This window comes from Manihot esculenta, chromosome 10 (genome assembly GCF_001659605.2).
Source record: "Manihot esculenta cultivar AM560-2 chromosome 10, M.esculenta_v8, whole genome shotgun sequence".
Classification (NCBI taxonomy): domain Eukaryota; kingdom Viridiplantae; phylum Streptophyta; class Magnoliopsida; order Malpighiales; family Euphorbiaceae; genus Manihot; species Manihot esculenta.
Genome location: NC_035170.2, coordinates 23,881,232 through 23,953,320, shown reverse-complemented (window position 1 = coordinate 23,953,320; position 72,089 = coordinate 23,881,232). Strand labels below are relative to the sequence as shown.

Genomic DNA, 72,089 nt, shown 5'->3' with positions numbered 1-72,089 from the left:
CCGTTACTAAATCAGTAACGGATTGCTAATCGGTTACTATTGCATTAGCAACGAGGTTCATAGTAACGGATGTAAATCCGTTACTAATCCGTTACTAAACTGGTTAGTAACGGATTTTTCATTGATTAGTAACGGAAAAATCCGTTACTAATCCGGAAAAATCTTGTGATGCTTATTCATAAAAAAATAAATTGAGGAGATGCTGCTAAGACCAGAGTATGAACTTTGAGTTGGTTGGATGAATTTAGAATACAATCAGTAACATTGTAGGGTTTTTGGTTTTATTTTTTAAAATTAAAAATAGTATTTTGATTTTTATTATTTACTTTTTGTAAAAATAGTTTCTTTTAAAAAAATTTAAATAAGTTTATGAATTTTTATATAAAAATAAATGATAAAATATTGTTTTGAAACATAATATTTAACAATAAAATAAGGATACAAAAGAATTTATAAATAGTTTGCATATAAAATTAAATAATAAATTATTTTTTTAAAGTTAATAATATTATAATAAAAAATTAAAACTCATTAATCAGTATTTTAATTTTAAAAAATATATTAAAATTTTCTTGAAAAATTTAAAAAGTCTAATAGTTAATCCTTTTATTAATTTTAGTTATTATTTAACTCATATGATAAAACTCACTAATTAGTTCATTAATTTTAAAAAAATATATTAAAATATTTTTAATATTTTAAAAAATCTACTAATTAATTTCTACATCAATTTTAGTTATTAAGTATTGAAAAAAAATTTAAAATACCATCAATAAAAAAAGACTAATTTACAGATATTTTTATAAAATTGAAAGACCAACTAATAAATTTTCTCATACTATAAGGACTAAATAGTAAAATATTTAATGACTAATGAAATAATAAATTAATAAATTTTTTAATACCTTAGAAAATTTTTAATATATTTTTTAAAATTGAGAAATCAATTAATAAAATTTTTCAGGAATTAAATAGTAAATTTCTCTTGAAAAAAATTTAAAATACTTTTAATGCAAAAATATTAATTAGTAGATATTTTAATAAAATTAAAAATTTAATTAATAAAATTTTTCATACCATAGTAAAATATTTAATGATTAAATTAATTAAAGGACTAATTAATAATTTTTTAAAGACGTTTTAATGTATTTTTTAAAATAAAATCAATTAATGATTTTTTTTATATTATAGGAACTAAATAATAATTTTTTTTTATAATAGTAAAATAAAAATATATTTTATAAATATATATTTAAAAAAAGAAATAAATTTAATTGATGGAGATAAAATCTTAAATTTTTAATGATAATGTAATGAAAGTTGCCATGAAAAATAATAGTTTGATATAATTTGTAACAAGAAAATCAATATTGTAGTTTTTTAGTTTTTAATTTTTGGATTTTAAAAATGTTTTCTGCAGTAAAAAAAAAATACAATATAAAAAACCGAATAAGTTACATGTTTTTTTTTTTTAACTCATTCAAATTAAGAATTGTCCTCTTCTCTCTCTTTTTCTCCGGTTTATTCTAAGACACGTGTCTTACTTTTACTACATATAGTCAAAAGCTTTGCTTAGAATGTTTTTTTTTTTTTTTTACTTTTATTTTCTTTCTTTTTGTATGGCAAATCAAAGCTTAGGAAAAAAGATTTTTCTTCTGGATTGTTATTCTATTATTGTGGTTGGCGTGATCTTCTCTTGCATGTCTGAAATTTCTTTTTACGATGTTTGAATGATAATTGTCTAGCAAATTTATAAGTTTTGGATGTTCTAGTGATAGTTATTTATGGGATGCTCATGACGGTCTTTATTTTTATATTGCTCCGACCCTTATGAGTTTTGTCTTCTACCGGTATATGTTTGCTACTCTTTGGTTCTTGTTGTGTTCAGCCTTGCAAGTTTCGACTAAATCACTATTTCATGCGCGTATGATATATGGCTTTATTTTCTGAGTTCTAGTATATGACCCTTCTCTTTAGTTCCTAGAGATGTCTTTGAAACTTCAATCTTGTGATTTTATTATTTGTTTATTGTTGGATTCGAGTTACTCGGCTTCATTTCCTCAATATGCAACATTCCACAACAATACTCCTATTCCTCTTGCATAATGGTGTTGGAGTTCTTAGTAGATTTATGTTTGATGCGAATTTTTAAAGTTTAGAAAGTTAAAAAAACCTTTATTTGTATGTATTAAGTTTGGACATGTGGTTTTTGGTATTTTGGACCTTAGATTCTTTTTATAAGTATCTTTAGAGGGAGATCTTTACGGCCTATAAATTAATTTCTGTTTTATTTTTTTAATAAAACTTCTTACCATTTTTGTTAAAAAAAAAGTTACATGTTTTTTTATCAAATAAAAAACAAAAAAAATATAAAATAAACAACAAAATTAAATGCAACCTTAGTTTTCTATTAATTATTATAATAATATTGGTTTGGTATACTAGTTTAGTATGATGAAATAGTATACTTAAAATATTTTATAATTTTTTGTAAAAGTTGAAGGAATATAATAATTTTTTGTAAAAGATGATAGAATATATTGGTAGAAAGAAAGTGAAAGTTTCAAAAACACATGTCAAATATAAACTTTGAGTTAGTTGAATGAATTAGAATATGCTATTTTCTTTAGAATTTTCTCTTTATACATAAATACATACATACAAACAAGTGTAAAGCAATAAATCATCATTTGAGTTGGTTACTCACATAAAGCAAACAAAAATTTCATATAAAAAAATTTTAGATAAATCATTTAGGGTACTTAAAAAATTAGTCAAGTAAATATTTGATAAATCGAGATTTGGCAGGGATACCATATATTGATACCTTGACTGTAGTTTGATTTAATGAGCAAACCAATAAACTATAATCGGTCTGACGGAAGGAGAATATTTTTGAGATTTTATATGGGTCATTCATGGTTTTTTTTTTAAATTAAAATTGAAAATTGAGAGAGTAGAACTGAGATCTCTAATATTTATTCAAATGCACTTACCACCAGAGTAAATATGTGAATACAATTAAAGTAGTGATTATTGAATTTAAAATTTTATCTTTTATATTTTTTAAATTTTATTACAACCAACATATACTCTTATCAAAATTTTTTATTACTTATTAACAACTCATTTATTTATTTTATTTTTACTTTCAAATTTCTTTTCCTTTAATGTCTTCTTTTATTTCTCTCGATTTCTCAGTACTTTTAAATAAAATTGCTAACTTTCATGACCCTATTGAAAATCAAAATCTATAAATTATCTTTATATTATGTTTCAAACATTTCAATCCCCTCAATCAAATCTCTTTTTCGGTTATTAGCAATTAAATTCTATCGAGGATCAAAATCACCATTTTTCATTGAGATTTGACTTCTTATCTATTATATTGAAATTGAAATTCTCAAATTTATCATTGTTATTATAAAATTAAAAAAAAAATTTACTATTTAGTCTTTGAATATTAACATTATTAACAATTAATTTTTACATTTTTAAAAATTTATTAAAACGTTTTTATTAAATAGTCATTCTATCATCTTCTTTCGTTAAAAATAGATAAAATTAGATAAAAAATAAAAAAGAAAAATTTTAAAATAAAATCTCTTATTTAATTTTTAAATATTATTATTATTAACAAATCAATCTTATATTTTTAAAAATCTATTAAAATATTTTTATCTTTTCTCATATTTATTAAAATATTTTTATAATTTTTTTCTGTTAATAAAATAGATAAAAAAAATAACTGAAAAAAAGTAATTTAATTTTTTACTATATTTTTAATAATAAAAATAAATAAAAATATTATTTTATTAAAAAAATAAAAATATTATATTAAATTTTTAAAAATATAAATATTAATTTATTAATAATAATAATATTCAAAAATTAAATTATACATCCGACCGAAATAAAAAAAAAAATCCCTAATCATCCTAATCAAAGAAAAAAAAAATTATAATCAAAATCCCTAATTTTGCTTTCTGCCTATCTCACGATTTTCAGCTTGTGAGCCACTTGCAAACCACCTGAATAATTCGACCTCCATACGCAGACACCAGTGCCCTTCGTTGAATCCAGCAGCAAAGCTTCACTATAGAGCTCACTCGCGCAACACCCAGCTACACGCTTCCAACTCTCACAATAGATCGGACCCAGCTCCCTTGAGTCGCCGCAATACTTCCTCTCTACCTATCGCTTCGCGTTGGACTACCAGGGAGCAACCTTAGCGACGCCGTCGACCATTTCAAAGCTGCTGTGGAGCCAATCGATTTGTTTTCAGCCGCCAATGGTCTCATCGTTGTTTCGAGCTCCTGTGAGTTGCTCTCCCTCAGTTTTCGGTAGGTCTAGGTAAAATCCTCTCATAGATTTAATTAGTGTTGTGTAACAGATTTAATATCTGAACCTCATAATTTTCTCCTTTTATTTTATTTTCTTCTATCTTTTTTGTGTCCCTTGGATTTGAGAATGTTAAGCCTAACTCATGTAGTTGCCATTTATGTATTAATCTGGTGCATAAGGTTTTAGTATATGTGGATCCCACAATCACCTAAATCAGTAAATAAATTAATTTTATTGAATGAACTAAAATAAAATAAAATAAAATGAAAGGTTTTGAATATAAAAAAATAAATAAAATTAATTAAAAAATAATTTAAATTTAAAAGATTGAATGATGATGATTTAAAGGAATAATTTTAATGTAAGTTTTTTTGTGGAATATCGAAAACACTTCAGATATTCAATTTTTTCTTAATTTAAACTAGTTAACTAGCTCTGATTTTTAGACAATCGTTGGAGACGCTTCTAAAATTTAATGTAATTATTGCATTAAGAATTAAAAGTATCTGATTTTAACTAACAAACGCCAGACGCTTGATTCATTTAAGTTAGATTATATTATTTCTTAAAAAAGTCTTACACAACCTAATTCACTATTTATTTCAGTTTAATTAAACAATTACGGTTTTAACTAACATGAATAACAATCTACCATTCTATCAATTGAATAGTGGCATCTTAGTATAACAACTCACAAAATGATATTAAGCAATAAATATATAAATAATATAAATATCAAGAATAATTGAGAGAACCATAGAATTACATAAATTTCACAACCGATTGAACTGGAATTTTAATTATCATTTAACTGAAAAGAAAAAACTAAAAATAGGAGATAAAAGATAAGATGAGATATCAGATACATCAGAATGCCCCTTTTTATAATGTTAAAAATCCTAAATACAAGTAGCTAAAATTAAAAATCAAAATCAAGTATAGCTTGGCAGATTAGCGTTATCTGTTTGATTTCCAGATTTAAAAACGGAGCTCTGTTCGTCAAGTATGTTTATACCTATAACGTAGTAAACAACACAGTTTGTCTAAAAATTAGAGTTCAAATATGATTCTGTCTCTTATCCAAATATGATTCTGTCTCTTATCCTTTTATGAATTTGATTGTGGCCACCTTTGATATCAAAACGTGGATTTCAAATTAGATTTTTCTTTTATTATTTTCCAATCCTACCAAAATAATAAAATTTAAACGAATCAATTTGTTTTAAAAGAAATTAAACTCAATATCTAAATATTTTGTAATATTAAAGCTGCATAATTGTGCATATTATCAATTCCCCACACTTAGATCAGACTTGCAAGTATGTACTCATTAATAAGAAAAGACTCACAAAAGCTACCTATAATCAAGGGCTCACAAAGTTAACTTAACTTATTTCAAGTAAGCAGCATTTCACAATAAAATCTCATCAATGTATACAAATTATAAAAGAAATACCAGCATAAGCTTCAAAACTGAAATGTAGCAAACTCATTCTTAATATGTAACCATGCAGTTAAGTTCTATCAAATTCTTAAGTTAGTGCATAAAGAAATATATACCCAACCAAAAGTTTCTTAAAATTATAATTTTCACCAGGGAACTTAGGAATCCAATTTTTATTTATTTTATCATTTTATTTTTATTTTTATTTTTATGGTCTTAGTTTGAGATTTTTTCTGGGTATACTCTCGCAACACTGGTTTTCTCCATTCACAAGGGACATCTCTTGCTTGAGGGGAATGAGCCTGAACTATCCAAACCAACCGATAATGGTAAACCATATTATTAGTGGTATGTTTCGAATTATTGACAGCCTCTGCGGGGTATAATTCTCCCAATCATTAGCTTTTTCCATCCACAAGAGACATCTCTTAAGGGATCAAATACCGTATCATTTAAACCGGCCAATATTGGTAAACCACTAAAAAATAATAATAATATATATTTTTTTATTTTTATTTTTTAACTTAGTTCTGTGGAATATTATCAAGACTCACTGCGGTAGGTTAAAGTAGAGTTTCAGAATGCACTATTGGTCTTTTATCAAGCGATATCAATTCATTTAAACATAAGTTTGCATATTTCAACCCATAAAGAAAATGCTAGAATCTCTTAATGATCTGCATAAAAAGATAAGAGAATGTCATTTGTGCTAGTCACCTAAAATAATTTAATTTAACTCTGAAAGTCAAAAATTATTTTATTTTATTTTTTTATATTTATATATATATATATATATTTTATTTTAAAGAGGAGAAACAAATCAAACAAAATAAAAACAATTAATACTTAAAACAACATGTATATAGTCAAGACTCTCCCCCACACACACAAAAAAAAAGATATACATTCAGCCATTCCGCCACACTTGGGTCACAACAAAATAAATAAATAAGAAGAGAGTTTAGAATATGACCCAGAGGGATGTCATGACTCCTACTGCTACTGCCGGTATTGAGATCGGATTGTAGCCCGCATGTCGCTGATGTTATTCACTAAGCATGCTAGATGAATAGTAATACGCTCCAAGATATTTTCGAATCGACTCTCCATCTGATCAATTCTAGTGTTGAGGGCTTGAAAAGCTTGCTGGACATCAAATGAAGGATTAGCCATGGTAGAGGCAACAGGAGCTGTGCGTACAACACTTCCTTTTTTGAACACTCGGTCGAGTCGCGAGATGATGGGACTTGGAGGACAAATAGAAAATACAACACCATTTTTGCATGGTAGACCTATGTCATCGAGACTCATTAAATCTAAGGGTGCCATGTCATGAGCTTTATGCAAATTAATGTTTGTAAATCAATTAATCCTTCATGCAAAGCAATGTGGATGACTATGTGTCCTAGAATTAAAGGTCTGTGACGACTAACAACAGTGCGTATTTGTGAAGCAATAAAACAATCCAAATTGACTCTTATACCCTCAGTCATGCACCAGAGAAAAAATAATTCAGTCTTAGATAGAATTCCAAGGGAATCCTTTCTGCCTGAGAAAGAATATGCAAGCATACGATGTAAATAGACCAATGCAAGTGAATGTAAATATGAATCACTAGATTTGGCAGGATTAAAAGATTATGGTGGTTGGTGTGTGAGTTGCTCATGTTGTAACGACCCGAAAATCGGACCGCTATCGGCGCTAGGATCCGGGTCGACTTAAGGCCGCCGGGACCCGTAGCAAGCCAAACATATATCCTGGAAACCTGTTTAATCCCATACATGATCAAGAACATACATAAAAATTAAAACTTTTCTTTCATACACTCTATCATATGCCAAACTCAACCTGTGCATGCACTGAACATATACATAATCATATCCTGACCCCTCTGTGGGATCTCATCAATGCCCCCAATGGGTGGCATAACATGTGTTGAGTTGGCTAAACATAGTCATCAATAAAGCTCTAGGATCATGTAATAAAAAGGGATTACAACATCCATAGGGTCAAGCACAACTTCTAATCATCAATATCATTACATTACACATCTATACATCATTATACAGTTTGTCATGTCCACATTCTAACTATTACATACATATGACTTTACTCTTCTTGACTTCTCTGTCTAGCCCGTACTTGCAATCCTGGGGGATTAGGGAAAGGGGTGAGCTACAAGAGCCCAGTGAGCAGAATAGTAGAAAACAATAATTAAAATCTCATGCCATTATGTAATGCAACACATCACAACAAATCACATCTCGGATTGTATTGTCACCAATAGTCCTCTACATTCCAAAGTGCCGGGACGTAGAATGGGTACAACCGGTCTTTCTCTTAATCATCATATCATACATACCAATGTGCCAGGGACGTAGAATGGGTACAACCTGGACTTTCTCTTACTTAGTGCCAGGGACGTAGAATGGGTACAACCTGGACTTCCATACCATATCATGCCGTAACATCATCATACCATATGAGGACTAAAGGATCATTCAATGACCAATCCACATCAACATCATAAATGCAATGCAACATATTCGTGGATTCTAATGTAAACAATCTAATTCATCACATGGCATTCATGATGCATGAACTTGCTCAACTGTATAATTCATTTGCTTTAAAACATAAAGGTTTATTCTACTCACCTCTGGCCGAAGCTCTACTGACTCAGAAGCAGCTGAACTCACTGCTGGGGTCCTCGGTTCCTCGGGTCCGAACCTACACAGGTGGACTCAAATGAGGGACCAAACAACTATAACATAACTCTAAAAACATCCCCCAAAAACCCCCGAAAACACCTCAAACAATCATGCAAAAACATGCAAAGGAAGGCAAAACAGGGCAGGTTCGGCTGCACCTTCGGCGGCCGAAAGTCCCTCCAGAGCCGAAACCCAGGCAGGTTCGGCGGCACCTTCGGCGGCCGAAAGTCCCAGACAGAGACGAAAGTCTCTTTTCGGGGGCAACTTCGGCAGTCGAAAGGCCTGCCTCCCCAGCCATGTTCGGCGGCCGAAAGTTCCTTCGGCTGCCGAACCTGGTTTCTGCCAAAGGGCAGAAACTTGGCTCCTTTATGCACATTTGCCTCCCAAATCTTTCAACATGCATATAACTCATCCAAAACATGCAAAAATACATACATTGGCTCCTAGGGGCTTCAAACTAACTTAAACCCCAACTACAACACACAACAACAACTCAAATCCAACATACATGCTCAAAACACAACATTAACTCAAAAACCTAACTATGAGCTAAACATGCATTCTACCCCATAGATCTTGCATAAAACTTACTTTAAACATGAAATGAGCTTAAGATCGGCTCTTACCTCTTGAAGATCGAGAGAGAGACGTCCTAAACTCGAAGGTGGGAGATTTTGAGTTCTTGAACCTCAAAGCTCCAAAACTTGCTTTAAACTCGAAAATCTTCAAAACAAGATGAAAACTAGTGAAAAACTTGAAAGATTTGAAGGAAATAACTCAAGGATGGTGAGGAATGGCGGAAGGACTCACCTTGGCCGAAAATGGGGAAAAGCTCGCCCGTTTTCGGCTAAGGGACCCTTTTATAGTGGCTGGCCAGGCCACGTTCGGGGGCTGAAAGTGCCTCCGCATGCATGCCATGTTCGGCCGAACCTGAGGTTCGGTGGCCGAACCTGGACTTTCCTCACTTATGCCTTCGGGGGCCTAAAGCACTCCCGAAGTGCATGCATGTTCGGCAGCCGAACTTTGAGTTTCGGCGGTCGAACCTGAGTTTCCTCCAAGGGTGTTTTCATTCAAAAACTCATTTCCTCTTTACTTAAAATCATTAAAAACATTAAAACATTTCATGAAAACATGGTTTTACCCTTCTAGAGGTCTCCGACATCCGAAATTCCACCGGACGGTAGGAATTCCGATACCGGAGTCTAGCCGGGTATTACATTCTCCCCCCCTTAAGAACATTCGTCCCCGAATGTTCCTCAACTAGCACATAGCATGGCATACACATAACATACATACAAAACACATAGAACTCACCAAGAACTAACCTTAGAAAAGATAAGGGTATTGCTGGAGCTTGGACTCCCGTGTCTCCCAGGTGCACTCTTCCATATTGTGGTGGTTCCATAGGACTTTCACCATCGGGATTTTCTTGTTTCTTAGCTTTCTGATATGGGTGTCTATGATCCGCACTGGCTGCTCAACATAGGTGAGATCCTCTTGGACCTCCACATCAGGCTCACTAAGAACCTTGCTCGGATCCGACACAAACTTTCTTAACATGGAAACATGGAAAACCGGATGGATTCTTTCCATTGAAGCAGGTAAATCCAGCTTGTACGACACATTCCCAATCTTTTGCAAGACTTCAAAGGGTCTGATGTATCGTGGGGCTAGTTTACCTTTCTTCCCAAAACGAACCACTCCCTTCATTGGAGACACCTTGAGCAATACCAGATCCCCTTCCTGAAACTCTACCTGTCTTCTGCGGATGTCTGCATAACTCTTCTATCTGCTCGCAGCAGTCTTGATTCTCTCTCTGATTATGGGTACCACCCTGCTGGTAATCTCTACTAACTCAGGCCCTGCCAAGGCCTTCTCTCCAACTTCCTCCCAGCAAACAGGTGATTTGCACTTCCTTCCATATAAAGCTTCATATGGAGCCATCCCGATACTAGCATGATGGCTGTTATTGTAGGCAAACTCTACCAAAGGTAGATGCTGCCTCCAAGAACCGCCAAAGTCCAGCACACACATTCTAAGCATATCCTCGATAGTCTGGATGGTCCTTTCTGACTGTCCGTCAGTCTGGGGGTGGAAGGCAGTGCTGAAATCCAACCTAGTACCCATGGCATTCTGCAGACTCCGCCAAAACTTGGAGGTGAACTGGGGCCCTCTATCTGACACTATCGAAACAGGAACCCCATGCAGCCTGACAATCTCATCCACATATACCTGCGCCAACTTGTCCACAGAGTAGCCACTCCTGACAGGAATGAAGTGAGCAGATTTGGTGAGTCTGTCCACAATCACCCATATGGAGTCCACTCTGTTGGACGCTGCTGGTAACCCCACTACGAAGTCCATAGCTATATTCTCCCATTTCCACTCTGGAATAGGTAGTGGGTTAAGCATTCCAGCCGGCTTCTGATGTTCTAGCTTCACCCTCTGACACACTTCGCAGGCTGACACAAACTGTGCCACTTCTTTCTTCATCGCTGGCCACCAATAAACTTTCTTCAAATCTTGATACATCTTGGTGGCTCCGGGGTGAACGTTGTATCTTGCATTATGAGCCTCTCTCATAATGTCTCCTTTGAGCCCTTTGTCATCTGGTACACACAATCGACTCCCATAGCGGAGGATCCCCTTACTGTCAAATCTAAACTCACTGTCTTTGCCTGACTGAACAGTCCTGGCAATCTTCACTAACTCTGGGTCCTCATGCTGTTTCTGAGCCACTTGCTCCAGAAACACGGGTGTCACTCTCATCTGGGCCACTAAAGCACCTGTACCAGACAACTCCAACTGTAGACCTTCATCAATGAGCTTGTAAAACTCCTTCACCACTGGTCTCCTCTCTGCCGTGATGTGGGATAGACTGCCTAGTGACTTCCGGCTTGGGGCATCTGCCACGACATTCGCCTTACCCGGATGATACTGAATCTTACAATCATAGTCACTCAGCAGCTCTACCCATCTCCTCTGTCTCAAGTTCAAATCTCTTTGACTCAGGATGTACTGCAGGCTCTTATGATCTGTAAAGATCTCACATTTTACCCCATAGAGGTAGTGCCTCCACATCTTGAGTGCAAAGATTACTGCTGCCATCTCAAGGTCATGTGTGGGGTAATTCAACTCATGCTTCTTCAGTTGCCTAGAAGCATAAGCAATCACCCTCTCATTCTGCATCAGTACACAACCCAGTCCCACACGGGACGCATCACAAAAGACCGTAAAGTCCTCATCACTAGATGGCAGAGCTAAAACTGGTGCTGAAGTCAACCTCTTCTTAAGCTCTTCAAAACTCTCTTCGCACTGATCGGTCCACACAAACTTCTGATTCTTCCTGGTTAGTCTGGTCAGAGGAGCTGCAATCTTCGAGAAGTCCTGAACTGTAATACCCGGCAGATTCAGACATCGGAATTTCTACCGTCCGGTGGAATTCAAGGATGTCAGAGGTTTCTAGAAGGGTAAGAGAAAGGTTTTCTAACATATTTTCAAGTATTTTAAAGGTTTAGGGTAGAAAATGAGTTGAGTTTTGTGGAGAATTGGCCAAAGGAGTTTCTGTCATGTTCGGCCCCCGAAGGTTAAGTTCGGCCGCCGAAAGTGCCCAATGTTCGGCCCCCGAAGATTATGTTCGGCCCCCGAACGTTGCATGGTTTTGCATGCAGTTTCGGCAGCCGAAGCTGAGGTGGTCGGTTAGTTGTGCATGCTCCTCAGTCCGTGGTTTGGCCAGGTGTTCACCTCCAGATCATGACCAGAGGTGAGGCCACGTCTCCCTTGACTCATCTGCAAGCTTTTAAGCAGCTCATGCAGCGGGTTGCTCGTTTGCAAGAGGTTTTGAAGGTTTTGAGAGAAAGAGAGGTTTTGGTGGTTTGACGCTTGTGAAGGGGATTTGGTGAGTTCAAGTTGTTCCTCTTCTAGTTTCAGGAGGTAAGAGAGGTCTTGATACTTGTTTTAAGGTTTTAACAGCTTTTAAAGCGGTTACGGGTAGAGTTGTATGTTTCGGGTTTAGAGTTTCGTTTTGATGTGTTAATGGTGAAAGCATGATTATGTGTTGTGTTAGTTGTTTTGTTGGGGTTAATAGGTAGTTTGGGACCCCTTTGTGCATATACCAGAGTATATGTGAGTGAAGACGCTGAGTTATGCATGTTAGAGTGTGTTGGAGACGTTGTGCATGAGAGGAAGCAAGGTTCTGCCTTCTGGAGAACCCAGCTTCGGCCGCCGAAGTGAAGATTCGGCCGCCGAACCCCTTGTGGAGGTAGTTTCGGCTGCCTAAGGTTGCCTCCGAAAGAATGGACTTTCGGCTCTGTCATGCACATTCGGCCGCCGAAGGTGCCGCCGAACATGCATGAGTTTCGGCTCTGGAGAGGACATTCGGCCGCCGAACCTGCTGCCGAATGTGTTCTGTCCAGCCTTCGTTTGCATGAGTTATGTGATTATGTTCAGAGGTTTAGAGGGGATTATGGGGATTTGTTTAAGAGTTATTCAAAGTATGTGTGACACCTCATTCGAGTCCATTTGTGTAGGATTGGACCCGAGAGTTCGAGGAGGTCATCAGAGTTAGAGATATCAGAGTCAGTACAGTATCTGCCAGAAGAGCAGAGGTGAGTGGAACTAAACTGAATATGTTATTTTGAAAAATGACATGATTCTAGCATGATCCATGCATCATAAACTGCCATGTTATGTATTAGGTTGTATTGCATTAGAATTCACGAAGATGATGCATTGCATAAGATGGTGTTTATGTGGATGAATGTTGGATGATCCTTAGCCCTTGATAGAGCACAGAGTACAGATATAGAGTTATGGCATGAGGTAGCCATACCAGGTCGCCCCTGGATAGTCCAGGTCGCTCCTGGTACTATGAGATAGACAGTTTGACCTGACTCAGATAGAGAAGTCCAGGTGAGGCCTAATCGCCCCTGGCACAGTTGGCCTTGTGATAGAGCCAGGGAAGAGAAGTCCAGGTGAGGCCTAATCGCCCCTGGCAAGTTGGACATATTGTTATATGTATACACTGAAGGGCTATTGGTGACAAGTTCATCCTTTTGATGATATGTTGTGATGTGATGCATTTCATGAGAACATGTAATTAATGAACTGTTTTTGCCTGTTCCTTCTCACTGGGCTGTAGTAGCTCATCCCACTCCCTTAACCACAGTGTTGCAGGTTCTGAGATAGCTATGGGAAGTCAAAGTCAGCAAGAGTACAGAGAACAGTGATGCATGAATGTATGTTTGTAATAGCATAGTGGACATGATGTAATTAAAAGATTAGTTGTCATGTAATGTATCGATATGTACTATCAGTTACTGGATAGACTTGTGCTTTCTCTAGTGTCGTTGCCATAGTGTGATGTATGACTAATCCCTTTGTACATGCATCTTGTTTTACGTTTCTTGATGAGAAATGTGTGAGTTGGGCTTAACGTATGGCTTTGATGAGATACCAATGGGATGTGTTATAGATTAAAAGGGTTTCAATCCCTTGACCCACAGCAGATAGTAGTCCCTGGTATAGGCCCTGAGGGCCATTTCAGATTGACATATCTGAGTAGCAGCAGTTAAGCCTACAGAGTTTTACAGGATTGTCGAGTCAGTTTGTATCATGTATGGGATTATCAGGTACACAGAGAGTATAGTTGGCTGACTACGGGTCCCGGCGGCCTTAAGCCGATCTGGATCCTAGTGCCAGTGATGGTTCGGACCGTTACTAAGGGGTACCGGTTTCCGGGTCGTTACAGATTGGTATCAGAGCATAGGACCTCAAGAGTACGGTGTGTTGAGATATCCCACATCGGAAAGAGGTGTTGTCTTGTATAGGAAGGAAAGCACAATAGGTACAATCATGTCCACTAGGATAGGATGTGGAGTCCTGTCGTGCATGATAATGTGAAATGCCATGATGAGCTGCATGTGCATTATTGATATGTTTGATATGTGTTAAGGAGTCATGTGTTTTCACATGGATTATTTGATGATATGTTTGTGTGATGTTGTGCTTTTCAGCGGTAGGATGAGAGGAACTCGTCGATCTGCTAGATTGACAGGAGCTCCGTCGGAGGATGAGGACATGGATGCTCATCTCCCAGTTCTGCAAAAGGCAACATTAGATAGTTTTAGCAGAGAAGGTACATCAAGGGACCCTAGAAGGTCTAGTGATGAGAGTAGAAGGGGAGTTGTGCAGAGTGGTATGTCAGGGTTTAGGAGAGTCCTAGAGGAGGATGTGCAGAGCAGAGATGGTAGCTTTGGCAGGAGCAGGTTAGGAGGAGATATGGGTGAGTCTCAAGGAGGCACTCAGGCCTCGAGATTTGTTCCACCTCAGTATCCGCCCTACCAGTGGGGGGCAGAGTACCCGATGAGAGGTACATCAGAGTTTCCTAGTTATCACCCATATCCCACCTTTATGCCCTATCCTTCCTTTTACCCGCCAAATCCACCGTCATATCCACAGTATACTATGTGTCCACCCTTCTTTTGTTACCCAGGGTCAGTAAACCCTAACCTAGGGCATGTTGCATCTCCTCCACCACCAGGAGAACCAGTAGCCCCAAGTGTTCAACCACCTAAGCCTAGTGCACCTGGAGGAAGTGAGGGAAAGATGACAGATTATTTGCGGTTAGATGTTCCCAAGTTTGAGACTGGTGATGACCCTTTTGAGTATCTCAGAATGGTCAAGATGATAACTGATGAGTTGGGAGCCAGTGAGCGTAGAGCCATTCAGATGGCAGGGGTCACATTGAAATGTGAAAAGGCAAGGGAATGGTTCAACCAGTATGTGAACCCGAGGGTAGAAAGCTTATCCTGGGAGCAGTTTGCAACAGAGTTTGCCGAAGGGGCTTTTCCAGATAGCACAAGGAAGAGGTTCCATGATATAGGAGATATGGCACAGAAGAGAGAAGCTAGTGCCAAACTTGCAGGGACAAGTGATGTGAATCTCTCCCCTCTGCACGAGGCTGGTATAGCAAGGAAGAAGGGAGGTAGAGGCCTCAGACGATCAAAGAAGAACAAGTTCTGGAAGCAGATCAAGTCTGGTCTGGGAATAGGTGAGGGATCGAGCTCTGGTTTGAACAACTCCAAATGTCCGAGGTGCGGTAGGCCGCACAAGGGAGTCTGTTTAGTAGGGACAACAGCATGTTTCAGGTGCGGACAGGAGGGGCACATAGCACGTGAGTGTTCCACCGCGACTTTGATAACACAGTCCCAGCAGACAGCCTCAGACAGAGTGACTCAGCCAGGAGCTTTAGTCTTGGCGTTGGGCAGAGGCAGAGGGAGCGAGATCACTCCTTCTTCCATAGGTTCCCCAGGTGAAGGTCCGTCAGTACCAGCACGGATCTTCGCTTTGACGCAGCAGGAGGCTGACACATCGGACAGGGCGGTAACAGGTACTTTTCACTTCCATATGTTTTGATGTGTCTCCTCTTAGAGACTCTGATGCTTTGTTTTCCTTCGTGCTTGAGGGATTAGACTGTCCTCTTTAGGTCAATAGACCCAAGTGTGATCCATCAGCGGCAGAGGTAGTTTGCCAGTTGAGTTCAGTGCTAGTTCAGTGTTAGTTGTGAGTAGGTGCCTTCCAACTGACCTAGTGGTTCTAGAGTGATTGATTGACATCATTCTAGGGGTGGATGGGCTAGCTACTCATAGTCTTGCTTGAGATAGCAGAGACAGAGTCGTCAGGCTTAGAGATCAGGGTGGCTCACAAGTGGTATGTTGAGGGGACAGTGTAGAGATGCCTGAAATGTAATATCAGCCCTCTAAGGTCGTAAACTAGTTAAGAGAGGTTATCAGAGGTTTCGTGCTTCTGTCAGAGAGTATAGCAGTTCGTCAGATTAGGAGGGGAACCAGGTTGCGTGCCCGCAGCCATAGAAAAGTTTGAGATGTTGTTCCAAATAAGCCGTCAGGTTTACCACCTGCTAAGAGACTAGAATGGGATATAGGACTGATGTCTAAACCCAGAACCATTCTTCGTCTTCTCTGCAGGATGACACCAGTAGAGTGAGGGAGATAGAAAAAGCCAAACGAGTAAGTAACTAGAGTTAGTAAGCCTGGAAAACTGCTTGAGAGTGTTGCTATGAGATGCTCTGGCCTTGGATTTTATCCAGGTATAGGGAGAATGATCTCTCATCTCCGAGTGCAGCCCTCAAGGATAATCCATAAGTCAGAGAACAAAATAAGAAATAAGAGAGTAAGAACAGCATAACAGGAAGTGAAAGAGAGCAGATGAAGGAAAAGAGAAGAGTAAGGATGACATAGAAGAGAGCAGAAAAAGAACAGAATAGAATAAATGTAAAGTAAGAAAGGTTAGAAAGAGATTTCAGTTTAGTCTGGGATTAGATGGCGATTGAGCTCTAGTTCAGATAGTTCTGGATCCGTGAGGCGTGGAGTTTACACAAAAGTGGTCTGATGGTATGGGACTACGGCATGTATAGATGCGAGCAGAAAGGACTCATATTATGTGAGTGTCCTACTGCGGCCCTGATTGGCACAGTCCCAGCAGATGACTTCTAGTAGTGTCACTCAGCCTATAGCTCTAGCCATATTTCAGGACAGTGGGTGAGGCAGGAGAAGAGAGTTCTCCTTTTCTTTGGTCGGTTCCCGAGGGAAGATTCAGTAGCTTTAGCTTGGATCTTCATCCTGACTCAGTAGGCGGCTAACACATCGAACACGGTGACGTCAGATACGTTCACTTGAGGGTGTTCAGATGTGTAAGATATAGTGGACCCTGATGTTTCTTTCCCTGTGGAGTGACAGGAGTGAAAGCCATAGATAGAGGAGGGTTGATAACGTCTGGGTTTAGAGTGGTTTCTCTGGGTTAGTGAACCCGAGTGTGATCCATCTGAGGTAGAGTCAGTGAGTCAGTATAGATCAGAGGTTGTTGAGAGTAGTACATGCCTTTCAGCTGACCTTATGGTTCTAGGGATGACTGGTGATGTCAACCTAGGGCGGATGGGCTAGCTACTCGAGATACTACCGAAGTCTGCAAAGACAAGGTAGAAAAGTTCAGAGTTTAGAGGCTCGGATGGGTCAGAGTTAGTCCTTTGAGGGGACAGTATAGCATACCCAGAAGTTTGCTAGCAGCCCTACAGGCTCGTGAACGCTTTAGGAAAGGTAGTCAGGGGTTTTCTTGCTCTTGGGTGAGAACATAGGAGCCAGGTCAGGGAACCAGTCTCAGTACCCATAATCAGAAAGAGAGAAAGAGAGTTATATGTGTTATCCCAGATAAGCGAGCAGGATTACCAATAGAGTCTGGACGTTAAGTGAGGATGGAGACTAGACTCATCTTCACCTCTTCCTACGAAAAGTTGAAAAGGTTGTAAGAACGAGAAAAGCAGTTGCATAAGTGAGAAGATAGTAGAGCAGTGTGAACTTGGTAGCGAAGGATTCTATCCGACTTAGTACTACACACCCTGGAATGTACCAGTGTCGGTGTGAGAACGGAAGGAGGAAACCTAGAGACTTTGTCACAACTGTGAACAGTTGCACAAAGTCACTACCAAGGACGGATATTCCCACATAGGCGTACTGATCAGTGGAGACAACTAGTTGGAGCTGATTATCCTCCACGATAAAGCTAAGCGATGGGAACTAGATGGTAGCATTAGAGAGAGAGTGAAAGAAAAAAACCAGGATAGTACAGAAGAAGAAAGGCGGGCAAGGATCAGAGTGCGCAGCAAAAGCGTCGAATAGGTCAGAGAAACAGAGAAGCATGCCCATTATCTACTAAGCGGTGTAGATTTTACGAGAACACGGCATCGAGGCCAAGTTCTATCAGACGAGTTCGGTTTTGGGGCATGTCTGTTTGAATCTAAAATAAATCGACAGGTAAAGCTAGAGGCAAGGACAGAAGAGTATGAAGACAGCAAAGAAGAGTCAAAGAGAAAGAAACGTTAGCACTTAGTGTAAAGTGTGAACACAGATTAAGCAGTAAAGGGTCAACAGAGTTAGGAAGTATAGAGAACCCGAGATGTCTCTTTGCAGAGGAAGGTGTTAGGCTTTCCTTACTTTCGTTTTTACATGTGTGTTTATTGTGTGCACATTCGAGGACGAATGTTCTTAAAGGGGGGAAGAATGTAATACCCGGCAGATTCAGACATCGGAATTTCTACCGTCCGGTGGAATTCAAGGATGTCAGAGGTTTCTAGAAGGGTAAGAGAAAGGTTTTCTAAAATATTTTCAAGTATTTTAAAGGTTTAGGGTAGAAAACGAGTTGAGTTTTGTGGAGAATTGGCCAAAGGAGTTTCTGTCATGTTCGGCCCCCGAAGGTTAAGTTCGGCCGCCGAAAGTGACCAATGTTCGGCCCCCGAAGGTTATGTTCGGCCCCCGAACGTTGCATGGTTTTGCATGCAGTTTCGGCAGCCGAAGCTGAGGTGGTCGGTTAGTTGTGCATGCTCCTCAGTCCGTGGTTTGGCCAGGTGTTCACCTCCAGATCATGACCAGAGGTGAGGCCACGTCTCCCTTGACTCATCTGCAAGCTTTTAAGCAGCTCATGCAGCGGGTTGCTCGTTTGCAAGAGGTTTTGAAACGACCCGGAAACCGGTACCCCTTAGTAACGGTCCGAACCATCACTGGCACTAGGATCCAGATCGGCTTAAGGCCGCCGGGACCCGTAGTCAGCCAACTATACTCTCTGTGTACCTGATAATCCCATACATGATACAAACTGACTCGACAATCCTGTAAAACTCTGTAGGCTTAACTGCTGCTACTCAGATATGTCAATCTGAAATGGCCCTCAGGGCCTATACCAGGGACTACTATCTGCTGTGGGTCAAGGGATTGAAACCCTTTTAATCTATAACACATCCCATTGGTATCTCATCAAAGCCATACGTTAAGCCCAACTCACACATTTCTCATCAAGAAACGTAAAACAGGATGCATGTACAAAGGGATTAGTCATACATCACACTATGGCAACGACACTAGAGAAAGCACAAGTCTATCCAGTAACTGATAGTACATATCGATACATTACATGACAACTAATCTTTTAATTACATCATGTCCACTATGCTATTACAAACATACATTCATGCATCACTGTTCTCTGTACTCTTGCTGACTTTGACTTCCCATAGCTATCTCAGAACCTGCAAAACTGTGGTTAAGGGAGTGGGATGAGCTACTACAGCCCAGTGAGAAGGAACAGGCAAAAACAGTTCATTAATTACATGTTCTCATGAAATGCATCACATCACAACATATCATCAAAAGGATGAACTTGTCACCAATAGCCCTTCAGTGTATACATATAACAATATGTCCAACTTGCCAGGGGCGATTAGGCCTCACCTGGACTTCTCTTCCCTGGCTCTATCACAAGGCCAACTGTGCCAGGGGCGATTAGGCCTCACCTGGACTTCTCTATCTGAGTCAGGTCAAACTGTCTATCTCATAGTACCAGGAGCGACCTGGACTATCCAGGGGCGACCTGGTATGGCTACCTCATGCCATAACTCTATATCTGTACTCTGTGCTCTATCAAGGGCTAAGGATCATCCAACATTCATCCACATAAACACCATCTTATGCAATGCATCATCTTCGTGAATTCTAATGCAATACAACCTAATACATAACATGGCAGTTTATGATGCATGGATCATGCTAGAATCATGTCATTTTTCAAAATAACATATTCAGTTTAGTTCCACTCACCTCTGCTCTTCTGGCAGATACTGTACTGACTCTGATATCTCTAACTCTGATGACCTCCTCGAACTCTCGGGTCCAATCCTACACAAATGGACTCGAATGAGGTGTCACACATACTTTGAATAACTCTTAAACAAATCCCCATAATCCCCTCTAAACCTCTGAACATAATCACATAACTCATGCAAACGAAGGCTGGACAGAACACATTCGGCAGCAGGTTCGGCGGCCGAATGTCCTCTCCAGAGCCGAAACTCATGCATGTTCGGCGGCACCTTCGGCGGCCGAATGTGCATGACAGAGCCGAAAGTCCATTCTTTCGGAGGCAACCTTAGGCAGCCGAAACTACCTCCACAAGGGGTTCGGCGGCCGAATCTTCACTTCGGCGGCCGAAGCTGGGTTCTCCAGAAGGCAGAACCTTGCTTCCTCTCATGCACAACGTCTCCAACACACTCTAACATGCATAACTCAGCGTCTTCACTCACATATACTCTGGTATATGCACAAAGGGGTCCCAAACTACCTATTAACCCCAACAAAACAACTAACACAACACATAATCATGCTTTCACCATTAACACATCAAAACGAAACTCTAAACCCGAAACATACAACTCTACCCGTAACCGCTTTAAAAGCTGTTAAAACCTTAAAACAAGTATCAAGACCTCTCTTACCTCCTGAAACTAGAAGAGGAACAACTTGAACTCACCAAATCCCCTTCACAAGCGTCAAACCACCAAAACCTCTCTTTCTCTCAAAACCTTCAAAACCTCTTGCAAACGAGCAACCCGCTGCATGAGCTGCTTAAAAGCTTGCAGATGAGTCAAGGGAGACGTGGCCTCACCTCTGGTCATGATCTGGAGGTGAACACCTGGCCAAACCACGGACTGAGGAGCATGCACAACTAACCGACCACCTCAGCTTCGGTGATTTGCACTTCCTTCCATATAAAGCTTCATATGGAGCCATCCCGATACTAGCATGATGGCTGTTATTGTAGGCAAACTCTACCAAAGGTAGATGCTGCCTCCAAGAACCGCCAAAGTCCAGCACACACATTCTAAGCATATCCTCGATAGTCTGGATGGTCCTTTCTAACTGTCCGTCAGTCTGGGGGTGGAAGGCAGTGCTGAAATCCAACCTAGTACCCATGGCATTCTGCAGACTCCGCCAAAACTTGGAGGTGAACTGGGGCCCTCTATCTGACACTATCGAAACAGGAACCCCATGCAGCCTGACAATCTCATCCACATATACCTGCGCCAACTTGTCCACAGAGTAGCCACTCCTGACAGGAATGAAGTGAGCAGATTTGGTGAGTCTGTCCACAATCACCCATATGGAGTCCACTCTGTTGGACGCTGCTGGTAACCCCACTACGAAGTCCATAGCTATATTCTCCCATTTCCACTCTGGAATAGGTAGTGGGTTAAGCATTCCAGCCGGCTTCTGATGTTCCAGCTTCACCCTCTGACACACTTCGCAGGCTGACACAAACTGTGCCACTTCTTTCTTCATCGCTGGCCACCAATAAACTTTCTTCAAATCTTGATACATCTTGGTGGCTCCGGGGTGAACGTTGTATCTTGCATTATGAGCCTCTCTCATAATGTCTCCTTTGAGCCCTTTGTCATCTGGTACACACAATCGACTCCCATAGCGGAGGATCCCCTTACTGTCAAATCTAAACTCACTGTCTTTGCCTGACTGAACAGTCCTGGCAATCTTCACTAACTCTGGGTCCTCATGCTGTTTCTGAGCCACTTGCTCCAGAAACACGGGTGTCACTCTCATCTGGGCCACTAAAGCACCTGTACCAGACAACTCCAACTGTAGACCTTCATCAATGAGCTTGTAAAACTCCTTCACCACTGGTCTCCTCTCTGCCGTGATGTGGGATAGACTGCCTAGTGACTTCCGGCTTAGGGCATCTGCCACGACATTCGCCTTACCCGGATGATACTGAATCTTACAATCATAGTCACTCAGCAGCTCTACCCATCTCCTCTGTCTCAAGTTCAAATCTCTTTGACTCAGGATGTACTGCAGGCTCTTATGATCTGTAAAGATCTCACATTTTACCCCATAGAGGTAGTGCCTCCACATCTTGAGTGCAAAGATTACTGCTGCCATCTCAAGGTCATGTGTGGGGTAATTCAACTCATGCTTCTTCAGTTGCCTAGAAGCATAAGCAATCACCCTCTCATTCTGCATCAGTACACAACCCAGTCCCACACGGGACGCATCACAAAAGACCGTAAAGTCCTCATCACTAGATGGCAGAGCTAAAACTGGTGCTGAAGTCAACCTCTTCTTAAGCTCTTCAAAACTCTCTTCGCACTGATCGGTCCACACAAACTTCTGATTCTTCCTGGTTAGTCTGGTCAGAGGAGCTGCAATCTTCGAGAAGTCCTGAACTGTAATACCCGGCAGATTCAGACATCGGAATTTCTACCGTCCGGTGGAATTCAAGGATGTCAGAGGTTTCTAGAAGGGTAAGAGAAAGGTTTTCTAACATATTTTCAAGTATTTTAAAGGTTTAGGGTAGAAAACGAGTTGAGTTTTGTGGAGAATTGGCCAAAGGAGTTTCTGTCATGTTCGGCCCCCGAAGGTTAAGTTCGGCCGCCGAAAGTGCCCAATGTTCGGCCCCCGAAGGTTATGTTCAGCCCCCGAACGTTGCATGGTTTTGCATGCAGTTTCGGCAGCCGAAGCTGAGGTGGTCGGTTAGTTGTGCATGCTCCTCAGTCCGTGGTTTGGCCAGGTGTTCACCTCCAGATCATGACCAGAGGTGAGGCCACGTCTCCCTTGACTCATCTGCAAGCTTTTAAGCAGCTCATGCAGCGGGTTGCTCGTTTGCAAGAGGTTTTGAAGGTTTTGAGAGAAAGAGAGGTTTTGGTGGTTTGACGCTTGTGAAGGGGATTTGGTGAGTTCAAGTTGTTCCTCTTCTAGTTTCAGGAGGTAAGAGAGGTCTTGATACTTGTTTTAAGGTTTTAACAGCTTTTAAAGCGGTTACGGGTAGAGTTGTATGTTTCGGGTTTAGAGTTTCGTTTTGATGTGTTAATGGTGAAAGCATGATTATGTGTTGTGTTAGTTGTTTTGTTGGGGTTAATAGGTAGTTTGGGACCCCTTTGTGCATATACCAGAGTATATGTGAGTGAAGACGCTGAGTTATGCATGTTAGAGTGTGTTGGAGACGTTGTGCATGAGAGGAAGCAAGGTTCTGCCTTCTGGAGAACCCAGCTTCGGCCGCCGAAGTGAAGATTCGGCCGCCGAACCCCTTGTGGAGGTAGTTTCGGCTGCCTAAGGTTGCCTCCGAAAGAATGGACTTTCGGCTCTGTCATGCACATTCGGCCGCCGAAGGTGCCGCCGAACATGCATGAGTTTCGGCTCTGGAGAGGACATTCGGCCGCCGAACCTGCTGCCGAATGTGTTCTGTCCAGCCTTCGTTTGCATGAGTTATGTGATTATGTTCAGAGGTTTAGAGGGGATTATGGGGATTTGTTTAAGAGTTATTCAAAGTATGTGTGACACCTCATTCGAGTCCATTTGTGTAGGATTGGACCCGAGAGTTCGAGGAGGTCATCAGAGTTAGAGATATCAGAGTCAGTACAGTATCTGCCAGAAGAGCAGAGGTGAGTGGAACTAAACTGAATATGTTATTTTGAAAAATGACATGATTCTAGCATGATCCATGCATCATAAACTGCCATGTTATGTATTAGGTTGTATTGCATTAGAATTCACGAAGATGATGCATTGCATAAGATGGTGTTTATGTGGATGAATGTTGGATGATCCTTAGCCCTTGATAGAGCACAGAGTACAGATATAGAGTTATGGCATGAGGTAGCCATACCAGGTCGCCCCTGGATAGTCCAGGTCGCTCCTGGTACTATGAGATAGACAGTTTGACCTGACTCAGATAGAGAAGTCCAGGTGAGGCCTAATCGCCCCTGGCACAGTTGGCCTTGTGATAGAGCCAGGGAAGAGAAGTCCAGGTGAGGCCTAATCGCCCCTGGCAAGTTGGACATATTGTTATATGTATACACTGAAGGGCTATTGGTGACAAGTTCATCCTTTTGATGATATGTTGTGATGTGATGCATTTCATGAGAACATGTAATTAATGAATTGTTTTTGCCTGTTCCTTCTCACTGGGCTGTAGTAGCTCATCCCACTCCCTTAACCACAGTTTTGCAGGTTCTGAGATAGCTATGGGAAGTCAAAGTCAGCAAGAGTACAGAGAACAGTGATGCATGAATGTATGTTTGTAATAGCATAGTGGACATGATGTAATTAAAAGATTAGTTGTCATGTAATGTATCGATATGTACTATCAGTTACTGGATAGACTTGTGCTTTCTCTAGTGTCGTTGCCATAGTGTGATGTATGACTAATCCCTTTGTACATGCATCCTGTTTTACGTTTCTTGATGAGAAATGTGTGAGTTGGGCTTAACGTATGGCTTTGATGAGATACCAATGGGATGTGTTATAGATTAAAAGGGTTTCAATCCCTTGACCCACAGCAGATAGTAGTCCCTGGTATAGGCCCTGAGGGCCATTTCAGATTGACATATCTGAGTAGCAGCAGTTAAGCCTACAGAGTTTTACAGGATTGTCGAGTCAGTTTGTATCATGTATGGGATTATCAGGTACACAGAGAGTATAGTTGGCTGACTACGGGTCCCGGCGGCCTTAAGCCGATCTGGATCCTAGTGCCAGTGATGGTTCGGACCGTTACTAAGGGGTACCGGTTTCCGGGTCGTTACATGAACGAACCTCCTGTAGTAACCTGCCAAACCCAAGAAACTCCTGATCTCTGTCACTGAAGTGGGTCTAGGCCAGTTAGCCACAGCTTCTATCTTCTTGGGGTCCACCTCAATCCCATTCTCTGACACTACATGCCCCAAGAACGAAATGCTCCTCAGCCAGAACTCACACTTAGAGAACTTGGCATACAAGCCATGTTCCCTCAAGGTCTGCAAGACCAACCGCAGATGATGGACATGCTCCTCTGCATTCCTGGAATACACTAAGATATCATCTATGAAGACAATAACGAAGTGATCCAGGTACTGGCCAAATACTCTGTTCATGAGATCCATGAATGCTGCAGGGGCGTTGGTTAACCCGAACGGCATTACAAGGAACTCAAAATGCCCATATCTGGTCCTGAAAGCTGTCTTTGGCACATCATCTTCTCTGATCCTCAACTGATGGTACCCTGATCTCAGATCTATTTTGAAAAAACAACCTGCTCCGGCTAGCTGGTCGAATAGATCGTCGATCCTTGGCAATGGGTACTTATTCTTGGTAGTGACTTTGTTCAACTGCCTGTAGTCGATACAAAGCCTAAGGGATCCATCCTTCTTTCTGACAAACAAGACTGGTGCACCCCAAGGTGAGGTGCTCGGTCGGATGAAGCCCTTTTCTACCAACTCTTGCAACTGTTCCTTCAATTCTTTCAACTCAGCTGGAGCCATCCTGTAGGGAGGGATAGAGATCGGTCGGGTTCCAGGCATCAGTTCTATCTCGAACTCTATCTCCCTAGCAGGTGGTAAACCTGGCAGCTCGTCTGGGAAGACGTCTAAAAACTCTCTAACCACTGGCACTGAGGCGGGCTCTCTAACCTGACTGTTAAGCTCTCTCACATGAGCCAAATACCCCTGACATCCCTTCCTAAGCAACCTACGAGCCTGAAGAGCTGATATCAGACCTCTAGGTGTACCCCTTCTGTCTCCCCTGAAGACAACCTCTGACCCATCCTGACCTCTGAACCTGACTACCTTGTCCCTGCAGTCCAAGGTAGCACTATGGGTAGATAACCAATCCATCCCTAGAATGACGTCAAAATCTGTCAAGTCTAGAACCACAAGGTCGGCGGAAAGGCATCTTCCCTCAACAAAGACTGGACTGCACTGGCAGACTGACTCTGCCACTGATGGGTCACATTTGGGTCCACTGACCCAGAGAGGACACTCTAACTCAGAGATCATCAACCCCAACCTCTGAACGGCTCTCGGAGCAATAAAAGAATGAGATGCACCAGGGTCCATCAAGGCATACACATCTGAACAACCAATGACTAAATTACCTGCCACCACGGTGTTAGATGCGTTTGCCTCCTGCTGAGTCATTGTGAAGATCCGTGCTGGAGCTGATGGACCTTCACCTCTGAAACCCACTGAAGAAGAGGCTGCCCCTCTCCCTCTGCCTCTGCCACTGGCCTGAGTCATGGCTGGAGCTGCTGGCTGAGCCACACTACCAGAAGCTGTCTGCTGAGACTGTGCTCCAAAAGCTGCCCTAGGACACTCCCGAGCCATGTGTCCCTCTTGCCCGCATCTGAAGCAGGCTGTTGTCCCAGCCAGACAAACTCCTCTGTGTAGCCTACCACACTTTGTACAAACTGCATTATCCGCACCTGTAATACCCGGCTAGACTCCGGTATCGGAATTCCTACCGTCCGGTGGAATCTCAGATGTCGGAAGCCTCTAGTAGGGTAGAAACATGTTTTCATAAAATGTTTTAAGGTATTTCATGATTTTAAGTATAAAAATTAAATGAGTTTTGCATGAAAAGTCTTTGGAGGAAAACCCAGGTTCGGCCGCCGAAAGTCAAGTTCGGCCGCCGAACGTGCATGCATTTTGGAGGCACGTTAGGCCCCCGAAAGCATGAGTGAGGGCAGTCCAGGTTCGGCCGCCGAAAGACAAGTTCGGCCGCCGAACATTTACATGGATGCGGAGGCAAGTTCGGCCCCCGAACGTGGCCTGGCCAGCCACTATAAAAGGGTCACTTAGCCGAAATGGGCGAGCTTTCTCCCATTTTTGGCCACAGCTAGCTTCCGACCTCCCTCTCCCAAGATCTAGTGTTCTTCCTTCAAATCCCCACCATTTTCTTGAGTTTTAAGCTTGCATTGAAGGTTTTGAGCATTTAAACCAAGTTTTGGAGCTTTGGGAACTCAGGAACTCATTTTCGTGGATCTCCAAGTTTAGGTCGTCTTCCTCTCGATCTTTAAGAGGTAAGGGCCGATCTTAAGCTCCCTATGTGTTTTAAGTAAGTTTTAAGTTGTTTTATGGGTAGAGATGCATGTTTAGGCTTGTTGATGAGTTTATGGGTTTTGATGATGATTTGAGCAATGTATGTTGATTTTGTGTGTTGAAGTGTTGTAGTTGGGGTATTTGATAGTGTGAGACCCCTAGGTGTGATAGATGGTGTTTATGCATGTTTTAGAACAAGTTTATGCATGATTTGAGAGTTAGGAGGCAAATGTGCATAGAGGAGCCAAAGTTTCAGCCCTTTGGCAGAAACCAGGTTCGGCAGCCGAAGGCACTTTCGGCCGCCGAACATGGCTGGGAAGGCAGGCCTTTCGGCTGCCGAAGTAGCCCCCGAAAAGAGACTTTCGTCTCTGTCTGGGACTTTCGGCCGCCGAAGGTGCCGCCGAACATGCATGAGTTTCGCCTCTGTCTGGGAGTTTCGGCCGTCGAAGGTGCCGCCGAACCTGCCTGACTTTCGTCTCTGGAGGGACTTCCGGCCGCCGAAGGTGCCGCCGAAAGTGCCCTGTCCAGCCTTTTCTTGCATGTTTCCTAGGAATGTTTTGAGGTGTTTTTAGGAGGTTTTTGGGGGTATGTTTAGAGTTATGTTCTTGTTGTTTGGTGCCTTATTTGAGTCCACCTGTGTAGGTTCGGACCCGAGGAACCGAGACCCCCGGTTGTGAGATAGTCGTTCCGAGTTCGTTGTTAAAAGCTTCAGTCACCAGGTGAGTGGAACAATCCCCTTAAGTTTTAAAGTAAAGTAAATGAATAAATGAATGAATCATGAAGCATTGCCCATGCATCATTATGCCATGCAATATTTCAGGATGTTTGCATTAGAATTCACGAATATGCTGCATTGCATAAATTGATGTTGATGTGGATGGTTGTTGGGTGATCCATGGTCCTCTGATGTTATGTTATGATGATATGTTATGGAAGACCAGCGAGGCCCATTCTACGCCCCTGGCACTATGTAAGAGAAAGACCAGCGAGGCCCATTCTACGCCCCTGGCACTTTGGAATGTTATGTTATGTAAGAGAAAGACCAGTGAGGCCCATTCTACGCCCCTGGCATTTGGAGATGTTGAGGACTAATGGTGACAATACCATCCTTTATGTGATTAGCTGTGATGTGTTGCATTTCATGAAAGCATGAATAAGAAAAAGAAAGAAAAAGTTAAATAATATGATAAAATAAATTAATAATAATAATAATAAAATGAATAATAATATACCTAAAAATGGAGGAATTAAAGCAAATGTTTTTAGTTTCTGCTCATTGGGCTTTATAGCTCACCCCCTCTCCCCTAACCCCAGTCTTGCAGGTGCAGAGTAGATAGAGAAGTCAGCAGAGTAAGAGAAGTTTATGTAATAGCTTAGCTGTGGACATGGTTTGTTGGTAATGTAAAAGTATGAGATGTAATGTAATGTAAGTTTGATTATGTGCTTGACTAGAGTCTGTTGTATTCCCTGTACACATGGTCTTGTATGAGATATAATGTTTTTATGATGCCTATGTATTCCAAGCCTATGTTATGTTATGTTACCCCATTGGAGTATTTGATGAGGACTCCAATGAGAGGTTTATGTTATGTTTGTGCATGCACAGGCTAGGCTTGGCAAAGAAATGTTTGAATGAAAGAAAAGTTTTTAATTTTTATGTATGTTGTTGACCATGTATGGGATTAAACAGGTTCACAGGATGTATGTTTGGCTTGCTACGGGTTCTGGCGGCCTTAAGCCGACCTGAATCCTAGCGCCGGTAGCGGTCCGGATTTCCGGGGCGTTACAGAGTGGTATCAGAGCCCTAGGTTCATATGGTCGGACCTAGAGTGTCGGGCTCATAGATATGATAGAAAGTCAAGCACAATAGGAAATCATGTCCACTAGGATAGGATGTAGAGTCTGTCTAGAATGATAGTATGATATGCCATGAGATATGCTATGTATATGATGTGGGTTCATGTGTTTCCACATGAACCATTGGATGCTAATGTTTTGTTATCTGTGCTGTTTTCAGTAAACAGAATGCGAGGAACTCGTCGATCAGCTAGATTGACCAGAGTACCACCAGAGGATGAGGGCACGAGCGCCCGTCCTCCAGCATTGCCAAGGGCAATGTCAAGTAGGTCCAACAGGGACAGAGCAGTGGGAGACCCTAGAAGATCTCTGGATCTGGGTAGAAACAGATCAGTAAGAGGAACGGTTCAAGGAGGCAGGTCAGTGGATGTGGGAGAAGAGATGGATGTGGACCAGAGGAGGGATGGTAGTCTTGGTGTGAGCATGCCAGAAGAGGGCATGGGTGAGTCTCAGGGAGGCACTCAGGCCTCGGGGTTTGTACCACCACCCCAGTACCCACCTTTTTCACCATACCCCGGGTATTCGATGGGAGGTACATCGGATTACCCCAGTTTTAATCCTTACCCTTCTCACATGCCATACCCACCTTTCTACCCACAGTATCCACAGTACCCTATGTACCCACCTCCATCCTTCCATCCAGGCACAGCAAACCCTATCCCAGGGGATGCCGCACCTCCACCACCAGCAGAAACCGCAGTTACAGAGACCCAAAGACCTCAACCTACCTCATCTGGAGGGAGCAAGGCCAAGATGACCGACTATATGAAGTTGGGTGCTCCCCAGTTTGATACCGGTGATGATCTGTTTGTGTACCTGGAGAAGGTCAAAACAATTACAGATGAGATAGGGGCTGATGACAGTAGAGCCATTCAGATGGCTGGTTTCACTCTGAAATGCAAGAAGGCACGAGAGTGGTTCAAGAACTATGTGAAACCAAAGGTGGACAGTTTGTCATGGGAGGAGTTTGCGAAGGTGATTGAGTTTGAACAGCTGAAGCAGACAGATGAGATGGGTGTCGATGAGTACACCGATAGATTCTTAGAGTTGTTGCCGTTTGCTGGGCAACATCTGGACACAGATCCGAAGAAGTCGAGGAGGTATATCATGAGGCTCAATTCCAGGTATTCCTCTTTGATTCAGTCAGCTGATAGAGAAAGTTTCCATGCCATTATAGATATGGCCAGGAGAATGGAGGCTAGTGCCGTAATAGAGGGAAAAGTCAAGCAGTCAGTGGCACAGCCTTCTGGTTCTAAGACCCCAGGTGGGGGAAGGATAGACCCTTCATCCTTGAGTTCAGCTAGTAAGAAGTGGAGCAGTACCACTAAGAAACCAAAGAAGAATAAGTTCTGGAGCAAGATTAAATCAGGTTTGGGATTAGGAAGTGGCTCAAGCTCTGGTGCTGATAATGCAGTGTGTGCAAGGTGTGGTAAGCTACACATGGGGGTATGCCGGTTTGGGACGACAGCCTGCTACAGGTGTGGACAAGAGGGACACATGTCTTGGGAATGTCCGAGAGCAGTTCCTACGGCACAGCCCCAGCAGACAACTTCGGGTAGCGTAGCACAGCCAGCAGCTTCAGCCGCAACACAGGCTAGTGGCAGAGGCCGAGGGAGAGGGTCAGCCTCTTCTTCATCAGTTTACAGAGGGGAAGGTCCGTCAGCTCCAGCACGGATCTTCACAATGACGCAGCAGGAGGCAAACGCATCCAACACCGTGGTGTCAGGTAATATCATCATTGGTTGTTCAGATGCTTATGCCTTAATGGACCCGGGTGCATCCCATTCTTTTGTTTCTCCGAGAGCTGTCGAGAGGTTGGGTTTGATGGTCTCTGGGTTAGAGTGTCCCCTATGGGTCAGCGGACCCAAATGTGACCCGTCAGTGGCAGAGTCAGTCTGCCAGTACAGTCCAGTTTTCATAGAGGGAAGATGCCTATCCGCCGACCTAGTGGTTCTAGACTTGACAGATTTTGACGTCATTCTAGGGATGGATTGGCTATCTACCCATGGTGCTACCTTGGATTGCAGAGACAAGGTAGTTAAGTTCAGATGTCAGGATGGGTCAGAGGTTGTCTTTAGAGGAGACAGGGGGAGTACACCTAGAGGTTTGATATCAGCCCTACAGGCTCGTAGGCTGCTCAGGAGGGGTTGTCAGGGTTATCTAGCTCATGTGAGAGAGCTAGACAGAGATGTCAGAGAGCTCGCCTCGGTGCCTGTGGTTAGAGAGTTCTTAGATATTTTCCCAGACGAGCTGCCAGGTTTACCGCCTCCTAGGGAGATAGAGTTCGAAATAGAATTGATGCCAGGAACCAGACCGATCTCTATCCCTCCCTACAGGATGGCGCCAGCAGAGCTGAAAGAGCTTAAAGAACAGTTGCAAGAGCTGGTAGACAAGGGTTTCATCCGACCGAGTGCCTCACCTTGGGGTGCTCCAGTGTTGTTCGTGAAAAAGAAGGATGGATCCCTCAGACTTTGTATCGACTATAGACAGTTGAACAAGGTTACTACCAAGAACAAGTACCCGTTGCCTAGGATCGATGATCTATTCGACCAGCTAGCAGGAGTAGGTTGTTTCTCCAAAATAGATCTGAGATCTGGGTATCATCAGCTGAGGATCAGAGATGAAGATGTGCCAAAGACAGCATTCAGGACCAGATATGGGCATTTTGAGTTCCTAGTGATGCCGTTCGGGTTAACAAACGCCCCTGCAGCATTCATGGATCTCATGAACAGAGTATTTAGCCAATACCTGGATCATTTCGTTATTGTCTTCATAGATGATATCTTAGTGTATTCCAGGAATGCAGAAGAGCATGCCCATCATCTGCGGTTGGTCTTGCAGACTTTGAGGGAACATGGCTTGTATGCCAAGTTCTCTAAATGTGAATTCTGGCTGAGAAGCATTTCGTTCTTGGGGCATGTAGTGTCAGAGAATGGTATTGAGGTGGACCCCAAAAAGACAGAAACTGTGGCTAACTGGCCTAGACCCACTTCAGTGACAGAGATTAGAAGTTTCTTGGGTTTGGCAGGTTACTACAGGAGGTTCGTTCGGGACTTCTCAAAGATAGCAGCTCCTCTGACCAGGTTAACCAGGAAGAATCAGAAGTTTCTGTGGACCGACCAGTGCGAAGAGAGCTTTGAAGAGCTTAAGAAGAGGTTGACTTCAGCACCAGTTTTAGCTCTGCCATCTGGTGATGAGGACTTTACAGTCTTTTGTGATGCGTCCCGTGTGGGACTGGGTTGTGTACTGATGCAGAATGAGAGGGTGATTGCTTATGCTTCTAGGCAGCTGAAGAAGCATGAGTTGAATTACCCCACACACGACCTGGAGATGGCAGCAGTAATCTTTGCACTCAAGATGTGGAGGCACTACCTCTATGGGGTAAAATGTGAGATCTTTACAGATCATAAGAGCCTGCAGTACATCCTGAGTCAAAGAGATTTGAATTTGAGCCAGAGAAGATGGGTAGAACTGCTCAGTGACTACGATTGCAAAATCCAGTATCATCCGGGTAAGGCTAATGTTGTAGCTGATGCCTTAAGCCGGAAATCACTCGGCAGTCTATCCCACATCACAGCAGAACGAAGACCAGTAGTAAAGGAGTTCTACAAGCTCATCGAAGAAGGGCTACAGTTAGAGTTGTCGGGTACAGGTGCCTTGTTGGCTCAGATGAAAGTGACACCCGTGTTCCTTGAGCAAGTCGCTCAGAAACAGCATGAGGACCCCGAGTTAGTGAAGATTGCCAGGACTGTTCAGTCAGGCAAGAATGATGAGTTTAGATTTGACAACAAGGGGATCCTCCGCTATGGGAGTCGATTATGTGTACCAGATGACATAGGGCTAAAAGGAGACATTATGAGAGAGGCTCATAATGCAAGATACAGCATTCACCCTGGAGCCACCAAGATGTATCAAGATTTGAAGAAAGTTTATTGGTGGCCAACGATGAAGAAAGAAGTGGCACAGTTCGTGTCAGCCTGCGAAGTGTGTCAGAGGGTGAAGCTGGAACATCAGAAGCCAGCTGGAATGCTTAACCCGTTACCGATTCCAGAATGGAAATGGGAAAACATAGCTATGGACTTTGTAGTAGGGTTACCGGCGACGTCCAACAGAGTGGACTCCATATGGGTGATTGTGGACAGACTCACCAAATCTGCTCACTTCATCCCTGTCAGGAGTGGCTACTCTGTGGACAAGTTGGCGCAGGTGTATGTGGATGAGATTGTCAGGCTGCACGGGGTTCCAGTGTCTATAGTGTCTGATAGAGGGCCCCAGTTCACTTCCAGGTTTTGGCGGAGTCTGCAGAATGCCATGGGTACTAGGTTGGATTTCAGTACTGCCTTCCACCCCCAGACTGATGGACAGTCAGAAAGGACCATCCAGACTATAGAGGATATGCTTAGGATGTGTGTGCTGGACTTTGGCGGTTCTTGGAGGCAGCATCTACCTTTGGTGGAGTTTGCCTACAACAACAGCCATCATGCTAGCATCGGGATGGCTCCATATGAAGCTTTGTACGGAAGGAAGTGCAGATCACCTGTTTGCTGGGAGGAAGTTGGAGAGAAGGCCTTGGCAGGGCCTGAGCTAGTAGAGATTACCAGCAGGGTGGTACCCATAATCAGAGAGAGAATCAAGACTGCTGCAAGCAGACAGAAGAGTTATGCAGACATCCGCAGAAGGCAGTTAGAGTTTCAGGAGGGGGACCTGGTATTGCTCAAGGTGTCTCCAATGAAGGGAGTGGTTCGCTTCGGGAAGAAAGGTAAACTAGCCCCACGATACATCGGACCCTTTGAAATCTTGCAAAAGAATGGGAATGTGTCGTACAAGCTGGATTTGCCTGCTTCAATGGAAAGGATCCATCCGGTTTTCCATGTTTGCCATGTTATGTGTTGTTTGGTGAACATTCGGGGACGAATGTTCTTAAGGGGGGAGAATGTAATACCCGGCTAGACTCCGGTATCGAAATTCCTACCGTCCGGTGGAATCTCAGATGTCGGAAGCCTCTAGTAGGGTAGAAACATGTTTTCATAAAATGTTTTAAGGTATTTCATGATTTTAAGTATAAAAATTAAATGAGTTTTGCATGAAAAGTCTTTGGAGGAAAACCAGGTTCGGCCGCCGAAAGTCAAGTTCGGCCTCCGAACGTGCATGCGTTTTGGAGGCACGTTAGGCCCCCGAAAGCATGAGTGAGGGCAGTCCAGGTTCGGCCGCCGAAAGACAAGTTCGGCCGCCGAACATTTGCATGGATGCGGAGGCAAGTTCGGCCCCCGAACGTGGCCTGGCCAGCCACTATAAAAGGGTCACTTAGCCGAAATGGGCGAGCTTTCTCCCATTTTCGGCCACAGCTAGCTTCCGACCTCCCTCTCCCCAGATCTAGTGTTCTTCCTTCAAATCCCCACCATTTTCTTGAGTTTTAAGCTTGCATTGAAGGTTTTGAGCATTTAAACCAAGTTTTGGAGCTTTGGGAACTCAGGAACTCATTTTCGTGGATCTCCAAGTTTAGGTCGTCTTCCTCTCGATCTTCAAGAGGTAAGGGCCGATCTTAAGCTCCCTATGTGTTTTAAGTAAGTTTTAAGTTGTTTTATGGGTAGAGATGCATGTTTAGGCTTGTTGATGAGTTTATGGGTTTTGATGATGATTTGAGCAATGTATGTTGATTTTGTGTGTTGAAGTGTTGTAGTTGGGGTATTTGATAGTGTGAGACCCCTAGGTGTGATAGATGGTGTTTATGCATGTTTTAGAACAAGTTTATGCATGATTTGAGAGTTAGGAGGCAAATGTGCATAGAGGAGCCAAAGTTTCAGCCCTTTGGCAGAAACCAGGTTCGGCAGCCGAAGGCACTTTCGGCCGCCGAACATGGCTGGGAAGGCAGGCCTTTCGGCTGCCGAAGTAGCCCCCGAAAAGAGACTTTCGTCTCTGTCTGGGACTTTCAGCCGCCGAAGGTGCCGCCGAACATGCATGAGTTTCGCCTCTGTCTGGGAGTTTCGGCCGCCGAAGGTGCCGCCGAACCTGCCTGACTTTCGTCTCTGGAGGGACTTCCGGCCGCCGAAGGTGCCGCCGAAAGTGCCCTGTCCAGCCTTTTCTTGCATGTTTCCTAGGAATGTTTTGAGGTGTTTTTAGGAGGTTTTTGGGGGTATGTTTAGAGTTATGTTCTTGTTGTTTGGTGCCTCATTTGAGTCCACCTGTGTAGGTTCGGACCCGAGGAACCGAGACCCCCGGTTGTGAGATAGTCGTTCCGAGTTCGTTGTTAAAAGCTTCAGTCACCAGGTGAGTGGAACAATCCCCTTAAGTTTTAAAGTAAAGTAAATGAATAAATGAATGAATCATGAAGCATTGCCCATGCATCATTATGCCATGCAATATTTCAGGATGTTTGCATTAGAATTCACGAATATGCTGCATTGCATAAATTGATGTTGATGTGGATGGTTGTTGGGTGATCCATGGTCCTCTAATGTTATGTTATGATGATATGTTATGGAAGACCAGCGAGGCCCATTCTACGCCCCTGGCACTATGTAAGAGAAAGACCAGCGAGGCCCATTCTACGCCCCTGGCACTTTGGAATGTTATGTTATGTAAGAGAAAGACCAGTGAGGCCCATTCTACGCCCCTGGCATTTGGAGATGTTGAGGACTAATGGTGACAATACCATCCTTTATGTGATTAGCTGTGATGTGTTGCATTTCATGAAAGCATGAATAAGAAAAAGAAAGAAAAAGTTAAATAATATGATAAAATAAATTAATAATAATAATAATAAAATGAATAATAATATACCTAAAAATGGAGGAATTAAAGCAAATGTTTTTAGTTTCTGCTCATTGGGCTTTATAGCTCACCCCCTCTCCCCTAACCCCAGTCTTGCAGGTGCAGAGTAGATAGAGAAGTCAGCAGAGTAAGAGAAGTTTATGTAATAGCTTAGCTGTGGACATGGTTTGTTGGTAATGTAAAAGTATGAGATGTAATGTAATGTAAGTTTGATTATGTGCTTGACTAGAGTCTGTTGTATTCCCTGTACACATGGTCTTGTATGAGATATAATGTTTTTATGATGCCTATGTATTCCAAGCCTATGTTATGTTATGTTACCCCATTGGAGTATTTGATGAGGACTCCAATGAGAGGTTTATGTTATGTTTGTGCATGCACAGGCTAGGCTTGGCAAAGAAATGTTTGAATGAAAGAAAAGTTTTTAATTTTTATGTATGTTGTTGACCATGTATGGGATTAAACAGGTTCACAGGATGTATGTTTGGCTTGCTACGGGTTCTGGCGGCCTTAAGCCGACCTGAATCCTAGCGCCGGTAGCGGTCCGGATTTCCGGGGCGTTACAACACCAGAGCTCGAGCCACTCCCTAGTCCCAGACTGGACTTGACCTTGTTCCAAAACTTGTTCTTCTTGGGCTTCCTAGTGGTGTTACTCCACTTTTTGCTACCTGAAGCTGCTGCGCTAAAAGAAGAAGAGCCTGGGGTCTTAGAACCAGAAGGCTGTGCCACTGACTGCTTAACTGTTCCCTAAACGATGGCACTGGCCTCCATTTTCCGGGCCATGTCCACTATGGCGTGGAAGCTCTCCCTATCTGCTGACTGGATCAAAGAGGAATATCTGGAGTGGAGTTTCATGATATACCTCCTTGATCTTTTCTGGTCTGAGTCAAGGTTTTGCCCTGCAAATGGCAACAGCTCCAAGAATCTGTCTGTGAACTCCTCTACACCCATCTCATCAGTCTGCCTCAACTGTTCAAACTCTATCATCTTCAGTTCCCTTGAACTATCTAGGAAAGCCCATCCTGCAAACTCGTTTGCAAACTCTTCCCAAGACATGCTGTCTACTCTGGGGTTCACATAATTCTTGAATCATTCTCATGCCTTCTTGCACTTAAGAGTGAACCCAGCCATCTGAATGGCTCTACTATCATCAGCCCCAATCTCATCTGTGATCACCTTAACCCTCTCAAGATATACAAACGGGTCATCCCCTTTTTCATACTGGGGAGCACCCAACTTCATATAGTCTGTCATTTTGACCTTGCTCCCACTGGCTGAGCTAGGTCTAGGAGGTTGGGTAACTGGGGCTGCTGGTTCTGTAGGTGGTGGAGGTGGGGCAATATTTTCTGTGGTAGGGTTTGGATAGTAAGGTGGGGGTGGATACATTGGGTATTGTGAATATGGTGGGTAGTAGGGTGGGTATGGCATCTGTGTGGGATAAGGGGTGAAGCTAGGGTAATCCGATGTACCTCCCATCGAATACCCGGGATTTTGTGAGAAGTGTGGGTAGTGGGGTGGCTGCACAAATCCCGAGGCCTGAGTGCCTCCTTGGGACTCTCCCATTCCCTCTTCTGACATACTAACTCCCAAACTGCCATCCCTTCTCTGCTCTACATCCATATCATCCCCCATGTCCTCTGATGCTCCTCCCTGAACTGTTCCTCTGACTGATCTGCTTCTACCTAGATCTAAAGACCTTCTAGGGTCTCTTATTGCTCTGTCCCTGTTGGACCTGCTTGACATTGCCCTAGGCAATGTAGGAGGACGGGCGCTCATGCCCTCATCCTCAGGTGGCACTCCAGTCAATCGTGCAGATCGACGAGTTCCCCTCATCCTGTTTTCTGGAAGGCAGCACATAACAAGCAAACATCACATAAGCATTAGCATCATATGGTTCATGTGGGCACACATGAACCCTCATCACATACATCACATATCATTAATGCACATGCATATAATCATGGCATTTCACATCATTAAACAAGACAGGACTCCACATCCTATCCTAGTGGACATGATCTTCCTATTGTGCTTGACCTTCTATAACATCTATGAGCCCGACACTCTAGGTCCGACCATATGAACCTAGGGCTCTGATACCATTCTGTAACGACCCAAAAATCGGACCGCTACCGGCGCTAGGATCCGGGTCGACTTAAGGCTGCCGGGACCCGTAGCAAGCCAAACATACATCCTGGAAACCTGTTTAATCCCATACATGATCAAGAACATACATAAAAATTAAAACTTTTCTTTCATACACTCTATCATACGCCAAACTCAACCTGTGCATGCACTGAACATATACATAATCATATCTTGACCCCTTTGTGGGATCTCATCAATGCCCCCAATGGGTGGCATAACATGTGTTGAGTTGGCTAAACATAGTCATCAATAAAGCTCTAGGATCATGTAATAAAAAGGGATTACAACATCCATAGGGTCAAGCACAACTTCTAATCATCAATATCATTACATTACACATCTATACATCATTATACAGTTTGTCATGTCCACATTCTAACTATTACATACATATGACTTTACTCTTCTTGACTTCTCTGTCTAGCCCGTACCTGCAATCCTGGGGGATTAGGGAAAGGGGTGAGCTACAAGAGCCCAGTGAGCAGAATAGTAGAAAACAATAATTAAAATCTCATGCCATTATGTAATGCAACACATCACAACAAATCACATCTCGGATGGTATTGTCACCAATAGTCCTCTACATTCCAAAGTGCCGGGACGTAGAATGGGTACAACCGGTCTTTCTCTTAATCATCATATCATACATACCAATGTGCCAGGGACGTAGAATGGGTACAACCTGGACTTTCTCTTACTTAGTGCCAGGGACGTAGAATGGGTACAACCTGGACTTCCATACCATATCATGCCGTAACATCATCATACCATATGAGGACTAAAGGATCATTCAATGACCAATCCACATCAACATCATAAATGCAATGCAACATATTCGTGGATTCTAATGCAAACAACCTAATTCATCACATGGCATTCATGATGCATGAACGTGCTCAACTGTATAATTCATTTGCTTTAAAACATAAAGGTTTATTCTACTCACCTCTGGCCGAAGCTCTACTGACTCAGAAGCAGCTGAACTCACTGCTGAGGTCCTCGGTTCCTCGGGTCCGAACCTACACAGGTGGACTCAAATGAGGGACCAAACAATTAGAACATAACTCTAAAAACATCCCCCAAAAACCCCCTAAAACACCTCAAACAATCATGCAAAAACATGCAAAGGAAGGCAAAACAGGGCAGGTTCGGCGGCACCTTCGGCGGCCGAAAGTCCCTCCAGAGCCGAAACCCAGGCAGGTTCGGCGGCACCTTCGGCGGCCGAAAGTCCCAGACAGAGACGAAAGTCTCTTTTCGGGGGCAACTTCGGCAGCCGAAAGGCCTGCCTCCCCAGCCATGTTCGGCGACCGAAAGTTCCTTCGGCTGCCGAACCTGGTTTCTGCCAAAGGGCAGAAACTTGGCTCCTTTATGCACATTTGCCTCCCAAATCTTTCAACATGCATATAACTCATCCAAAACATGCAAAAATACATACATTGGCTCCTAGGGGCTTCAAACTAACTTAAACCCCAACTACAACACACAACAACAACTCAAATCCAACATACATGCTCAAAACACAACATTAACTCAAAAACCTAACTATGAGCTAAACATGCATTCTACCCCATAGATCTTGCATAAAACTTACTTTAAACATGAAATGAGCTTAAGATCGACTCTTACCTCTTGAAGATCGAGAGAGAGACGTCCTAAACTCGAAGGTGGGAGATTTTGAGTTCTTGAACCTCAAAGCTCCAAAACTTGCTTTAAACTCGAAAATCTTCAAAACAAGATGAAAACTAGTGAAAAACTTGAAAGATTTGAAGGAAAGAACTCAAGGATGGTGAGGAATGGCGGAAGGACTCACCTTGGCCGAAAATGGGGAAAAGCTCGCCCGTTTTCGGCTAAGGGACCCTTTTATAGTGGCTGGCCAGGCCACGTTCGGGGGCCGAAAGTGCCTCCGCATGCATGCCATGTTCGGCGGCCGAACTTGAGGTTCGGCGGCCGAGCCTGGACTTTCCTCACTTATGCCTTCGGGGGCCTAAAGCACTCCCGAAGTGCATGCATGTTCGGCGGCCGAACTTTGAGTTTCGGCGGCCGAACCTGAGTTTCCTCCAAGGGTGTTTTCATTCAAAAACTCATTTCCTCTTTACTTAAAATCATTAAAAACATTAAAACATTTCATGAAAACATGGTTTTACCCTTCTAGAGGTCTCCGACATCCGAAATTCCACCGGACGGTAGGAATTCCGATACCGGAGTCTAGCCGGGTATTACACATGTACTGCCTGTGGTTTAAAAGCATTGCATATATCAGTACGCATGCAAATAGATTTCTGAGTGGGCAGATTCATTATTTATGAATCCAAGTACTCTATTAAATTCAGTGAGTGAATATGCAAATCTTTGACCCATTAATCTGAATTTAACAACCCTAGCTGTATTTAATGTGCAACTCGTTAGTGAATCAACATAGAAGGTGGAATAAAATTCTCAAATAAGTTCATAGTAATTTGGACAGTTAATAGTAAAAAATTTATCCCAACTAATACTCGCAATCAATACATCCACATTTAAATCTAATTTCTATACAGTAAGGTCATGTAGGATTTTACCTTGTATAATAGGAAGAGTTGAAACAATGGCATACCTGGCTTTTTCTTTTGCATTTGTGAAACGAAGGTTACCGTTCAATTGTGATGGAGCCAGAGGTAAGTGATGTCTGCCCTTCCCAAGGCGTGTCCGAGTACCAGAAATAGAAGTATTTACCACAACGGGATTATCAATGGGAGAGGTAGGAGACTGGTCTACCGAAGAAGTGGAAGTGGAGTGATGCAAGTCCGAAAGTTGCTCATCGTCAATGGTGGCTGAGGGTGGTGGACTGGTGCGGGGTGGTGGCTTAGCTCATGGGTTGGTGGCCGCGATGGCTGCCCGTGGGGGATCCGGGGTTGGAAGCAGAGTGCGAGACGACGAGGCGTGAGCGGCGGCAATGGAGATGGGTCGATCTTGCATCTCGACTTGGTGAGGCACGATCACTATTTGTGCGTGTGTTGGACGTCGCGGCCGATGGAGATGGAGAGGTAGTGGCGGTGAGTGGTGTTGGCGGGTTGCGACCAGTAAAGATACGAACTCGCCGGCCGTCAGAGGTGGAGGTGGATCGTCTTTTGGGAGCCATGGGTTGTTTGCTGCTGTAGGAGAGAAGAGACAAAAGGGAAATTAGGTTTAGAAATTAGGCTTCTGAGTGGCCTCCACATGCGTGGGCATGACAGAAGCTCATAATGGAACTGATTTCATTACCCGTGACACATCTCTTAATAATCTGGTCTGAGCATATGCGCCATAAATAAGGTTCATCCCAAGTATAATACTTAAAATCATGTTTGATTTTTTCTCGTTCAGCACTGATTAAATCATCGGGTAGGGATTTAGAGACCAAATAATTAACAATATCTGCGTACCATGGAACTTGCTCTGATGCAGAGAACATGTATTCATCCGGGAAGTCATCATTAAGTGGTACAGTGTCTTCAACCAACAATGGCAGTCGGCTAAGATGATCAGCAACTAAGTTCTCAAATCCCTTCTTGTCTCGAATCTCAACATCGAACTCTTGAAGCAAAAGAATCCATTGGATCAATCTAGGCTTTGCAACTTTCTTCTTGAAAAAGTATTTTAGAGCTGCATGGTCAGAATAAATAATTACTTTAGTACCAAGTAAATATGAACGAAATTTTTCTAAAGCAAAAACTATAACTAACAGTTCTTTTCCTGTGATTGAGTAATTACACTAGGCACTATCAAGTGTTCTGGATGCATAGTAAATAACGTGAAGATCTTTTCCCTTTCTTTGGCCTAAGACTGCTCCCACAGCCCGGTTGCTAGCATCGCACATAATTTTAAAAAGTTGACTCCAATCAGGGGGTTGTATTACGAGCACAGTGATTAATACCTCTTTGAGTACATCAAAAGTTTCCTTGCAAGAATTATCAAAAGTAAACTCAACATCCTGTTGCAATAACCTGCTGAGTGGCTGAGCTATTTTTGAGAAATTCTTAATAAATCGCCGATAAAAACCTGCATGTCCAAAGAAAAAACGAATTTCATGCACATTAACAGGATTGGGTAGTGACCTAATGATATCTATCTTACTTTTGTCAACCTCAATTCCCCTTTTTAACACAATGTGCCCCAATATTAGTCCTTAATCTACCTTAAAATGACATTTCTCATAATTTAACAGCAAATCAGATTCTAGACACCTTTTAAGGATTTTTTCAAGGTTAGCTAAGTATGTATCAAAAGAGTTACCATATACGGTGAAATCGTCCATGAAAACTTCTATGATGTCTTCTACAAAATCTGAAAATATACTAACCATACATCGTTGAAATGTGGCTGGTGCATTGCAAAGCTCAAATGACATTCGTTGATAGGCAAATGTGTCAAATGGAGAGGTGAATGTAGTCTTCTCTTGGTCTTCGGGTGCCACAGGAATCTGATGAAAGCCTGAATATCTATCAAGACAACAATAATGAGATTTTCCAGCTAGACGCTCAAGCATCTAATCAATAAAAGGAAGTGGGAAGTGATCTTTTCTGGTGGACGTATTTAATTTACAATAATCTATATAAATCCTCCACTCGTTTTGGGCATGGGTGGGTATTGATTCTCCATCTTCATTTTTCACTACAGTAATGCCTGTTTTCTTAGGGACAACCTGGACTGGGCTCACCCATTTTCTATCGGAAATGAGATAGATCATACCTGTATTAAGTAATTTTAGGACTTTCTTTTTTACCACTTCCATCATAGGAGGATTCAGACGACGTTGAGCTTCTCTGGTGGGCTTGTTGTCGTCTTCCAATAAAATTTTGTTCATACAAATAGAAGGACTAATTCCTTTTATATCGGCTATAGTCCAGCCACTTGCACCTTTATTTTATTTTAGGACTCGGATCAATTCCTTTTCTTTATGTGGTGTCAGTTTGTTGGAAATAATTATGTGTAGAGAACTTTCTGCTCCAAGATATGGTGAGCAGGCAATAAAAAGTAGTAGAAAATCAAGAGATTATGATTAAAAAATAATAAATTGTATTTATTATAATAAATATAATAAAAATTATATTTATTATATTAAAATTAATAGAAAATCAAAATATCATATATTAATAGGGATTAAAAAGATAATAAATTATATTTATTACATATACATTAATTATTATTTTATATAAAAATAGAATTATAAATATATAAAAAGTTATAAATATATTTACACCACATGCAATACATATTTAGAATAAATCGTGTCAATCTCTTATCAATTTATTTTAAAATTCGATTATATATATTATTTATTAATAATAGAAATATAATTAAAAAAATGTATTAAAAATTTAAATATATTATTTCTTACATTTTATAGTTAGAAAATAGATATATATTAATTTTTTAATGATTATTTAAAAGATATAATTAGTTTTTAGTTTTAAACTTTTTTAATTATAAATTAATAATATTATATTAAAAATTAAAAAAATAAAAAAGTCACGAAGCAATAATAATAAAAAGAAATTTAAAAGTTATATACAAATTGTAATAATAAAGATAATAAATTGTATTATTAGGGACATATTAATTAGTAATATTATTAAATATGAAAAAATAACTTAAAAATAAAATAAAATTTATTAAATGTAACACTTGACACAAATAAAATTTAAAAATAAAATAAAATTGTCATTGATAATACTAAAATTATTAAGAAAAACATAAAAGGAAAAAAAAAAAAACAAAACAATTGCATATGTTATAGACTGAAAGCAACACAAATTTCAGCACCTCGTGCTATTAAAAATTTTTTATTAGGAGGAAACCTGAAAGAAAAAGCACAAGAGAAGGAAAATTCTCTTATGCTGAGATCATTCTTGATGTATAGACACACATAGAGACATATTCAATTTGTCTAGTAGAAAAGCGACACATGTTCTGTTACAATTCGTGTTCAACATGTTGCTTCTATGCATTCACGGTGTTGTAAAATTTAATTTGGCAACTCGCTATCAAGTTTTCCATTAGAGCAGCTTTTCATTCACGGTATGCAAAGGAATTGACCTCATAATTTTCTGAGAACTTTCTCTTTTTTTTTTTTTTTTTTTTTTTGCCTTTTCCTCCAGGAGAAGACAAAATCAACCTTGCCAATTAAGCAAATGGAAACTATAAAAATATGGATTTCACTGTTGTTTGATCTGCATCATTAAGCACAACCTGAGAGTTAAAACTGATAATGGTAAGCATTTCAGCTCTTGGTTTGCTTCTTGCAATTCTTTTTCTGCTAAGCAGAGAATCTAATTGCACTGGAGATTCCTCTTTCACAAACTGCTCAAAATCTGATCTCTTAGCCCTTAATGACTTCAAAAATGGTCTTGAAGATCCTGGGCATAGGCTTTCATCATGGAAAGGAAGCAACTGTTGTCAGTGGCAAGGTATCAGCTGTGAGAATAGAACTGGTGCTGTCATTTCCATTGATCTTCATAACCCATATCCAGCAAATCCAGCATTTTCTTCAAGTTTAAGCAGGCATAGATTTTGGAATCTGAGTGGGGTGATTAGCCCTTCATTGTTAAAACTCAAGTCCTTACAATACTTGGACTTGAGTTTCAACACATTCAACTACATTCCAATCCCTGAATTTTTAGGATCCTTGCAAAGCTTGCAATATCTAAATCTATCAAAAGCTGGGTTCAGTGGTGCAGTTCCTCCATCTTTGGGGAACCTCTCTAGCTTGCAGTCTCTTGATGTTTCTTCTGAATATCAGTATCCACCATTAATGGCTAGTAGCCTTGATTGGGTGACTGGCCTTGTCTCTCTGAAACATGTTGTTATGGATGGAGTTGACCTTTCTGCCATAGAATCAAACTGGGTCAGAGTGTTCAATGTGCTTCCGCAGTTGACTGGCTTGCATCTTTCAGGGTGTTCCTTATCTGGTTCCATTGCATTTCTCAGCCCAATTAATTTTACTTCACTCTCTGTCCTAGATCTTTCTTTTAACAACATTAATTCATTGTTCCCTAACTGGCTTTCAAATATTAGTACTCTAACCTATGTTGACTTAAGTTTGAATGGTCTCTATGGTAGAATACCACTCAGTCTTTCTGAGTTACCAAATCTTCAGTACTTGAGTTTAGGTAGCAATAATCTTTCTGCAAGTTGCTTTCAGTTGTTCCAAGGGAGTTGGAGAAAGATAAAGATTATAGATTTTATGTTTGCTCAGATTCATGGTAAACTTCCTGCATCCATTGGAAACATGTCATCTCTCATCAATTTAAATCTATTTGAAAATAGTGTGGCTGGTGGGATTCCTGGCTCAATTGGTAAACTTTGTAACTTGGAATTTTGACTTGTCTTTGAACAACTTGACAGGAAGTTTGCCTGCAGTCCTTGAAACTCATTGTGGTTTAAATAGCCCCTTGCCTAGTTTGAAGTACTTGAGTCTATCCGGCAATCATTTAGTTGGTAATTTGCCAGAATGGTTGGGTCAACTTGATAATCTTGTAGGATTGTCTCTGGATTATAACTTGTTTCATGGTCCAATTCCTTCTTCTTTAGGAAACTTACAGAACCTAACTGGTCTAAGCCTTTCTGGGAATCAACTGAATGGGACTCTTCCTGATAGTTTTGGACAGCTTGCTCAATTGTCTGCCTTGGATGTTTCTCTTAATCAATTGACAGGTTCAATCTCTGAAGTTCATTTCACAAAGCTTAATAAATTGAAGGTCTTGGGATTGAGTTCAAATTCATTCTTTTTCAGTGTAAGTTCCAACTGGGTACCTCCATTCCAGGTCCAGCATCTTGAAGTAGGTTCATGTTATCTGGGTCCAGCTTTTCCAGCTTGGCTAAGAACTCAAAGAGAAGTTACATTACTTGATTTCTCAAATGCCAACATTTCTGATACAATCCCAAACTGGTTTTGGGATATTGCCTCCAATCTGTCACTGTTAAATGTTTCTTTCAATCAGTTAAAAGGCCAGCTAAAAAACCCATTCACTGTAGTTCCCTTTGCAGATGTTGATTTCAAATCCAACTTTTTGGAGGGACCTATTCCTTTATCCACTGTCGAAATTGAGTTGCTAGAACTCTCCAATAATCGTTTTTCGGGTCCTATTCCAGGAAAAATTGCTGAATCCATGCCAAACTTGGTCTTCCTCTCCCTTTCAGGTAACCAACTTACAGGAGATATCCCAGTTTCTATTGGAGATATGGTGTCCCTTGTGGTCCTTGATCTCTCAGGTAACAGCTTATCAGGTGAAATTCCTTCAAGCTTGGGGATTTGCTCTTTCTTAAATGCTTTAGATCTCAGCTTCAACAATTTATACGGGGAGATTCCATTGCCTTTTTGTCTATTAAATCAGCTCAGGTCACTTCATCTCAGCAATAATAAGTTTACAGGAGGCCTGCCCTCATGTTTTCAGAATTTATCAAACCTGGAGACATTGGATCTTGCCAACAACAGATTCTCAAGTGAAATTCCACCATGGATTGGAAGTGGCTTTGCAGACCTTAGAATTTTAAGCTTAAGGTCAAATGAATTTTCTGGTGAAATTCCTTCCACTCTGTCAAATTTAAGCTCAATTCAGGTCCTTGATCTTGCTCAAAACAATTTTACTGGAAGCATTCCAATCAACTTTGGAGATTTTAAAGCCATGTCTCAAGAACAATACGTAAATGAATATCTACTTTATGGGAAATATAGAGGCGTTTACTATGAAGAAAGCTTGGTTGTGAATATAAAGGGTGGGCCTCAGAAGTATACAAAAACTCTTTCCTTGGTCACCAGCATAGACCTTTCCAGCAACAGCTTACATGGAGAGTTCCCTGAAGAAATCACAAAATTGGTGGGTTTAGTCTCTCTGAACTTGTCACAGAACCAACTCATTGGCCAGATTCCTGAAAGCATTTCAAACTTGCTGCAAATTTCTTCTCTTGATCTTTCGCGTAACAGGCTCTCAGGTGAAATTCCTTCCACCATGTCTACATTATCATCTTTAGGTTACTTGAACTTGTCCAACAATAACTTATCAGGCATGATCCCTTTTATGGGACAAATGACAACATTTGATGCATCATCTTTTGATGGGAATCCTGGTCTTTGTGGACCTCCACTAGTCCACAAATGCCCTGGTAATGATTCAGATGGGGGAGGAGGTTCCATTGTAGAAGATACCAGTGATGGATTCACTGACACGTGGTTTTATTTGAGTATTGGTTTGGGATTTGCAGTAGGTATTTTAGTTCCTTTTCTGATTTTTGCTATCAGAAAACCTTGGAGCCATGCCTACTTCTTGCTTGTGGACAAAGTTGTTGACAGAATACTATATTTTGCCTGCAAAACTGCTACCCGCTTCAGGAATTGTTGCAATTTCCGAGGCTAATTCAAATGTTCTTGTCCTTTATAGGCTACATAATATCATCTCTTTTAGTTTCAAGCAGTTTGTAATGTATTAGTGGATTTGCTTCATTTCATGCTGACCATGATGTTTCACCTTCATCTTAGCTTCAAACACTGGGTAAAATTCTCTTCTAACATCTTTATCTCTCAATTTATTATAAAATAAACATTTTTTAAGTTAAAAATAATTGAATTATCTCATTTCAAACCGGAACTTGTCATCCATTGAATAGTTAGTAAAAGTATATTACTCTCTCATCTAATAATTTTTACTTTTATTATTAATTATTTTAAAATTTTTATACATTTTATTATTTTACACTCTAATAATATATAAATTAACTATTATAATTTTATTTAATTTTTTAAAAAAATTTTAAAATATTTATTAATATTTAATAAAATTTAATATTTTTAAAATAATATAATAAAAAAAATATATTTTTTAATATATATATAAAATAAAAATTATGGAGCGTTAAAACTGCACCTGATATAGTCTTTCTCTTGTTTTATCCGCATTTGTATGCTACTAATGAAACTTATTTATTGATTTCCTCGCCATTAACGTTAAAACCAAATTTCTGCATTGAGATTGCAGAAAACTAACCCAGGTCTAGCCAACGGCTTGGATCAGGTTGGTTTCGGTTCGAAATGGACAGGTCATTATGATTTATAGATCAAATTAAAATTAATTTTATTTTTAGTAATTTGAAAGCCATTTTGATTTAATTTGATTTTAGTCTAGTTTTAAAGTAGGTGAATTTACAATTTTTTATAGTTTTGGTTAAATTGGAATTTAAGTGGTTAATTTGATTTTGATTTGAAAATTTTTATATTAAAAAATTGATAAAATTAAATAAAAATAAAAAACAAATATTAAATATAATTAAATTAGTAATTGAATAAATAATAAATTATATAAAAAGTGTCCGTTTACATAATATAAAAGATAAAATAACATTAATTTTAAATGGAAATAATACTGTTTACAAATAAAAAAATAAATTTAAATTTAATTATTTAATAATTAACTTATTTATATATTAATTTTAAGTAACATAATTTTATTGAATAATTATTTTAATTGTTTTAATCCGTAGGTTCAACTTCAGAGGAGGAGGAAGGCTCATAATTAATTTTCTAATATAAAGTTTTGATTTGATTTAGGAATTAGAATATGTTGATAAGTCTGATTTGAACAATTTGAATTTACGATCCAAATCGAATCGTGGTAAGCCTGAGTGTAACAATACGGTTTTAATCGATCTAAATAATTTTGAAATCTTTTTTCTATTAGACTAAAAATAATTAATTCAAAATATAAACTGTGATATATAAATTTTTTCTATTTAATTTCAATTAATATTTTGAATAGCTTTATGAATGAACGGTCTTTTTCTTGTAATTCTTACTCAAAAACCATTAATAACACATAATTTTTTTATTTAAAATAGTCTAATATTAATTATAACAATTCAATTCCTGTTAATCTAAATAACTTTTTGATTTTTTCACTAAATAAGTTAATTTAAATTTTTTAGTAATAAATTATTTAGTAATTAAATATGTGGGATATAATGGTTAAATTCACTAAAATTATAATAGATTAATTTTTTATTGAGTAGATGTATATGCCTTGACAATTTCTGAATACTACATAATGCATCAGAATACATTTTGTCACTTGCAATAGCTCAAGGTCTGAGAGTTAAATTGATGGAAAAATTGCCATTTCTTCTTACACTTTTACCAATACTCCTTTTGCAAACATGGGAAATCATTCATAGTGGGAATGCCCACTTGGTGGATTGCCAAGAATCTGATAGAAAAGCTCTAATTGACTTCAAAAATGGACTCAAGGATCCACAAAATCGGCTCTCATCATGGCATGGAGGAAATTGTTGTCAATGGATGGGAATAGGCTGCGATAACAACACTGGAGCTGTTATTACACTTGATCTCCGCAATCCACATCCATCAGATAGCAGTTTTCCTGTCAGGTATGAGTTGGGTGGTGAGATTAGACCTTCATTAGCAAACCTCAAGTCCTTGAGATATTTAGACCTGAGTTTTAATGGATTCAATGGAACCCCAATTCCTACATTCCTTCAATCGTTGCAGAAATTGCGATATCTAAACCTAGCTTATGCTGAGTTTGGTGGGATAGTTCCTCCACAGTTGGCGAACATCTCTAGCTTACAGTATCTTGATGTCTCTTCCTATTTATTAGCTGTTAGTAATCTTGAATGGTTGAGTAATCTTGGGTCTCTGAAATATCTAGCACTCAATGGAGGTGATCTATCAATGATACAGAAGGATTTGGCTGGGGTATTGAACATGCTTCCAAATTTAACTGAGTTGCACTTAGCTGATGGTAACATGAATGGTTCTGTTTCATTTCTTAACTTAGCTAATTTTAGTTCACTTGCTGTTATAGATCTCAGCCATAATGATTTAAGCTCAGAGTTCCCTAATTGGCTTGTGAATATCAGCAGCCTTGTATCTCTTGACGTCAGCAACTGCAGGTTGCATGGAAGCATTCCACTTGGTTTTAGCGAGTTGCCAAATTTGCTGTCATTGTATGTTGCTAACAACGATCTTACAGCCAATACTTATGAACTACTCCAGGGAAGCTGGAATAAGGTAGGGTTCCTTAATTTTCAGGGGAATGATCTACATGGTAAACTACCTTCTTGCATTGGAAACATTACATCTCTAAGTTACCTTGACTTGTCTGACAATAATATCAGGGGTGAGATTCCAAGCTCATTTGCTAAACTTTGCCACTTGCAATATCTTGATTTAGCAAGCAATAATATCACTGGAAGTTTGCTTGAAACCGTTGGAGGAACAGAAAACTGCCTGTCTGAAAGACCCTTTCCTAGTTTGGAATACTTGTCATTAGGCAACAATAAGCTAAGTGGTAAATTGCCAAATTGGTTGGGTGAGGTCCAAACTCTTGTTGAGCTAAGTTTGGAAAACAACATGTTTTATGGGTCCATCCCTGCTTCTTTAGGTAAATTGGGACGTTTAGAAACTCTCACTTAATTATAATGAGCTTAATGGAACTCTTCCAGATTGTTTGGGACAACTTTCTGAGTTGTCTGTCCTTGATGTGTCTTTCAATCATTTGATTGGTCTTGTCTCAGAATCTCATTTTTCAAAGCTAACCAAACTGAACATCCTGAGCTTGTCTTCCAATTCTTTCATTCTGAAAGTCAGTTCTGCATGGGTTCCACCATTTCAGGTTGAAGTTCTTGAGATGGGTTCATGCTATTTGGGTCCTTTATTTCCAGCATGGATCAAATCTCAAAGAGTTGCTTGTCTTGATTTCTCAAATGCTAGCATATCAGATTTCATACCCAGTTGGTTTTGGGATATTTCTGGCAATCTCTCGGTGTTCAATTTTTCTTTCAATCAGTTAAAGGGTCAGCTGCCAAATTCTTTAAAAGTATACGAGCAAGGATATGTTGATTTGAGCTTCAACCTCTTAGAAGGGCCCATTCCTCTCCCATCTAATGAAGTTGCAATATTAAATCTTTCTCACAACAAATTTTCAGGTCATATCCCAGAAAATATAGGTGACTTGTCATTCCTTGCCTTCCTCTCTCTTGCAAACAACCAAATTTCTGGTGAAATCCCATCATCTATAGGGAAACTACAATTAGGGAGAGTCATTGACCTTTCCTGGAATAATTTAACAGGAAGAATTCCTACAAGCATTGGCAATTGCTATTCCCTGGAGGTCCTAGATCTGCAGCACAACAAATTATCAGGAAACATCCCCAAGTCCTTGGGTCAGCTATCTAATCTTCAAACATTTCATTTGAGGAACAACATGATCAGAGGAAAGCTACCTTCTTCTTTCAGAGGATTGTTGAGTTTGGAAACTCTGGACCTTGGATACAACAGATTAACAGGGAAAATTCCACAATGGCTTGGAGATGCTTTTCCATGTCTTAAAATTCTTAGCTTGAGGTCCAATGCATTTTCAGGAGAAGTTCCTTCTGGACTTTTCAATTTGAGTTCTTTGCAAGTCCTGGACCTAGCAGAAAATCAGCTGAGAGGAAGCATTTCTACAAGAGTGAGTAATCTCAAGGGCATGACTGAAGAACGACGCGTTAAGCAGGATTTATCGTATGGGTGGGTGGCCGGTGTCTATTACCAAGAAAATCTGGTTGTAAATTCAAAAGGTCAGTCTTTAAAGTACACAAGGACTCTTTCCTTTTTGACTTGCATAGACATTTCAGGAAACCATTTACATGGAGAGCTGCCACATGAAGTCACAGAATTGGCAGGATTGGTGGTGTTAAACTTGTCAAGGAATCACATTAGTGGTCAAATTCCAGAAACTATTTCAGAATTGCATCAGTTGGCATCACTTGATCTATCAAGCAATATGTTTTTTGGTCCAATTCCTCCAAGCATGATCTCAATGTCTTTTCTATCGTACTTGAATTTCTCATACAACAATTTGTCAGGGAAAATTCCTTATGCAGGTCAAATGGCAACTTTTGAGGCAAATTCTTTTGCTGGAAATCCTGGACTTTGTGGTGCTCCTCTTGTTGTCAGGTGTTCTGGTTCTGATACAATTAATGATGAGATGGGAAATGCCTATGTTTACAGTAATGACAGGTGGCCTTACCTTGCCATTGGATTAGGATATGCAGCTGGCCTGCTGATTCCTTATCTGCTTATGGCAGCGAAAAGATCATGGAGCTTTGTGTACTTTGCTTTTGTGGATAAAACTGTTGATGCATTGTTATATTTGGCTTGCAAAAGAACACCTTGTTTTGGGAACCATTGTTATAATCTTCACTAGTTTGTCTTCTGCTTTGATCCTTCTCAGTTTTGTGCACTGCATTGGAATTCTCTGTTAAATTCAAGTCTTAAAAACGCCTGGTGACAAGTCTTGTTCTGCTTGGTTATAGTTATAGCCTTCACTTGGACAAAATTTCCATTGAATATTTCATATCATAAGCGATATATCATTTTCCTTTCAATTCTTTTTTTGATGCAATTGGCAAGTGATGCAACTTTGTTCATGAACCTTACCAAACAACACGTGATTTTCAAAACCTTTTACATTGGCATGCCTATTGATTTCTATGGACATAGAAAATAACTTGTATTTGAAAAATATTTTCTGTGGAAAGCTTTTTAACTTATTTTTTATTATTTAATTTTAATTTAAAAAATAAAATTTATTAATAAATTTATATATAGAGATTTTAATAAGAATTTCAATATGTGAAAAATAAATTCAAAAGAAACTTTTTTCTTTGATCACGAAAATATTTTCAGTTAAGTAAATTTGCTGAGTTCATTGTTAATAAAATATAATCAAAATATACTATATGAAAAGTTGAAAAATATAAAAAAAAAAAATGGAAAGTTCTTGGTAAATTTAAAAAATGTACCTTAGAGATATTTATAGAAAATCTATCAATATATTAGTCACTTGCCAGGTTATTAAAATTTTTAAATATGATTATACAAAATTATAGTGTAAATTTAATTTTTGCTATTATAATTTCATTGCTAAATTTATTTGGTATTATATTTTCATTGTTTAAATTTATTGATTCAAGAAGAGAGAAAAAAAAATTATAACCAAATAATGTTAGCTATATTTAAAAAATTATCTAAATAACAACACACTGTAATTTAATATTCAAAAATTTATATAATTTTCTCATAATATGAATAAACAAAATGGCGTCAAATATAAAATATGTATATATTTCTCTTTAATTTCGTTTTATGTCCTGTGAAATGCACAGGAGAAATGAATGGATATGTATATAAGTGATATTAAACCTTCATTTTCTTTATAAGTAGCAACTTTTTATATTATAGACAATGATGCTCTGAGATCTAAGTATGAGTTGAGGTTAATGACGGATGGCACTGACAATGGTGGAAGAGAATCATCTCTTTTATCATAATATCCTTCAAATATGTTAATTTTTTAAGTGGTAGAATCTAATATATCTATTATGTTAGGCGACTGCTATTTTGTAATATTACAAATGGCTTTACAACACTTATAGCATATATATATTTCATAGTTAAGAAAAAATAACACTCACAGTGTATATATATTTCACGAGAAATAATATAACGATCTCTCAAAAATATCTAAATAAGAGTTATGCAACCATGCATATCATGCTAGATGCTAAGTAAATAATAAGAAAATAAAGTCTTAAAATACGAGTTATTTGAAAGTGGAGAATAGAGAACTGTATGAAAAAATACATATATATAAATTATGCTAAACAATGAATGTTAATGATTAATGGGTTTCGTAATGCTCTTGCTGATGCCAATTTAAATGATATTCAGGCTGTGAGATCTTTTTTGTCTTATACATATAGAGAGGGTACTGATCAGTATTCGAAGGAGAGGTTGGATCGTGCTTGTTCTAATGCAACCTGGGATGCTCGTTTTCCTGATGCGATTTCGTCTAATTTAGTTGCTCCAGTTTCTGATCATACTCCTTTATTGATTGAAACTATTGGAACTCAAGTTAGGGAGGCTAATCGTCGATTTCGTTTTGACAATTCATGGCTTGAGGATGATGAGTTAGGGGAAGTGGTTTTGACGTCTTGGCAGCAAGGTTTGGGGTTGGATTTTAGTCAACGTAAAGACCTGCTTGTGAAGCGTGTTCAGTATTGGGGGAAGAATAGAAACCGCATGCGTTGGCTTCAAAAAGAACGAATTAAGAAGAGATTGGGGGAGTGTTCTGAATCGCTTGATACAAGGGAAGTGCGGCAACTGAAGGATGTCTGGAATCAAATTTTGGCAGAGGAGGATATTAGACTACGCCAACAAGCAAAACAGTTCTGGTTTAGACATGAGGATAGGAACTCAAAATATTTCCATAATAGTATCAAAGCTCGTCGCAGATGTAATCGGATTCAGCAAATTGTGATATCGGATGGTTCATTATCTTCGGATGTGGGTACTATTCAGGATGCATTTTTGCAATATTTTTCGGGTTTATTTTCCAATTCACCTACTGATTTTGCGGAGCTTCTCCCTCTGGTTCAGCCTAGAATTGGGGCCGAAGATAATGTTGAGTTATTGGCAGATTTTATAGATGAAGAATTTCGTTCAGCGCTCTTTCAGATGGACTCGAATAAAGCTCCTGGATTGGATAGTCTTAATCCGGCTTTTTTCCAGAAATATTGGCCAATTATTTGGGTGGATGTTTGCAATATTTGTCGGTTGTGGCTTGCACAAGGTACTATCCCTTTTGAAATCTCCAGTGCTTTAATTGTTCTTATTCCGAAATGTGTGAATCCTATTGATGTGAAGGATTTTAGGCCTATTGCTCTCTGTAATGTGATTTATAAGATCTTGTCTAAGGCCTTAGCCAATAGATTAAAGAGGGTCCTGCATAAAATTATTTCGCCAAATCAGTCTGCTTTCATTCCTGGGAGACTAATTACGGATAATTTTATTGTTGCTTTTGAGACCATGCATGGTTTGAAATTACAAAATAGGGGTAGTGTGGGGTCGTGTGCTCTGAAAATTGATATTGCTAAGGCTTATGATAGAGTTGAATGGTCATATTTGTTTGCGATGTTATCTGCATTGGGCTTTTATGATACTTGGGTTGGTTGGATGCGGAGCAGAGATTGGTCCTGTGGTTCCAAGTCGGGGACTCCGGCAGGGGGATCCCATTTCTCCCTATTTATTCTTAATTATTGCTGAAGGACTGTCTTTGTTGATTCAGGATAGTGAAAATATGGGCCTTTTGCATGGGTGTTGCTCGAAAGTTGGTTGCCCCCCGGTTTCTCACCTTTTCTTTGCAGATGATTCCTTACTTTTTTTTGATGGTACAGTTGAGGAAGCTATACGGATTAAACAAATTCTTGGTGTTTATGAGAAGGCTTCAGGTCAGGCTGTAAATTTTGATAATTCTGGTATCATGTTTAGTCCGTGTGTGTCTGAGGAAAACCGGTTGACCATCTCTGGTATACTTGATGTTCATCTTCCTTTGGGTAGCGGTAATTATTTGGGGTTACCATCTCTTATTGGCCGTAGTAAAAAGCAAATTTTCTCTTTCTTGAGGGATCGCATTTGGAAACGTATTACTAGTTGAAGTAATCGTTTTCTTTCTCGTGCAGGCAGAGAAGTATTAATTAAATCTGTATTACAGGCAATTCCAACATATTGCATGAATATTTTTGTAACAGCCCGGATACCGGACCGCTACCGGCGCTAGGATCTAGATCGACTTAAGGTCGCCGGGACCCGTAGCAAGCTTGCTATACTGTTTGTGTACCTGTAAAATCCCATACATGAACATACATTTTCTGGAAAAACTGAAAACTTGGTTCAGTACCAAGGCTCAACCTGTGCATGCACTATCCCTGTACTATAAAACCCCTTACTAGAGCTCTCATCATTGCTCTAGACGGGTTAACTCATACTATGTTAAGCCTGGTTTTCATACTCATCAAAACATATACATAACCAAACCATGTATACAAAAAGGGATTTACAAGACATAAGGGTCAAGCACCATTCTATACTTTATACAATACTAACAATCTCTTTACAATATTACATGTCCACACTATACTATTACATAACTCTTCTTTCTTCCTTACCCTGCTGAACTCCCCCTGAAAACTGGACCTGCAAGACTGGGGTTAAGGGAGAGGGATGAGCTATACTAGCCCAGTGAGTAGAATAGTAAAAACACATTAACAAACATGCTCACATGAAATGCATCACATCACAGACAATTCACATCAAGGGTGAACCTATCATCAAATAGTCACAGCTTTCCTATCCGTGCCAGGGCGTAGAATGGGCACCTGGTCTTCCTCGTATATGTATATGTGTATATAACACTACTTACCATCGTGCCAGGGCATAGACTGGGCTCTTGGACTTCCTCATATACCTGCCAGGGCGTAGAATGGGCACCTGGACTTCTACCGTGCCAGGGCGTAGAATGGGCACCTGGTCTTTCCTCAGGGACTAATGGATTATTCAACATTCACCCACATCAACAACAAAGAATGCAATGCAACATATTCGTGAATTCTAATTCAATCAACCTATTGCATAGTCATGGTGCATGAAACATGCTAAAAGCATTTGATTTCTCAATTAAAAAGATTAAGTTTAGTTCCACTCACCTCTGGCTGACTCTGAACTGACTCTGAAGTAGCGCTCACTACTGATCTCTTTGGTTCCTCTGGTCCGTTCCTACACAGATGGACTCAAATGAGGGACTAAACTAGCTTAAGAACATTTCTATGAAACTCCCCAAAAACCCTCTAAAACATCCTAGAACAAACACACAAAACATACAAAAGAAGGCTGGACAGGGCACCTTCGGCGGCTGGTTCGGCGGCTGAAACCCCCCTCCAGAGACGAAACTCGGGTACCTTCGGCAGCCGAAAGTCCCCTCCAGAGACGAAAGTCCCATCCTTTGGCGGCACTTTCGGCGGCCGAAACCCCCCTCCAGAGACGAAAGTCCAAACTTTCGGAGGCGAGTTTAAGCAGCCGAAACCACCTCCTCAGCATGTTCAGCGGCCGAACCTTCCTTCGGCGGCCGAAACTGGGTTTGCCCGTAAGGCAGAACCTTGCTCTGTTTCATGCAAAACTCCTCCCAACCTTACTCAACATGCAACCAACTACTCACAACTAGCATATACCATAAAAATATGCATAAAGGGGTCCAAAACTAACCTAAACCCCATCCAACACCATCAACACAACACATATACATATCATCACCTACAAATAACCAAAAACCCTACTTAACCTAATCATGCATCTCTACCCATAAAACTCCATAAAACCTTCATAAAACACCAAAAGAAGTTAGGAATCCACACTTACCTCTTGAAGGGCTAGAGGATAGGTGATCCCAACGTGGAGATATGGAGAAATTCTCTCTCAAAGTCTCCAAACTTCAAAACTTTGGTCTTTAGCTCAAAAACTTCAAAACAACATGAAAACTTGTCAAAACCTTGAAAGATTTGAGAAAACATGAAGATCACCCAATGAAGAGCATGGTCTCACCTATGTCCGTGCAGATGGAAAGAAAATCTTATCCATTTGACCGACATGGGGCCTTTTATAGGTGGCTGGCCAGACCACCTTCGGCGGCCAAACGTGAATCCAAAAGGCATGCATGTTCGGTGGTCGAACCTCACTTTCGGCGGCCGAACCTGGCTTTTCTTCCTTAGTGCTTTTCATTCAAAAACTCATTTCCTTTACACTTAAAACATCAAAACTTATGAAAAACATTTATAAACATAATTTTTACCCTTCTAGAGAATTCCGACACCCGAAATTCCACCGGACGGTAGGAATTTCGATACCGGACTCTAGCTGGGTATTACAGTTTTTTAATTACCTGTTTCCACTTGCCGTCAGCTACAGGTCATGATGAATAAATTTTGGTGGGGTGGTTGTCGTGAGGATGGGAGAGGGATGAATTGGCTCTCGTGGGATCGAATGTGTAGGCGTAAATCGGAAGGTGGGATGGGATTTCGGGATTTGGCTAGTTTTAATACTGCCTTATTGGGAAAGCAAGGTTGGCGTTTGTTGGTTGACACCAATTCTCTTCTATATAGAGTGCTCAAAGCTAAATATTTTTCGAATGGGGATTTTTTGTCAGCTCGGTTAGGTTCTAACTATAGCTTCGTTTGGAAGAGTATTTTGTCTTCTCAACAAGTGTTGCAACGTGGGGTAAGGTGGCGAATTGGTGATGGTAAGCAGGTTTTTGTTGTTAATTGCCCTTGGATTCCTCGGGATAGTGGTTTTATGCCTTTAGATGAGTCGATGTTTGTTCCTGAAGCCATGAGAGTATGTGATTTGTTTGCTGAAGGTGAGCTGCATTGGGATGTAGAGAAGCTAATGAATATTTTTAGTGTTGCTGACATGAGAGCTATTCTTACTATTCCATTGCCTCTATTCCCAAAACCGGATAAATTAATTTGGCACTTGCATAAGAAGGGTGTGTACTGAGTTAAATCTGCCTATTTTTGTGCCTTAGAATTGTCGGGTAGGACTGGTGTGCTGGGTTATAATGTTGGGTAGAATCGTCTTTGGTCTCTTGATGTTCCTCCCAAAGTTCGTGATTTTCTTTGGCGTGCTTGTCGTGGAGTGCTTCCTACTCGGGATATTCTTTTGAGGCGTGGGATACATGTACCTGCTACATGTCTTTTTTGTGATCATGATGAATCTATTTCACATGTTTTTTTTGCATTGTCCAATGGCTGTTGAGTTATGGAGACTTGCTGGTTTTTCTACTGCTGTTGATTTTCCTATATTAATGGATTTCTTTATTCATATTTATAATACTTTTGGCAGAGAAAGGACAGCACGTATGACTATACATGCATGGAAGTTATGGCATGCCAGGAATGAAAGATTGTGGGTCAATAAAGTTTTGTCACCTAGTGAGGTTCATCATGCTGCTAGTTCCTATTTTAATGATTATGTGGCTTCACTTGTGTCTCGGCCAAGGACATTATCCCACCCATCTGTTCCTCATGTGCCCCCATTGGTTAAGGCTACCACTCTGGAAGTTGATTGGATTGCATTCATTGATTGTGCAGTCTTTGCTAGTGCTGATTTGTTCGGTTTTGCAGCAGTATTTGAGGACTTGGAAGGCTTCTTTTCCATTGCAATTTCGGGTTTCTATGAGGGGGGTGGGCAACCTGTTACTGCTGAAATTTTGGCCTTGCGTCAATATTTATCTTATGCTAGAGATTATTTTCTTCAAGCTGGTTGTATTTTTACGGATAACCAATCCTTAACCTTGGCTATTCGCTCTCCTCTGAATGATTTTTCGGAGTTTGGATTAGTTGTTTCTGATTGCAAGGATGCTATGCGGTCTCATGGTAACATTCATGTTCGTTGGGTACGGCGTTCAGAAAATAGAGCCGCCCATTTATTAGCTAGAGAGTCTATTCGTCATGGTAGATTCAAGATTTGGATTGACATTCCTGATTGTCTACAAGATAAATAAAGTCTTTCTTGATTCAAAAAAAAGAAAATTATAAAAAGTGAACAGATTAAAATAATTATTAATATAACAAATGATAATAATTAATGTTTAATAACTCACTTTGATTTAAAGCATTAAAATCACAATTTCACTTTTTATTATAGTTTAATTATTTATATTTATTAATTTTTTATAGTTATTTGAATGGAATAAAATTTTAGTTTGATAATATTTTATATAATTATTTTTATTAATTTTTTAATTATTTTATATTTTTATCACAATTTATATTTTTTATAATAATTTTAATCAATTATATATATTTATTCTATATAATTATTCATATTATATAAACAATATGTAATTTAATTATATTAGTTATTATTTTATAAGATTATCAAATAAATAAACATAGTAAAAACTTTCTATATGATTTTTTGTTATAGAATTATTGTTATATGGTAAAAATAATGTTTTTTATTATCTAAATATTTTTTTATATGGTACGATGTTTATTCAATTTTTATAAATATATTTTTAATATTTTATTTATTATTAAAATAAAAAATACATTAAAACTTTTTAATAATAAAAATATAATAAAATTTTTATTATAATTTTAATAATATAATATATTAAAAAAATATTAAGATTTGAAAAGGTGATATAAGAGTGACAATAAATATAATAAAAATTATATTTATTATATTAGAAAGCAGCACGAAATTAAAAGGTTATACATTAATAATAATTAAAAATATAATAAATTATATTTATTATTTATACATTAATTATTTTTTATATAAAAATAAAATTAAAAACATATAAAAAATTATAAATATATTTACACCTCATGACATAAATGTGAGGATTAATTCTCTTACTTAAGTTGCTTCTATGATTTTCTTCTTAACCTCTTCGCAATGTAATAAATTAAACTTTTTGTGATGAAATTTTAAGGAAAAAAATTGCCACTAATAGTGCACTAAAATCTATAGTGAATCATTAAAATTTTGCCACTAAATATAAAAGATAGCCACTGGCATTACAATTTTTGAAGTGATCTAGTGGCAAATTTAAATTTTATCATTAAATATTTTAATAACTAATTTTAAATATTTAATGACGATTTTTATTTCCACAAAAAGGTTTAATTTCTTGTGGCGGACTCTTCTTACCATTTCTTATTTTATTATTATTATTCTTTCCTTTTTTTAATTTAAGATAATATTTGCAAAGTTATTATCAGTCTCTCGTTTTTTATCACAAAATGGTCGGTATGGTTATAAATAAAAACCTTTGGTTTAATTAAAACTTAATGTTGAGTTTAATTAGACATAGGATAAAAGTTAGAGGATAAAAATAAACTTTTCTTCTTAATTTTAATAGTAAATTTTCTCTTGCGTTCAAACAAAAAAATAAAAAATTGATGGTATAGAATTTTTTTCTTTTATTATTTAAATGAGACATAAAGGTGGATTATAATGGATGAATTATATAATAGAATATAGTCTTTTTATTTTTTATCGTGGATATAAATATCTCAAAATAAATAGACATGAAGACTCAAACTTGAAATGTCACTTGTGACAAAGAGAAACTAATTAGATTATTTTAATTAGTATTTGCATAAAAATTTAAAATTATAAAAAAAGTTATATTATAATTATTGATTAGTTATTGAGAAAGTCACAAACTGATGCCTCTTCATAGGCCAATCTCAATGGAGTGAAATTCCAGAGCTTGGAGACCTGCTTGCTTCAAAAGTCCTGGAGCTTCAGTTTTGGTAGTGCAACAACAAAGGTAAATGAAACATCTATATTAGAAGGACAATTTTAATCCTCATTATATGGATTAATTAAAAGGGAAAATTAATTGCAGATATTAACAAGTAAAGGGATGAGAACCTGCGAATGAGTCAATTACAACATCCAGAAATCATCTGCAGTCCAAATCACAATTGCATCTATTCCCTGCAGACAGAATTTGTGTTCAGAATTTGAAGAATCATGATACTCGGAGTTGTATAATCAAATACCTGTGGAAGAATTTGAAGAATCACAAAATTATATGAGCCATTTATAAAATTAATTAGTGGGAAACAATTCAAAGTTATATACAATCAGAACAGTAAGTTATTAACTGTGGAAGATAAGATGAAGGCACGAAGGAAAGAAGAACTAACCCGTGAAAGCAGAGGATCCTTCTGCTTACAATAAATATCGGCCCTCCTTTTGAATATCACGTGCATCTATCCGGACATTTGGAATGTGAGAAATATTGGGCCAATCTGCAGCAGTATCGTGTTCGCATCTTTCAGACAAACGGGGGCAATCTCTAATAGTCAATCGTTGTAAAGTGGTGATTTGACGCATTCCTCTTGATAGCGATTCCAATTCAGGGCAGTCATCGATATTTAGATTTTCAAGTGCTGTGAGGTTGCCTATCCAATCAGGCAAAGCCCTCAAATTAGAACAACTCCAGATAGAGAGACGCTGCAATGTGGTAACATATTGAAGCTCCCTTGGTAGAGACACCAGATTTGATAGATCAGAAAGAGTGAGATCTCGGAGACTAACAAGACATGTCCATTTAAATATCCCACGTCCATCCTCATCACTAATTTCCATACTGTAGCCAACAAATAGTTCCTCAAGGAAGCTGAGGTTCTGCATCCACTCACCAGGTAGAGATGCTAGATTCTCAATACCCTGTAACCACAAAGTCTTTAATTTGGAAAAAGGAGCAGTAACTGAAGAAGAGGCTGATGGTAACGCAGAAGCCATTGCAGCCATCTGCAATGTCCGCTGCAATGGTCTTATGCTGACATAGGAAAGAGAAAGCTCCGTGTCCAGAGATGGAAATGTTGGCATCAAAGTCAAGTTAGGGCAATTTGAGATGATTAAGTGAGAAAGACAAGGAAATTGAGGCACCATCTTAGCTTCCATACATGTTCTCCACCACCCTTTCAGATTACGGCATAAGTCAATGTTAAGAAACTTTAGGGATGGAAAGAATGTTGTTGTTGTTGATGCAGATAAAGCAGAGAATAAATTATCTTCATCTGATATGTACTCCAGAGAATCAAACTGACTAAGATCGAGAGATTCCAAATGAGGCAGATTGTCCAACGGCGGCAGATGCTCACATTTTGAACATTTATATAAAGTAATATTGACAAGATTTGTGATAGAAGAAAGCCAATTTGAAAACCTCAAACCTCCATAGCACTTAACATCCAAGTGTTTCAATTTCGGGTGAGGGTGTAGATTATCCAACAGCAACTCACTATTTCCACCATCGCTATCTCCCCATTCCAATCTCAAGGACTTAAGGTGCTTCTTTTCCTTGAGATTTACTTGGTTGGACTCCAATGCAGCAATTTTCACATTTTCAAGTCCTTTAATGGAGATTGTACCTCTAAGCTGGTTTAGGCTATTCAACTCATTCAACGAGGAACATCTCCTTCCTTCATCACTTCCCACAACGAAAGTTGATAAAGTCTGCAGATTTGTTAATCTCCCCAATCCCAATGGCATGAATTCAAGCCTATGACACTCCCTAATAATAAGTTGTCTGAGACAAATCAATTTCCTCATGTCAGTTGGTAATTTTTCAAAACCCCAACATTCCTGGAGTATTAGAGTTTGCAAATTATACAAGTTGCAAATAGAGTTTGGAAGTGAACTGATTTCATTATTCCGAAACAATCCAAGATACCTCAAGTGTTTCAACTTTCCAATTGAATCTGGCAGTTCATTGATATTGCATCTTAAACTCAAAGCACGTATGCTCCTACAATTTGAAAAGATACTATCTAAATTCAAGCTTAACTTATCACCATAATTGTCACAATGCAGAGTCCTCAATCCTCTATTTTTTAGCTGCTTGAAACATTCCTCAACAGACAAATTGCCAGAAAACACATGTTGGATTCTATCAGGAACATTTTTAGTATTATCAGCAAGTACAAAACAACTATCTCCTGCCATCGATTGTGCAAGGTCATTGATAAGGTCATGCATTTTATAACAGAACTTCTCCTTTTGGAAAAATGACCTAAATAACAATTCATTGAAGTATCCTTTCCCAATCTCCTCTAAATTTTCATCTTTACTTTGACTCCGAGATTGAACATAGCCTTGTGCCATCCATAATTGAATTAAATACTCCTTACCAAACTCATAATCTTTAGGAAACATTGCGCAGTATGCAAAGCACTGCTTTAAATGATATGGTAAGTCATCATAACTCAATTTCAACACTGGACCAATATCACTATCACTCTCAAAGACCTTCCACAACTCATTTTCTAGGATAGACAACCATTCACTTTCACTACTTCTTAGTTGCATTATGCCTCCTATAGCTCTAATTGCTAGTGGAACTCCTTTGCACTTCTTTGCAATTTCTTTCCCAATTTCAATTAGATTTGAATTCACTTTACTTGTTCCCTCTCTAAATGCTAGCCTCTCAAATAGATTCCATGATTGATCTTCTGTTAGACCCGCTAGAGCATATGGACAGTCTACACCCATAGCTAAAGCAACTCGTGTGCTACGAGTAGTTACTAAAATTCTACTTCCTATGGCTCCAACCATCAAATATTTCCTCAATTGACTCCAAATCCTATTGTTTATATTCCACACATCATCCAACACCAACAAGTACTTTTTGCCTTCTAAACATTGTCTAAGTTCGATTTGTAATTGTTCCAGAGATAAGTTGGGCACTTCCTTACTAGTTGCACTTTTAAGGATGAGTTTAACTAGCATTTCAACATTTGACTCCTCAGAAACGCATACCCATAACTTCAAATCAAAATAATTCACCACTTTCTCATCATTAAACACTAACTGGGCAAGTGCAGTCTTTCCCAAGCCACCAAACCCAACAATTGCAACTACAGAAATATTGCTTTGATTCACTGGACACATCAATGATTTTATGATCTCCTCCTTATCCTTATCTCTTCCTACAATTTCTGATTTCAATACAAAGGAGTCTGTCTCCCTCCAACTATTCTTTATTCGCATATCTACACCAACTTCCTTCCTTATTATAAAGCCAAAGTCAGACATTTCTTTGGCGACTTCATCTAGCCTCTCTCTGACATCTTTAATTCTATGACTCATCTTGAAACGAAATGCAATTTGATTTGAGGAAGAAAAGAAGTCGCATACCTTCCTAACCACTCTTCCCTGACCTTCAACCTTTCTTCGCAAACCTTCAGTTGCTACGTCATCCAACAAGTCATCTGCATCGTAGACAACCTCTTTAAGCCTCCTTATCCAGTCCTTCACTGCACGGCTTTCCTCTTGCTTCTCATCAGCATCTATAAGTATTGCTTTGATGGTGGAGAGAGTTCTTTGAAGCTTCCTGAGATCATTTTTGAAGCCATACACCAAATTAATTTCTTCAGAAGCAATTGAGGTCAACTTTGTTAATAAGTTTTCTGCAATGCTGAATGGGATTTGTTCAGCCATCTATAGAAGGATAATAAATGAAAACTGGGGTAGATGAAATTGTACAAAGTTGAAGAAAATTTGTGAATTTCTGAAAGATGAAGCAGTCCATAATTAATGAGCCAATATATAGAAGAAAGCATTACATTCTCCGAGTAGAAGAAGCAAAGTATTTTTATTCCTAAGGTAGAAGCAATGAATATGATAAATTGAAAAGGATGAATGCATACAAGAAGTTATGCTTTGCCTGTTATGGAAGTAAAATTTCCTAGAGAAACATGGATAGTATAACTCGAATTTAGGGGTGAGCAGTATTTGGTTCAAACCGAAAAGATCGACTGAACCGAATTAATTTAAAAATTCTGTTCGGTTTTTTATTCATTTCAATTCGATTTTTTTAAATGATTTTTGTTTTAAATAAAAAAATTAAATTTTCTTATTCAACATAAGAGAAATAATAAAAAAAAATTAAATTTTTACAAAATTTTTTATTCCAAAATAGAGAAATTATTCCACATGACCATATTTAAAAGCAATGCATATTTCCTTTTCTTTTGTTTCTATTTTTCCTTTTAGGTGGGGTTAGGTACTTAATTGGATGAAGTGGATAACAAGAAGCTTTTATTCCAAACAATCAGAAGCATGCATTATTCTAATCCATCTCCATTAAGTTTGTGCTAATTTGTATAAAAAATAAAATAAAATTGGCTAAATTTAATATCCAATAAATATAGGGGTGAAATTGAATATTTAGGTATAAATTAGATGTAACATGCAAATTTTGTATCTCGTGACTATGACACTATTTATTAATAATCACAATGAAAAGCTATGTATAGCAAAATTAAAAATTCATATAATTAAGAAAAATAATTTATTTTCTATTTTTTAATTATGTAAATAAAAATGCTAAAGTCCAAAAAATGACTTGTTTATTTTAAAAAATAAAATTATTTTTTTAAAATAATTTAATTTTTTTATTTAATAAAGAAAATGTTTTATATTAATCATTATTTGTCTAGCCTTTTCCTAGTTTGTATAGAAACAAAAGCCATGACCATAACTGCGGTGCCTGAAAGGCTGAAACAGCAACTTGGTTGTGGCGGATAACATGAAGGACTTAGCCGTAGCTTGAGTTAAAACAGAATTTCTGGTTCATGAAGAGGAAGAGCCATGGCCTGGATGGTCTGGACTCTAGAGCTTCAAACCAAGGGCTGCTACGGAACGCCAATAAGTAGAATTTTCATTTACCTTTGCTGTTGAACTACCAAAACCGAAGCTCCAGGACTTTTGAAGCAAGCAGGTCTCCGATGATCCCAAGCTATGGAATTTCACTCCATTGAGATTGGCATATGAAGAGCCATTAGTGTTAAAGTTTGTGACTTTGTCAATAACTAAGCCATAATTATAATAAAACCATTCTTTTATAATGTAAAATCTGATAAAAGTATAACAAGTGCCTTATGATTTTTTTTGTTTCGAGATTTATGGTTTAATTTGTTTTTAACGGTACTCGTGGTATTGCGCCTTAATAAAAAGAGGCAATTTTTAGACACGATTAGAAATTTTGATACGAAAATTATGATATAAAATGCTAATTTAATATAAATTAAATTACATAATTTAAAATAAAATTGAGTGAAATTGTAATATATTTTTTTATATTTTTATTTTTTAATTAATAATTATATTTTAATTATTATAACAATAGCTGTACGCATGAGAACTATAATCGCAGTCGCAATTTTTGTGGTCTTCATCTTGAGAATATTTGTTCTGCGTATGCTGGGGGTTTCTATTGTTGTGACAAACGATTGTAGCTTTATTTTTGTTACACACTAATTTTCAAATTTGGAGGTGATGCTGATGAAAGTGAATTTGGAATTGTCGGCATGTATGTTGGCAAGTCCCTCGATAAGCTGATGGAGTTTGGGAAAGGGAGATTTAATGGAACAACGGGATGAGATTACCCAATCTGAGGTTAAATAGAAGATTCAGTTGATTTTGAGAATGGGCTAATATTTTCACAAATGAAAAGCTTCCGTTTAATTTGGACAAAAACTTAAATTTGAGTTTGTTTGAGCATAAAAATAAAAGGATAAAAATAATTTTTTTTCATTAAAATCATGTTATAAACAAATTTAATAGGCCAATGGCCACAAGTAGTATTTTGATCTCTCTATAAAGAGAGTATTTCTTCTTCTTTGGGAGGAAGTCCCCTTTGTTCAGGAGCCACAAGTAGTGCTTTGGTCTCTCTCACAAGTAGTGCTTTGGTCTCTCTATAGAGAGAATATTTCTTCTTCTTTCGGAGGAAGTCTCTTTGTTCGGATATCTCCGACATTTTCTATTTTTTTGGAAGTCTTTCTTCTGCCTCTCTAGGCGGTGGGCCTCCCTTTGTTTTGGCTTTGAATTTCCCCTCCCTATAGTTGGAGGCGATATAGGCAAGGGTCTTTATTGAGCTATTTTTTTTTTCTTTGTATATTATATTTTATATGTTTGTAGGTTACTGAAAATCTTCAACTATGGTGAAATTGTGGCATCTACTAAAGGGGTGAGACGGTGGCTTATAAATTTGCCTTTGGATGGTACAAGAGGTAGGTGTTAAATCCTCATCGACCTCTCAATGGTTCTTTTAAAGGTGTTGAAGGCTGCCTAGATCTAGAGGATGATCCTTATTTCTTATGAGAATATCTTTCCATCAAAGTCTCGATATGATTCCTTTTCTTCTTGAGACTTTTAGTTGTCTCTTATTGTTTTCGTGATTCTTTTGAGTTTCAGAATGAATGTTTAAGCTGATTCTGCGGGTGAGATTGTTGGAACCATTAATTTGTCACTGGATAGCCAGAGCTTCAAAAATTAGACAGCACTGCTTCCTTTAGGTTACGAGATCTTGGCGGGGTTAAGTTCTCAAAATCAAGTTATAGAATTCTTAGTTTTGGTTTCCATTATATCTTTTCATGGGCCTTTTCTGTTAGGGCTGTTTCTAGAGTATGAGATATTGAGGATAAGACTAAACTGTAACTGTATTAGCTGTCTTATCATTTGTATTCTGCTAATACCTATCTTTAGTCATTCTATTGTAGGACTCTTAGTTATATAACTCTTGTAAACTGATCGTTCATTCAATCAACAATTCTATTCTTCATATGGTATCAGAGCCATAAAAACACTCTCACGAGTTTCAAATTGATTTATTCTTCCTATCTTCGTTCTTTTGATATGGCTGCTTCTGCTTCGACTGCAGTAGTCCAGATCAATGCACCTACGCATTTTCCTATTCGATTGACGCAAGATAATTTCCCTGTTTGGAGGAAGCAGGTTCAATCCACTCTGCTTGGACTTGATTTGATGGGATTCCTTGATGGTTCGCAACCGGCACATTCGCAATTTCTCAATGACAAAGAGAAAACTCCAAATCCGGCCTATGCAACTTGGTTTCGACAAGACCATATGCTTGTTAGTGCCCTTTTAGGTAGTTGTTCAGAAGCTATTCAACCATTAATCTCGTCTGTTGATTCAGCGAAAGAAGCATGGGATCGCTTGAATCAAAGTTATGCTAATGCATCACGTTCCAAAATTCTCTCTCTTAAAACGAGATTGGCGAAAAACTCTAAAGGCAACAAGGCTGTTGCGACTTATCTCAATGAGATGCGAGCTATCGCTGATGAGTTGGCTCTTACACAAAATCCAATTTGTGATGAAGATTTAATTGTCCATATTATTGCCCAGTTAGGTGATGAATATAAACCTATTGTTGCTGCTATAAAGGTACGAGAATCTGCGATTTCTTTTAATGACTTATTTGAAAAGCTGACTGATTTTGAGAGAGAATTAAAAGAAAAAGAACAGGCAGCTATTCCTGCAATTGCTACTGTGAATTATACACAGAGGTCTGATAGTAAGGGTCAAAACAGTGGCTATAATCAGTCCAATCGCTACAATCAGACTTCCACTTCTCGTCGTGGACGAGGTGGACGAGGTGGACGTGGTGGTCGAAACAATTATCGGCCTGATGTAGTTTGTCAATTTTGTGAGTTTACTGGACATACTACAGCTGAGTGTCGCAAACTTGCAAAATTTCTGAAAGACAACAACATGTCTATTCGAACTGAAACATCTACAGCTACTGCTTCTACACCAGCAGTAAATGCTACTTCTGCGATGTCTGCTTCGACTTCTCAGCCTTGGTTATTTGACAGGGGAGCCTCCCATCATTTTGTGTCTAATCCTAATGTGCTGTAGGGATATTCCGATTATGGTGGTCCCGATGAGGTTTTCTTGGGTGATGGTAAAAGCTTGTCTATTTCTCATACTGGTTTTGCTAATATTTCTACACCATCCAAATCTTTACATCTCCCTCATGTGTTGTGTGTGCCTCATTTACGTAAGAATCTGATATCTATTGCAAAATTATGTCGAGCTAATAATGTTTCCGTGGAATTTTTCCCTTTTTATTTTGTTGTGAAGGATCTGCGCACGGGGGGCGTTCCTCCTACGAGGCAAGAACATTGATGATATTTATTATGCTCAATTTCCAAAGCCGTCTGTTTCTCCTTCCTCTTTGTTGTCCGTACCTCAGTTGAATGCTACAACATCTTTGTCGATGATTTCTGCTTGGCATCACAAGCTTGGTCATCCGTCGAATAAAGTTTTGTCTTTAGCTCTTAAAAGTTATGGTCTTGAGTCATTGTTACAGTTTGTTTCATCGCTTCACTGTAATGCTTGTTCTATGAGTAAAAGTCACAAATTGCCTTTTTATGAAAATTCATTTCGTAGTACTCAGCCGTTGCAACTTATCCATACTGATGTTTGGGGGCCAACAACTACATCTGTTGATGGTTTTTCTTATTATGTCACTTTCATAGATCACTTTACCAAATATATATGGATTTATCCAATGAAGAAAAAATCAGAAACACATGATTTGTTTATAGGATTCCAAAAGTTAGTTGAGAATTATTTTCGAACAAAAATAATTTTTGTGTTTTCGGATAATGGTGGTGAATATCAAAAGCTAAAATCTCATTTTCTTAATTCTGGAATTTCCCATTATACAACACCACCTCACACTCCCGAACATAATGGTACCGCTGAAAGACGTCATCGATATATCGTCGAAACTGCTTTATCTCTGTTAAATTATGCTTCTTTGCCTCTTACTTTTTGGTCTTATGCATTTCAGGTGGCTGTTTATCTTATCAATAAGCTTCCCTCATCAATTCTCGCTTTTCAAACACCATATTCGAAACTTTTTGGCAAGTCTCATAATATTCAGCGACTTCAGCCTTTTGGATGTTTATGTTTCCCATGGCTACGTCCCTACAATTCTTCAAAACTTCAGTCTCGATCTGTTCCATGTTTATTTTTAGGATATTCTCCTACCCAATCAGCTTATAAGTGTCTTGATTTCGTCTCTAATCGGCTATATATTTCCCGTCATGTTAAATTCGTATCTCATAGTTTTCCGTTCAAAGATTGTAATAACTATCATCAATATTCTTCTTTGTTTCGAAATCTCCCTTGTGCAGGTACGGTGTGACAAGAAACATTATTACCTCCTGATTCAGCAAACACTTATCCACAGACTGGTTCAATTTTACAAACTGGTTCGTCCTCTATGGTTCCAGCTCCGTCAACTGCTCTTTTGTCTCCTGATTTAATTCCGGCTACTCCTATTTTTTCTCAATCTGAACCTGCTCACCAATCTATGCATGAGCAAGTTGGCACACCAACAGACACTGTACCAGCAGAATGGGCTGTTGTATCTACTTCAGCTGATATTGTCCCAGATACTGCTCTAATTGTTTCTGATTCTCAACCAGCTGCTGCACAAAGAACGCAACGGGTTCGCAAGCTGAATACCAGGTATTACAATGATGCTTTCGTTAATCTTGTTACTAAATATCCACTGCAAGAAGCAATTGAACCACATACAGTTAAGCAAGCTTTGAAAGATCAGAAGTGGAGACAAGCAATGGACTTAGAATACAGTGCTTTGCTTCGTAATGGTACTTGGGAATTGGTTCCTAAATCTACACACATGCCCATTGCATGTAAATGGGTTTTTCGAGTCAAGAGAAAGCCAGATGGGTCTATCGATAAGTATAAGGCCCGATTGGTTGCGAAGGGTTTTTTGCAGGAACCAGGAAGAGACTATTTTGAAACTTTCAGTCCAGTGACTAAACCTGTAACAATTCGAGTTGTTTTGAGCATTGCAATTACTCATGGTTGGTCTCTAAGGCAGTTGGATGTCAACAATGCCTTTTTACATGGCACACTTTATGAAGATGTCTATATGGTTCAACCACCAGGATATGTTCATAAAGAATTTCCAGATTATGTTTGCAAGTTAAAGAAGTCACTCTATGGACTCAAACAAGCGCCACGAGCATGGTATAATGAGCTCTCCTCCTTTTTACTTTCTCTTGGTTTTCGAAAATCAATGGCAGATGCATCCTTATTTGTTTACAATTCCAAGGGAATTATTGCTTATTTTCTTTTTTATGTCGATGACATTGTCTTGACGGGCAACCATACAGAATTTTTGAATCATTGTGTGCAGCAGTTGTCCATTCGGTTTTCAATCACAGACTTGGGGCAGCTTCATCATTTTTTGGGTGTTGAAGTTATTTCCACATCACATGGTCTCTTTTTATCTCAGCATCGTCATATCTCTGATTTATTAGTCAAATTTAATATGACAGGAGCTAAAGAAGTTCATACACCTATGTCTACTAGTGAGAAATTAATTTTAGATGATGGGTCTTCTTCTGTTGATGCTACTTCCTATCGTCAACTTGTAGGTTCTCTACAATACTTGGCCATTACTAGACCAGATGTTTCTTTTGTAGTAAACCGATTATCTCAATTCATGCATGCTCCAACTCAGCTGCATCTTCAAGCATTGAAGCGAGTATTGCGATATCTAAAAGGTACCATTCATTATGGTCTTTATCTTAATCGGCAATCCAAGCATGTTTTGTTTGCTTTCTCTGATTCTGATTGGGGAGGAGTTTTGGATAAGGGACGATCCACAACAGCTTATGTATTGTATCTTGGTTCGAACATTATTTCTTGGAAGTCTGCTCGACAGAAAACAGTGTCACGATCGTCGACAGAAGCAGAATATAAAGCTTTGGCAAACGCGGCAGCTGAAGTAATTTGGGTGCAAAATTTGTTATCTGATCTTGGTATGCCTATTTCTTCTGTGCCAACACTATATTGTGATAATATAGGTGCTACATATTTCTGTTCGAATCCAATATA

The 72,089-nt window shown here is 39.3% G+C and overlaps 1 protein-coding gene, 1 non-coding gene and 2 pseudogenes across 5 annotated transcripts; 3 read left to right on the top strand and 1 right to left on the bottom strand.

Moving 5' to 3' along the window:
* The first annotated feature begins 44,174 nt into the window (after window positions 1-44,174).
* LOC110624636 lies at window positions 44,175-47,584 on the top strand (annotated as a pseudogene).
* Window positions 47,585-49,051: 1,467 nt separating this feature from the next.
* LOC110624256 lies at window positions 49,052-52,414 on the top strand (annotated as a pseudogene).
* Window positions 52,415-60,953: 8,539 nt separating this feature from the next.
* Window positions 60,954-64,903, bottom strand: LOC110624661 (putative disease resistance protein RGA3). 4 transcript variants are annotated; one of them, XR_006352270.1, is made up of 3 exons: window positions 61,544-64,903; window positions 61,266-61,396; window positions 60,954-61,174 (listed from the first exon to the last, which is right to left on the bottom strand). XR_006352270.1 is itself a non-coding variant. In XM_043960801.1 (2 exons), exon 1 carries the CDS (start codon window positions 64,842-64,844, stop codon window positions 61,569-61,571), a length of 3,276 nt encoding a protein of 1,091 aa, XP_043816736.1. In that variant the 5' UTR covers window positions 64,845-64,903; the 3' UTR covers window positions 61,183-61,396; window positions 61,544-61,568. The 4 variants fall into 4 exon arrangements, 2 of the variants coding, with proteins under 2 accessions (XP_043816736.1, XP_043816737.1); XR_006352269.1 differs by having other exon boundaries at window positions 61,266-61,331; XM_043960801.1 differs by lacking the exon at window positions 60,954-61,174 and having other exon boundaries at window positions 61,183-61,396.
* A 3,607-nt stretch (window positions 64,904-68,510) lies between these two features.
* On the top strand, window positions 68,511-68,643 carry LOC122724958. Its single transcript, XR_006352408.1, has one exon. It is a non-coding gene; the product is annotated as a small nucleolar RNA Z247 (small nucleolar RNA).
* Window positions 68,644-72,089: the final 3,446 nt, after the last annotated feature.

What these genes read in the sequence shown, in the direction of transcription:
- LOC110624661 (XM_043960801.1), bottom strand. Translation starts at nt 64,844, where the DNA reads ATGGCTGAACAAATCCCATTCAGCATTGCAGAAAACTTATTAACAAAG.